This window comes from Rutidosis leptorrhynchoides, chromosome 10 (assembly GCF_046630445.1).
Source record: "Rutidosis leptorrhynchoides isolate AG116_Rl617_1_P2 chromosome 10, CSIRO_AGI_Rlap_v1, whole genome shotgun sequence".
NCBI lineage: Eukaryota > Viridiplantae > Streptophyta > Magnoliopsida > Asterales > Asteraceae > Rutidosis > Rutidosis leptorrhynchoides.
This window is the reverse complement of record NC_092342.1, coordinates 337,546,604-337,618,692: the sequence shown is the minus strand read 5'-3', so window position 1 is coordinate 337,618,692 and position 72,089 is coordinate 337,546,604. Positions and strand designations below refer to the sequence as shown.

The 72,089-nt window shown below is 34.3% G+C and overlaps 2 protein-coding genes across 2 annotated transcripts; both read left to right on the top strand.

The window, feature by feature from the left end:
- Positions 1-24,731: 24,731 nt before the first annotated feature.
- On the top strand, positions 24,732-39,608 carry LOC139871393 (uncharacterized). Its single transcript, XM_071859108.1, has 5 exons — positions 24,732-24,909; positions 36,962-37,043; positions 37,221-38,005; positions 38,191-38,291; positions 38,373-39,608. Exons 1-5 carry the CDS (start codon positions 24,732-24,734, stop codon positions 39,606-39,608), a joined length of 2,382 nt encoding a protein of 793 aa, XP_071715209.1.
- A 14,379-nt stretch (positions 39,609-53,987) lies between these two features.
- On the top strand, positions 53,988-56,658 carry LOC139871392 (probable serine/threonine-protein kinase PBL23). The gene is made up of 2 exons (XM_071859106.1): positions 53,988-54,386; positions 56,476-56,658. Exons 1-2 carry the CDS (start codon positions 53,988-53,990, stop codon positions 56,656-56,658), a joined length of 582 nt encoding a protein of 193 aa, XP_071715207.1.
- The last annotated feature ends 15,431 nt before the right edge of the window (positions 56,659-72,089 follow it).

Sequence of the window (72,089 nt, the reverse complement as noted above, 5' to 3'; positions counted from 1 at the left end):
CATTCTAATACAAGGTAATAATCATATTCAAACTTTGGTTCAATTTCTATAACTATAACAATCTTATTTCAAGTGATGATCTTACTTGAACTTGTTTTCGTGTCATGATTCTGCTTCAAGAACTTCGAGCCATCCAAGGATCCGTTGAAGCTAGATCCATTTTTCTCTTTTCCAGTAGGTTTATCCAAGGAACTTAAGGTAGTAATGATGTTCATAACATCATTCGATTCATACATATAAAGCTATCTTATTCGAAGGTTTAAACTTGTAATCACTAGAACATAGTTTAGTTAATTCTAAACTTGTTCGCAAACAAAAGTTAATCCTTCTAACTTGACTTTTAAAATCAACTAAACACATGTTCTATATCTATATGATATGCTAACTTAATGATTTAAAACCTAGAAACACGAAAAACACCGTAAAACCGGATTTACGCCGTCGTAGTAACACCGCGGGCTGTTTTGGGTTAGTTAATTAAAAACTATGATAAACTTTGATTTAAAAGTTGTTATTATGAGAAAATGATTTTTATTATGAACATGAAACTATATCCAAAAATTATGGTTAAACTCAAAGTGGAAGTATGTTTTCTAAAATGGTCATCTAGACGTCGTTCTTTCGACTGAAATGACTACCTTTACAAAAACGACTTGTAACTTATTTTTCCGACTATAAACCTATACTTTTTCTGTTTAGATTCATAAAATAGAGTTCAATATGAAACCATAGCAATTTGATTCACTCAAAACGGATTTAAAATGAAGAAGTTATGGGTAAAACAAGATTGGATAATTTTTCTCATTTTAGCTACGTGAAAATTGGTAACAAATCTATTCCAACCATAACTTAATCAACTTGTATTGTATATTATGTAATCTTGAGATACCATAGACACGTATACAATGTTTTGACCTATCATGTCGACACATCTATATATATTTCGGAACAACCATAGACACTCTATATGTGAATGTTGGAGTTAGCTATACAGGGTTGAGGTTGATTCCAAAATATATATAGTTTGAGTTGTGATCAATACTGAGATACGTATACACTGGGTCGTGGATTGATTCAAGATAATATTTATCGATTTATTTCTGTACATCTAACTGTGGACAACTAGTTGTAGGTTACTAACGAGGACAGCTGACTTAATAAACTTAAAACATCAAAATATATTAAAAGTGTTGTAAATATATTTTGAACATACTTTGATATATATGTATATATTGTTATAGGTTCGTGAATCAACAGTGGCCAAGTCTTACTTCCCGGCGAAGTAAAAATCTGTGAAAGTGAGTTATAGTCCACTTTTAAAATCTAATATTTTTGGGATGAGAATACATGCAGGTTTTATAAATGATTTATAAAATAGACACAAGTACGTGAAACTACATTCTATGGTTGAATTATCGAAATCGAATATGCCCCTTTTTATTAAGTCTGGTAATCTAAGAATTAGGGAACAGACACCCTAATTGACGCGAATCCTAAAGATAGATCTATTGGGCCTAACAAACCCCATTCAAAGTACCGGATGCTTTAGTACTTCGAAATTTATATCATATCCGAAGGGTGTCCCGGAATGATGGGGATATTCTTATATATGCATCTTGTTAATGTCGGTTACCAGGTGTTCACCATATGAATGATTTTTATCTCTATGTATGGGATGTGTATTGAAATATGAAATCTTGTGGTCTATTATTATGGTTTCATATATATAGGTTAAACCTATAACTCACCAACATTTTTGTTGACGTTTTAAGCATGTTTATTCTCAGGTGATTATTAAGAGCTTCCGCTGTCGCATACTTAAATAAGGACGAGATTTGGAGTCCATGCTTGTATGATATTGTGTAAAAACTGCATTCAAGAAACTTATTTTGTTGTAACATATTTGTATTGTAAACCATTATGTAATGGTCGTGTGTAAACAGGATATTTTAGATTATTATTATTTGATAATCTACGTAAAGCTTTTTAAACCTTTATTGATGAAATAAAGGTTATGGTTTGTTTTAAAATGAATGCAGTCTTTGAAAAATGTCTCATATAGAGGTCAAAACCTCGCAACGAAATCAATTAATATGGAACGTTTTTAATCAATAAGAACGGGACATTTCAGTTGGTATCAGAGCGTTAGTCTTAGAGAACCAGAAAATTTGCATTAGTGTATCTTATTGAGTTTGTTAGGATGCATTAGTGAGTCTGGACTTCGACCGTGTTTTCTTTAAAAATGATTGCTTAACATTTTTGTTGGAAACTATATATTATTAACATGTATATATTATGTGATATATTAATCTCTTAACATGTTTGATATTGTGTGATAGATGTCTACCTCTAGCACAAATCCCATTGACTCACCTAATAATAATGAAGAGTCGAATATATATTGGATTGATTCACAAGTTCCCGAAGAAGAACAGGAAGAAGAATCAGAACCGGAAGAAGAATCAGAACCGAAAGAGGAGGAACCGGAGGAGGAAATAGAACCGGTGGGGGAAATAATAAAACGGTTAAGTAAAAGAAAATCCTCAACCAACCGACCAAGGTTAATTATGGTCAATGGTGTTTCCGCCAAGGAAGCAAAATATTGGGAGGATTACCAATTCTCCGATGAATCGGATTCCGACGAGAATTCCGATGATGTTATAGAAATTACCCCAACTGAATTTAAAAAGGCAAAAGAAAATAATAAGGAAAAGGGCATAAAAATAGAGAAATCTAATTCCAACCCCGATGAACTTTATATGTATCGTCAACCCCCGAAGCCCTTAAGTTGTAACAATGACCCGGGAACCTCTAAACCACCAGGTTTTTCTAAACCAATGTGGAAAACGATGGCTGGTATTAGGGGAACATCATATATCCCTAGAAACTTAGCAAAACGAACCAAAACCGAAGAAGAAGAAACGAGCGAGTCGGAATAAGATAGTTGTATTCGTGTGGTGTAATATATGTAATATAGTGTGCTTATGCTTTATGATATATGTAAAAATTGCTTGTATTAATAAGTAATTTTTTTATGAATCTAACTCTTGTCTATTTTACAGTTTAAAAACACAAAATGGATAGACAACCCAATATTTTAAGAGACCTACCCGGAGACATGATTGATGAAATCTTGTCTAGAGTCGGTCAGAATTTTTCGGCACAACTATTTAAGGCGAGATCAGTTTGTAAGACATTCGAAGAACGTTCCAAGAATGCCTTGGTTTATAAAAGGCTTTCATTCGAAAGATGGGGGATATCACATTGGGAAATCCATAAGTTACGATGTGTTTACTTTGACGCATATATTGCGGGGAACCCAAATGCTATTTTACGCAATGGGTTAAGAAATTATTTTGACTCAATATATCCGAATATTGGACTTCGTGATTTAGAAAAAGCGGCTAACATGCAACATAAAGAAGCATGTTATGCTTACGGATTAGTAATGTTCGCTTCTCACCAAAGTGAGAACAAGAACATCGGGCTACAACTATTAAACAAAACGTTCCCACAAGTGACGGAGTCAGTAATTGGGGTAAGAAATGAGGTTTTTAGATTGTTACAGGACTGTTGGACATTACGTAACCCTCGTCCCTTTGACGACATTACAACACGCTGTCTTATCAACGGCCATAACGGTTATGTTCCACAAGACCAAGGATGGGAAGTAATCCTAGTAAAACCAGAATGCATGACTTGTTTCTGGACGTATGAATTACGTGTCTTTATTGCCTTTGCTGAACGACTTGTGTACTAGCTAGAATTATCTTCACAACCATCTTGTATCAAATTTATTGTGTGCTATATTTCATGCTATATGTAAAATAAGCGGTATTGTAAGTTTGTAAAATATTGTGTAAAAGTTTGAACGCGAAATATTATTATAATCAGTTTTTCATATAGAATTGTAGCAGTTGAATTGTATATTAGCTACTAAGTATGAACTTAACGGGTAGGTACTACCCGAATTTAAACTTATAAAACGCTAATATGAAGAAAAAGCTTTTATAAATGAGTTCATATTATGCTACGAAATACTATTAACTACTCTTAATATTCTGTATGATTAACTTGTTCCATTTGACTATTTTGAAGGAAATGGCACCGACTACTCGACACACCGTGAATATGAATGAAGAGGAATTCCGTATTTTTCTAGCTTCAAACATAGCCGCAGTACAGGCTGCGCTACATACCAACAATAACCTTGGATCTAGCAGTACAGGAAATCGTGTAGGATGCACCTACAAAGAATTCACTGCCTGCAAACCTTTGGAATTTGATGGAACCGAAGGACCGATCGGATTGAAACGGTGGACCGAGAAGGTCGAATCGGTGTTTGCCATAAGTAAGTGTACTGAAGAGGACAAAGTAAAGTACGCTACGCATACCTTCACAGGTTCTGCGTTAACATGGTGGAATACCTATCTAGAGCAAGTGGGACAAGACGATGCGTACGCACTACCGTGGTCAGCATTCAAGCACTTGATGAACGAGAAGTACCGTCCCAGAACCGAGGTCAATAAGCTCAAGACAGAACTTAGAGGGTTACGAACCCAAGGATTTGATATTACCACGTACGAAAGACGATTCACAGAATTGTGCCTATTGTGTCCGGGAGCATTCGAAGATGAGGAAGAGAAGATCGACGCATTTGTGAAAGGATTACCGGAAAGAATCCAAGAAGATATAAGTTCACACGAGTCCGCCTCCATACAACAGGCATGTAGAATGGGTCACAAACTAGTGAACCAGATTGAAGAAAGAATTAAAGAACAGACTGCTGAAGAGGCCAATGTGAAGCAAGTCAAAAGAAAGTGGGAGGAAAACGGTGATAAGAATCACCAATACAACAACAACAGCAATTACAACAATAATCGCAACAATTATCCCAACAATCGCAACATCAATCGCAACTACAACAAACGGCCCAACAACAACAACAACAACAACAACAACAACAGCAACTACAACAATCATCCCAACAACAATAATAACCGCAACAACAACAACAACAATCAGAAGCAGCTATGCCAAAGGTGTGAAAAGTATCACTCGGGGTTCTGCACCAAATTTTGCAACAAGTGTAAAAGAAATGGTCATAGCGCGGCGAAGTGTTAGGTCTACAGACCAGGGGTTAATAGAACGAAAGGAACAAATGGTGTCGGAACGAGTAATGGCGGAGCAAGTAGTGTCGGAGCAAGTTATGCCAATGTAGTTTGTTATAAATGTGGAAAACCGGGCCACATTATTAGAAATTGCCCGAACCAGGAGAACACTTATGGACAAGGCTGCGGAAGAGTTTTCAATATTAATGCGGCAGAGGCACAGGAAGACCCGGAGCTTGTTACGGGTACGTTTCTTATTGACAATAAATCTTCTTACGTTTTATTTGATTCGGGTGCGGATAGAAGCTATATGAGTAGAGATTTTTGTGCTAAATTAAGTTGTCCATTGACGCCTTTGGATAGTAAATTTTTACTCGAATTAGCAAATGGTAAATTAATTTCAGCAGATAATATATGTCGGAATCGAGAAATTAAACTGGTTAGCGAAACATTTAAGATTGATTTGATACCAGTAGAGTTAGGGAGTTTTGATGTGATAATCGGTATGGACTGGTTGAAAGAAGTGAAAGCAGTGATCGTTTGTTACAAAAATGCAATTCGCATTATACGAGAAAAAGGAAAACCCTTAATGGTGTACGGAGAAAAGGGCAACACGAAGCTACATCTTATTAGTAATTTGAAGGCACAAAAACTAATAAGAAAAGGTTGCTATGCTGTTCTAGCACACGTCAAGAAAGTACAAACTGAAGAAAAGAGCATCAATGATGTTCCCATTGCAAAAGAATTTCCCGATGTATTTCCGAAAGAATTACCGGGATTACCCCCACATCGATCCGTTGAATTTCAAATAGATCTTGTACCAGGAGCTGCACCAATAGCTCGTGCTCCTTACAGACTCGCACCCAGCAAGATGAAAGAACTGCAAAGCCAATTACAAGAACTTTTAGAGCGTGGTTTCATTCGACCAAGCACATCACCGTGGGGAGCTCCTGTTTTGTTTGTCAAGAAAAAAGATGGTACATTCAGGTTATGTATCGACTACCGAGAGTTGAACAAACTTACCATCAAGAACCGCTACCCACTACCGAGAATCGACGACTTATTTGATCAACTACAAGGCTCGTCTGTTTATTCAAAGATTGACTTACGTTCCGGGTATCATCAAATGCGGGTGAAAGGAGATGATATTCCAAAGACTGCTTTCAGAACACGTTACGGTCATTACGAGTTTATGGTCATGCCGTTTGGTTTAACTAATGCACCAGCTGTGTTCATGGACCTTATGAACCGAGTGTGTGGACCATACCTTGACAAGTTTGTCATTGTTTTCATTGATGACATACTTATTTACTCAAAGAATGACCAAGAACACGGTGAACATTTGAGAAAGGTGTTAGAAGTATTGAGAAAGGAAGAATTGTACGCTAAGTTTTCAAAGTGTGCATTTTGGTTGGAAGAAGTTCAATTCCTCGGTCACATAGTGAACAAAGAAGGTATTAAGGTGGATCCGACAAAGATAGAAACTGTTGAAAAGTGGGAAACCCCGAAAACTCCGAAACACATACGCCAGTTTTTAGGACTTGCTGGTTACTACAGAAGGTTCATCCAAGACTTTTCCAGAATAGCAAAACCCTTGACTGCATTAACGCATAAAGGGAAGAAATTTGAATGGAATAATGAACAAGAGAAAGCATTTCAGTTATTGAAGAAAAAGCTAACTACGGCACCTATATTGTCATTGCCTGAAGGGAATGATGATTTTGTGATTTATTGTAACGCATCAAAGCAAGGTCTCGGTTGTGTATTAATGCAACGAACGAAGGTGATTGCTTATGCGTCTAGACAATTGAAGATTCACGAACAAAATTATACGACGCATGATTTGGAATTAGGCGCGGTTGTTTTTTGCATTAAAGACTTGGAGGCACTACTTATATGGGGTCAAAAGTATTATATATACCGACCACAAAAGTCTTCAACACATATTTAATCAGAAACAACTGAATATGAGGCAGCGTAGGTGGATTGAATTATTGAATGACTACGACTTTGAGATTCGTTACCACCTGGGGAAGGCAAATGTGGTAGCCGATGCCTTGAGCAGGAAGGACAGAGAACCCATTCGAGTAAAATCTATGAATATAATGATTCATAATAACCTTACTACTCAAATAAAGGAGGCGCAACAAGGAGTTTTAAAAGAGGGAAATTTAAAGGATGAAATACTCAAAGGATCGGAGAAGCATCTTAATATTCGGGAAGACGGAACCTGGTATAGGGCTGAAAGGATTTGGGTACCAAAATTTGGAGATATGAGAGAAATGGTACTTAGAGAAGCTCATAAAACCAGATACTCAATACATCCTGGAACGGGAAAGATGTACAAGGATCTCAAGAAACATTTTTGGTGGCAGGGTATGAAAGCCGATGTTGCTAAATACGTAGGAGAATGTTTGACGTATTCTAAGGTCAAAGCTGAGCATCAGAAACCATCAGGTCTACTTCAACAACCAGAAATCCTGGAATGGAAATGGGAAAACATTACCATGGATTTCATCACTAAATTGCCAAGGACTGCAAGTGGTTTTGATACTATTTGGGTAATAGTTGATCGTCTCACCAAATCAGCACACTTCCTGCCAATAAGAGAAGATGACAAGATGGAGAAGTTAGCACGACTGTATTTGAAGGAAGTCGTCTCCAGACATGGAATACCAATCTCTATTATCTCTGATAGGGATGGCAGATTTATTTCAAGATTCTGGCAAACATTACAGCAAGCATTAGGAACTCGTCTAGACATGAGTACTGCCTATCATCCACAAACTGATGGGCAGAGCGAAAGGACGATACAAACGCTTGAAGACATGCTACGAGCATGTGTTATGATTTCGAAAACAGTTGGGATCGACATCTACCGTTAGCAGAATTTTCCTACAACAACAGCTACCATTCAAGCATTGAGATGGCGCCGTTCGAAGCACTTTATGGTAGAAAGTGCAGGTCTCCGATTTGTTGGAGTGAAGTGGGGGATAGACAGATTACGGGTCCGGAGATTATACAAGAAACTACCGAGAAGATCATCCAAATTCAACAACGGTTGAAAACCGCCCAAAGTCGACAAAAGAGCTACGCTGACATTAAAAGAAAAGATATAGAATTTGAAATTGGAGAGATGGTCATGCTTAAAGTTGCACCTTGGAAAGGCGTTGTTCGATTTGGTAAACGAGGGAAATTAAATCCAAGGTATATTGGACCATTCAAGATTATTGATCGTGTCGGACCAGCAGCTTACCGACTTGAGTTACCTCAACAACGCGCGGCTGTACATAACACTTTCCACGCCTCGAATTTGAAGAAATGTTTTGCTAAAGAAGATCTCACTATTCCGTTAGATGAAATCCAAATCAACGAAAAACTTCAATTCATCGAAGAACCCGTCGAAATAATGGATCGTGAGGTTAAAAGACTTAAGCAAAACAAGATACCAATTGTTAAGGTTCGATGGAATGCTCTTAGAGGACCCGAGTTCACCTGGGAGTGTGAAGATCAGATGAAGAAGAAATACCCGCATCTATTTCCAGAAGATTCGTCAACACCTTCAACAGCTTAAAATTTCGGGACGAAATTTATTTAACGGGTAGGTACTGTAGTGACCCGAACTTTTCCATGTTTATATATATTAATTGAGATTGATATTTACATGATTAAATGTTTCCAACATGTTAAGCAATCAAACTTGTTAAGACTTGATTAATTGAAATATGTTTCATATAGACAATTGACCACCCAAGTTGACCGGTGATTCACGAACGTTAAAACTTGTAAAAACTATATGATGACATATATATGGATATATATATAGTTAACATGATACTATGATAAGTAAACATATCATTAAGTATATTAACAATGAACTACATATGTAAAAACAAGACTACTAACTTAATGATTTTTAAACGAGACATATATGTAACGATTATCGTTGTAAAGACATTTAATGGATATATATCATATTAAGAGATATTCATACATGATAATATCATGATAATATAATAATTTAAAATCTCATTTGATATTATAAACATTGGGTTAACAACATTTAACAAGATCGTTAACCTAAAGGTTTCAAAACAACACTTACATGTAACGACTAACGATGACTTAACGACTCAGTTAAAATGTATATACATGTAGTGTTTTAATATGTATTTATACACTTTTGAAAGACTTCAATACACTTATCAAAATACTTCTACTTAACAAAAATGCTTACAATTACATCCTCGTTCAGTTTCATCAACAATTCTACTCGTATGCACCCGTATTCGTACTCGTACAATACACAGCTTTTAGATGTATGTACTATTGGTATATACACTCCAATGATCAGCTCTTAGCAGCCCATGTGAGTCACCTAACACATGTGGGAACCATCATTTGGCAACTAGCATGAAATATCTCATAAAATTACAAAAATATGAGTAATCATTCATGACTTATTTACATGAAAACAAAATTACATATCCTTTATATCTAATCCATACACCAACGACCAAAAACACCTAAAAACACTTTAATTCTTCAATTTTATTCATCTAATTGATCTCTCTCAAGTTCTATCTTCAAGTTCTAAGTGTTCTTCATATATTCTACAAGTTCTAGTTACATAAAATCAAGAATACTTTCAAGTTTGCTAGCTCACTTCCAATCTTGTAAGGTGATCATCCAACCTCAAGAAATCTTTATTTCTTACAGTAGGTTATCATTCTAATATAAGGTAATAATCATATTCAAACTTTGATTCAATTTCTATAACTATAACAATCTTATTTCAAGTGATGATCTTACTTGAACTTGTTTTCGTGTCATGATTCTGCTTCAAGAACTTCGAGCCATCCAAGGATCCGTTGAAGCTAGATCCATTTTTATCTTTTCCAGTAGGTTTATCCAAGGAACTTAAGGTAGTAATGATGTTCATAACATCATTCGATTCATACATATAAAGCTATCTTATTCGAAGGTTTAAACTTGTAATCACTAGAACATAGTTTAGTTAATTCTAAACTTGTTCGCAAACAAAAGTTAATCCTTCTAACTTGACTTTTAAGATCAACTAAACACATGTTCTATATCTATATGATATGCTAACTTAATGATTTAAAACCTGGAAACACGAAAAACACCGTAAAACCGGATTTACGCCGTCGTAGTAACACCGCGGGCTGTTTTGGGTTAGTTAATTAAAAACTATTATAAACTTTGATTTAAAAGTTGTTATTCTGAGAAAATGATTTTTATTATGAACATGAAACTATATCCAAAAATTATGGTTAAACTCAAAGTGGAAGTATGTTTTCTAAAATGGTCATCTAGACGTCGTTCTTTCGACTGAAATGACTACCTTTATAAAAATGACTTGTAACTTATTTTTCCGACTATAAACCTATACTTTTTCTGTTTAGATTCATAAAATATAGTTCAATATAAAACCATAGCAATTTGATTCACTCAAAACGGATTTAAAATGAAGAAGTTATGGGTAAAACAAGATTGGATAATTTTTCTCATTTTAGCTACGTGAAAATTGATAACAAATCTATTCCAACCATAACTTAATCAACTTGTATTGTATATTATGTAATCTTGAGATACCATAGACACGTATACAATGTTTCGACCTATCATGTCGACACATCTATATATATTTCGGAACAACCATAGATACTCTATATGTGAATGTTGGAGTTAGCTATACAGGGTTGAGGTTGATTCCAAAATATATATAGTTTGAGTTGTGATCAATACTGAGATACGTATACACTGGGTCGTGGATTGATTCAAGATAATATTTATCGATTTATTTCTGTACATCTAACTGTGGACAACTAGTTGTAGGTTACTAACGAGGACAGCTGACTTAATAAACTTAAAACATCAAAATATATTAAAAGTGTTGTAAATATATTTTGAACATACTTTGATATATATGTATATATTGTTATAGGTTCGTGAATCAACCAGTGGCCAAGTCTTACTTCCCGACGAAGTAAAAATCTGTGAAAGTGAGTTATAGTTCCACTTTTAAAATCTAATATTTTTGGGATGAGAATACATGCAGGTTTTATAAATGATTTACAAAATAGACACAAGTACGTGAAACTACATTCTATGGTTGAATTATCGAAATCGAATATGCCCCTTTTTATTAAGTTTGGTAATCTAAGAATTAGGGAACAGACACCCTAATTGACGCGAATCCTAAAGATAGATCTATTGGGCCTAACAAACCCCATCCAAAGTATCGGATGCTTTAGTACTTCGAAATTATATCATATCCGAAGGGTGTCCCGGAATGATGGGGATATTCTTATATATGCATCTTGTTAATGTCGGTTACCAGGTGTTCACCATATGAATGGTTTTTATCTCTATGTATGGGATGTGTATTGAAATATGAAATCTTGTGGTCTATTATTATGATTTGATATATATATATAGGTTAAACCTATAACTCACCAACATTTTTGTTGACGTTTTAAGCATGTTTATTCTCAGGTGATTATTAAGAGCTTCCGCTGTCGCATACTTAAATAAGGACGAGATTTGGAATCCATGCTTGTATGATATTGTGTAAAAGCTGCATTCAAGAAACTTATTTTTTTGTAACATATTTGTATTGTAAACCATTATATAATGGTCGTGTGTAAACAGGATATTTTAGATTATTATTATTTGATAATCTACGTAAAGCTTTTTAAACCTTTATTGATGAAATAAAGGTTATGGTTTGTTTTAAAATGAATGCAGTCTTTGAAAAACGTCTCATATAGAGGTCAAAACCTTGCAACGAAATCAATTAATATGGAACGTTTTTAATCAATAAGAACGGGACATTTCACCAATGGCTCATCAACCCATCGTTTTACACATCCTTGAACATTCAAAGAATGGGTATCGGCTAATTCGGCCTCAAAGCCCGCATAGACGCACGAAGACATGTCTTAGATCCCCATTATTCACTTGGTTAAATGTGTAGTAGTAGTCAACTTTGTCATCGCAAGTGCGGTACTGTCTGTCTACTCCTACCCAGCTTGATCTCGTTCAAGTGCCGCGGTGTTTAATGTCTCTACGTTCATGTTTTTTCGTGTGTTCCTGTTTTTTATCGTACTTTTTACATAATACATTGCATCTCCATATTGTATAGATCATAGGGCTTTGTAATTATCCATTATATCAATGAAAGTTTTACTTGCTTTTCAAAAAAAAATAAAAAATAATAAGGCAATACATTCACATTTTGATGTAATATACAATTTGCTGTTAACAAATAATGGTACACTAAAGTAAAACGTGACAAGCGTATTCTTAGGAAGAACATTATGCATAGATGAATCACAACTTCTTAATGTAATCTGTAACGACCCGCCAAAATCGCTATTGACGCAGTATGTTATTCACCGGTTTCATTGCGAGGTATTGACCTCTATATGATACGTTTTGTAAACATTGCATTTTTTTGAAAAGGCACACCATAAATGAATATCTAAATCCAAGGTTTTCGACATCTGATGATTTCTACATATAGACAACCACCGTAAATAATAGTTTACAATAATACGTCTGTTGACAATGCAGTCAAAATAAGATACATAGTGATGATTTTGTGAATACAAAGTTTTCTCTAATAAAGCATGTATGACTCCACGCACATAGCTTGTATAACGTATAAGCAAACGGTGGAAGACTTCTAGGGACCTGAGAATAAACATGCTAATAGTGTCAACACAAAGGTTGGTGAGTTCTAAGTTTTAATATTGCGCATAATCTGTATATAAAGGTGGACCACAAGATTTCAGTTGTTTCATCCAAAATGTTTATCAGAATATTCTACGAAATTGAGCACCCTGGTAACTAAACTTAACATATATATAATAAGTACCCCTGTTTTAACATACATGCAACCAACATGTACAATACACGCAAACCAACGTGTACTAAACTCAAATAGCATACGTCCGCTTTATAGTTCAGGCTAGGGTCTCTATACCTAGAACGGACGGGGATGTCAAGCCCTATGGATCCATATACAACTATTCGCGCCCACCAGTTCTTATAACCGGCAGTTACTAGTTACCAAAGCTAAGGGATTTTCAGTTCAAACTCAGAGTAGAATTTAGTATGTACTTGTGTCCATTGCATTTAAAATAAAGTGCATGTATTCTCAACCCAAAAATATAGATTGCAAAAGCAATTAAAAAGGGATCTATAGACTCACCGTTCAATATTGAGATTCAATATTATAGGTAAATTGTGTAGACGTAATGATAGTAGACGATTGTATGGTTGGCCTTGGATTCACGAACAAAATTCCCGAACAATACTCAATATTTTCTTAGTTATAATCGGTTTGAAACCCGTAATTAAAAATGCCCGTTTAATAACCTTATTACCACATCTTGTTACTAATTTGAGATTGTCTTCAAAGAAAAGAAAAAAATCCTAATGAGATATATCGTAGTAAGCGTAAATCTAAGATCTAGTAGATTAAAATTGAAAATTGAAAAACAAGATAATAATGAAACTAAAAGTGGAATGCTTATGTGTATGAAGCTGAAAGAAATGGGAAAAAATAGTATTGCGATTATGTGTATGCTTCTCTTGAACTACACAATGGAATTATATATATATATATATATATATATATATATATATATATATATATATATATATATATATATATATATATATGTATGTATATATATATATATATATGTATGTATATATATATATATATGTATATATATATATATATATATATATATATATATATATATATATATATGTATATATATATATATATATTTGTGACAAACCGTTAATTTCTGACCAAATTTAAACTTTATCTTTATATTATTCCGACACGATAAGCAAAGTTTGCTAAGTTAAATCTCAAGAATTTTAAACTGTGTTCATACATTCATTTAACCTCGACCAAATTCCAAAGATTCACGAACCATTATATAAATGGATATGATTATATATATGTATATATATTATTACTTGAGAATATTAACAAAGTATTAAACATATAATACTTTGCATGAACGCATTTGTTTCAATATGTTTATCGATGGAATTAGAAGATAATATCAAATGATTGATTTATCAGATACATTGTATGATTACGAGTCTCTATTGGGAGGTCCACTTTGATTTAGAAAACTTTTCCTTTTTAACGGTATTCGGAATAATTAGTAAAGTGATTTACAAGTAAGAACAAAAATGTCAATTAACGGGAACTAGACAAGGGTTAGTGGAGATTCCCATTTGATTTTCAATTTATGCTTTACAATAATTGCCTCGTGACTTTTGATAAGATAAACTATTTAACTTTTATATTAATTAATGTGAAAGTAAAATTGTGGAATATAGATAGCTTAGAAAATGAATATCGACAAGTTAAGTAAATTGACGTTTTACATTAAAATGATTTTATACGATTATCTAACCTTCGAACTTTATCTTACGCTTCACCAGCAAACGGTAATTTAAAAACCTGAAAACTTGTTATGAGTTATATACGATCTTACTTTTCTAAAACATTTTATGATATAATGATTTCCATTATCTTAACCTCTTAACAAAATGATTCCTAATTATATTTATCTTTAAAAAACAGATTATCATATTTAGTTAATTTAGTTTCAAACGTACAGAAACATTTTCAGTTTAAAAAGAACCTTATTACTAAAACGTTTTATGAGATAATTTGTTTATGAAATTTGAAGAACTTAATTAGAGTTTTGTATTATAAATTACAAATATATATATATATATATATATATATATATATATATATATATATATATATATATATATATATATATATATGTTTTCAAAAACGTAAGCGGGATATGACATAATATTTTCTATTATTTAAACGATTAGGAATGAATTTTGAAATATAATTATTTTTGAAAAACTAAAATATTATATTATTAAATAAATATTTGAAATATATATAATAGGTATAAAATTATATTTTTAAATAAAGATATATATATATATATATATATATATATATATATATATATATATATATATATATATATATATATATACATTTTACAAAGTGATTAAAGATAATATTAATAAGATACATGTCGTTTTGATTTAAATTAATATTTTCATATTTATATAAACAACGAGAAGTTGAATTAATGAAGCAAGTGACCAAAACACTCGAACGTTAAGGTGACATCTCGAGTGATATAGTTTATTGACAATTTAAGTCTATATTTTGACAAGGGTACGAGTCACAAAACGTAGAATGCAAAACATTAGAACGTACGTAGTAACGTTCGCGAAACCGGAACCGGGATATTAGTCGAGTGACAAGATACAAGTCATCGGGACTAAAGTTACAAGTCAACTATGCTCATGAATATAATATTATATATATATAATTATATAGATTATATATATATATATATATATATATATATATATATATATATATATATATATATATATATATATATATATAATATTAATTAAAAATGTGTCGGCAGCCCAATTATTTGCGAATGTGAGCTGTATGCAGGGCTCATGCGATCGCATGAGTACACCCTCACATCCTCATGCGATCGCATGAGGGGTAGGTGAGGATCAGATTGCATAAAAGCTCGATTTCTGGTTCCAGTTTTAACTATCTATCTCTTGATCTCTTTACACACACATATATATTATTATTATTATTATTTATTATTATTATTATTATTATTATTATTATTATTATTATTATTATTATTATTATTATTATTATTGTTGTTGTTAAGAAGATTATTATTATTATTATTATTATTATTATTATTAATCTTAATATTATTATTAGTAGTATTAGTGTTAGTATTAATATTATTATTTATACATAAAATACTACGACGAGGTTCTGCCCGCATGTTTTCAAAATGAGTTTTTGAGAGAGATAGAGCTAAGGAAATTATGAGTTATAGCTATGGAGGTTATGGGTATTGTTCGGGGGTATGCTCGTGAGGTCAAACTAGTGTTTATCATTTTCCGTTGTGTCTACGTACTTTCCTGCAATATTGAATCTCAATATTGATACGTGAGCACTCATATCTTATCTTTTATATATTAATAGTGTATCCCTGACTAGTGCTCGAGTATATATGTTTATGCATGCTTGTATGTTTAATTTTGTCATTAGATAGTTTATGATATATTATGAATTTAATACATATGCGACTGAGACAGGGTATATGATATGCATGTCGTTGGAAAGCTGGCGAAAAATTAATAACTTTTCATTTAGAAAGCGTATGGTTTCGATGAACGGATTAAAAGATATAGTCAACTGAATTATCGTTAATCTTAGTATTATTAATAAAAATGATTATTATTATTACCATCGTCGTTATTATCGTCGTTATTATTATTATCTGATTATTATTATTATTATTATCGTTATCAATATAAATATTATCATTAAAATTATTATTATTATTATTAATACTATAGTTATTATCACTAAGATTATTATTATTATTATTGTTATTATTATTATTATTATTATTATTATTATTATTATTATTATTATTATTATTATTATTATTATGACACCGCTAATTTTTTATTTTTATTTTTTATATATACGTGGAGGAAGCATTTATTTATTATTTACAAAATAAACATTAACTATTGCTAAGACAACCAGTGTCACATGTCATTACAAAATACATGTTTATAAGCAGAAGACGTATTTACAATACATTTCCAAAATATCACTGTTTTAAACAAAGCAGGACAACATCAGAGTTGACTCCTGTCAAACATAACATCACCATGCCCGTCTTCTCCTCAAAATACGATATCTACAAAAGCTAATAACCTGCAGGGGAGGAGATGGAGGGGAATTAGCACAAAGCTAAGTGAGTACGATTAACTACAGGCCATAGCATACATAACTGTTATACTAATCATGTCACATAGTCTAACACACAAACATCACCCAAGTGCCGTCTACAGAGACTCTGGCGACTCGACCAAACCATTAACCACCAGCTAATCGGATTGGGGCTTACCATAAGTTCCTCCACCACCGTATGTATATACATATTCCACACGCGACGGATGCGTCATTCACATATATATACACCACGGTTGTCTAGGCTACCACAGAGGAACCCAATCCGCAGGTTGATCTCTCCTACCGAGGCTACCACACAATAGGGATGCACTGGGCTCCAGCAGACAAGCATCAACTAACATGCAGTCATCACAAAGTACTAACTAACCACAATAATAAGTATATCTAACAAGCATGGCAATCATAATATAACATGCTTCTATATACTATATTCTCTAGTTAGTCCCACTCACCAATTACTAGCAGAAGAGAAGGTATTCAGCTATCTAATCACTGAACCTTCTCTTTCTCCTTTTCTCCTGAGAAAAACATATACACAAGTTAGTTTCTGTCCATTAACCCAAAATAACACAATACAAAAATTTTTTGTATAAAAAGCGTCCGCTAATTTTTTTTGCTTAACTCTTATGCACTTTCAAAATTTACATCCTGACCATCAAAATACAAACGGGCAGCATAACGGCTAGAAATCAACACTTGATAAAATATTTCACTGCCAAAGACACTCGGTCGACTGTCAGAGACAGTCGGCCGACTGTCTACACTCACTCGGCCGAGTGTCTAGTCACTCGGTCGATGGTCTCTCACAAACACACTCGGCCGTGGGTCTTACGCACTCGGTCGATGGTCTAGTCGGTCGGTCAAGTGTCTCGAGACACTCGGCCGACTGTGTTCATCTGCAGAAGCTGAAGACAAAGTGACGGGTTTCACCCAAATTCATCCAATTCTTGCTCTAAAGCTCGATTATGACCTAAAAACTGACCAAATCAAAGACACTAAACATGTAGAAACATAAACCCACAAGATTTGGACTCAAACAACATCAAATCTAACCACTTTGACCCAAAATACACACTTTATAAAAACTAACACAAAAACTCCATTTTCTTGATGATTAAAGCATGAAAAGCTATGAATCTTACCTTGTTAGAATCAGTAAATCACAAGGAACACAAAGATGTAAATGATTCGAGCTCTAAAACAAGGATTAGAAATTAGGGTTTGATAGGTGGAGAAGATGAAGAACGGGTGTGGTTTGGGAAGAGTCTATAAAATGCAAGAAAATGGACAGCACTAGCAATCTAAAGTGGGTTAAAATCCCACACTGTGCAACACACGGGTATTTATCAGTTATCTGATATCTTTCGTACATCATTTGGCAACTCAAATGAAGTCCAAAATAAATAAACAAACCTGTTCTGTGACCCTTGTCACAAACTGGTCCTAACCACATTATTATTTATTAGTAAATATTAAATAAAAATAAAAGCATATAATAACATAATACTAACTTAAGGGCACTTTAGTAATCTTACATCTAGGCCCGATTGAGGATGTTACAATTATTATTATTATATTATCATTATAATAATTATTAGTATTATCATTAGTATTATTATAATAATTATTATTATTATCATTATCATTATCATTAAAACTAATATTAGTATCATCTAATTATTATGATTACTATTATTATCATTATTATGAATGTGATATATAACAAAAAAAAGATTAAAAGCTATTAAACAAATCGATTAGGAAATAATGAGTATAAATATCATGATGAAATTAAAATATTGTAAGATATTGATTTAGATAAAATTATCGTTTTCATTACTTTTTTATCATTATTATTATTATTATTATTATTAAAAGTATCATTAATAATAAAACTATCATTTTTATTAAAATTATCATTTTTTATAGAAATATCATTGTTATTATAAAATATCATTATTATTATCATTTTAATATTATTATTATTAAAAATTATCATTATGAATTGAATTATTATTTTTATACAAAATATTATTATTACAATTAATATTAAAAAGTGTCGTTATTATTATCATGATTAGAATTATCATTTTATCATAATTAATATCATTACTAAATATAAATTTTGTTATTATTGCTGGCAGAATAATAATAATAATAATTATTATTACAAAATAATACAACTTTTACTTATTATTGTTATCACTATTTTTTTATCAAATAAATATGTGATACAAAGATATTTTTACCACACGTAATATAATTATATTAATAATACATACCACTATATTTTATGATATTAAGTGAACTTTATAAATTCTATTACTTAAGATATATAAAAGTATATTTTTTATCATATATAAATATTAATATAAATTTTTATTTATTAAATGACTTGTATTATTTACTTTAATAAAAACTAATAAATATATATTTACATATATAAAACGACTATATTTATGTTATATATAAACATGTATAAATTTTGGGAGTCATTTTGGGTCTAGTTGACTTTTGTTGACTTTTGCATGATAATCTCGAGCATTAGGATTGTGATACACTATGACCTGACCTAGCTTATTAGACATTTATTTGACCTGCATATACTAATATAGGTTCGTGAATCCGAGGCCAACCCTGCACTTGTTCAGTACTGTCATTTGTATAATTGCTACGAAATACAGTATTGTGAGTTTCATTTGCTCACTTTTTAAATGCTTTTGCAATATATATTTTTGGGACTGAGAATACATGCGCTACTTTTATAAATGTTTAACAAAATAGACACAAGTACTTGAACTACATTCTATGATGGATTATTATACCGCGTATCCCTTTTTGTTTAGCTTGGTAACCTAAGAATTAGTGAACCAGTCCACTAATTGACGCGAATCCTAAAGATAGATCTATGGGCCTTGACAAGCCACAGTCAGAGAATTTGAACTGCTTTAGTACTTCGAGGTTTATATGTTTGGGGATATGCTAGATGCATTTTTGTTAATGTCGGTTACCAGGTGATCATCATATGAATGGATTTTTACAGCAGTGAGCAGACCTGCACTTTATTATGAAAATGAAATCTTGTGGTCTATTAAAATTATGGAAATTATTGATTATGATAAACTAATGAACTCAACAACCCTTTTGGTTGACACTTGTAAGCATGTTTATTCTTAGGTATTAAAGAAATCTTCCGCTGTGTATTTTGCTCATTTTAAAGATATTACTTGGAGTCATTAATGGCATATTTCAAAAGATGTTGCATTCAAGTCATTGAGTTCAATAAGGATTATTATTAAATAAATGACAGATTAAGTCATTTATAGTTTGGATATTATGAAATGGTATGCATGCCTGTCAACTTACGATGAAATGAATGTTTATCTTTTCAAAACGAATGTAATGTTTGTAAAAATGTATTATATAGAGGTCAAATATCTCGCAATGTAATCATATGTTATTGTATTCGTCCTTATGAATTAGGACGGGTCGTCTCAATATATATATATATATATATATATATATATATATATATATATATATATATATATATATATCATCTATCACTCTCGGTACTCTATTTAAATAAAATATCTAAAGTAAATTTTTTTGCAAAGTCAATGACAAAGAAAAAAATTATATAAGCCGCCAATCACTGTTCTTGTTTGTAAGTTGATGTAACTTTCGATGTCTTATTCCTTGACCAAATAGCCTTTTTATATTGATACATACATAACAAACATATTCTTTTAATTATAGAATGGATATGCACAATAACCAAATTATAGAAACTATCTTCTACAGTTAAAGATATATGTATATACGAGTGATTAGACATGTGACTAACAGCTAGGATATATCACAAACATATATTGATTAATATATTGTCTAATATTGTTCCTCTCGTGAGTTAGCCTCTAATAACCCGTGACAAATTGTTTAAAATTTAACCCGTGTTTTCACGAACTGGTATTTTATACTCCGTACCAATAATTAATGGTAAAGAGTCATATAAAAATTTTATATTTTAAGATAAGGCTAAAATATTTATCTTTTTCATGACAGCTGAAGAGCAAATTTACATTACATATGCGCCTCATAAACAAAAGATGTGCCTCATGTAGTTTTGTAAATAAAACAAGTACGTCTAATTTCCATACATGTGCCTCACATATTTCCAAATTCAATATTTTCACTTTTAACTCAAATCATTAATATCTAAACTAATTTTTAACGGTTAAACTAATTTTCTTGGTAAACATAAAAAAAATACTTTTAAAGTTTAACTGTCATGACCTATGAGAAACGAGTCGTAAAAGTGTACCCATATCTAAAATACTTTATACATTTGTTTAGAGAAAACTGACCACGTTTAAACTAACTGTTAAATTACTCCACTACTCTACTAGTTTATCCCATTACTAACTATTTCCATTATTTCAAATAAATGCTATACAACCCCACGTGAAAATTCTAGCTTTGTTTGTCATTAATGATTGATACCAGCACTAATTTAATATCTAATATTTAATTAATTAATAACAATAATAATATCTTTGTATTATGCACTCTCATAAAATGATTTACGTGTATTATGGATTTTGAAGCATGACATAACATAGAACTTACCTTATTATATCTAACTAATCAATCAATAAAAAAGATGGTTTTAATTTACGAAACCGCCATAATCTTAGTCTTAATTACATTAATCTTAACTACATTGTATAATGCATTTGGTTCAAAATCTTAATCCCTTGGATCAAAAGTCGTAAGGCATCCTTCAAAACTTACATGGAGTATTTAGTCACATCTTATTAATAATTTTATTATTAGTATGTTTAATTATTAGTAGCACTAGTAGCAGTTTAATTATTAAACTTGCTTATCGTGTTGGAAACATTCAATACAGAGAATTGACTTAAAAATAAGTCAAAATTTTCCGGGTCATCACATAATCCTTATCACATAGTTAGGGGAAAAGTATAGTCTTTGATACAACTTTTAAGTGTATGTTTTTTTTTTATCAAACACCTACAGTGCATCTTTTCTACACAGAAGGAATAAACTCCAATTTCCCTATATCTTCAGTACTCTTATTGTAATTTCGGTGCAAAATGACTTTTTGTTAAAAGTCAGTTAAAAATCATTAAACATTCACATTAGTGATTAGACCAATATTTGTGCAGATCTACAAACATTTAGTGATAAAACCAACATAAACACGTTCAAAATCAATATTCGTTTGTATTAAACCCTGATTCACACAAGCATATAACTATAAGTAATGATCAAACCAATAACTTTGAATCGTCATTGCCATTTTGCTGGCATTTCATCAAACAGCTACAGTACATGACTTTTAAACCGAACGAATTCAATCCATTTTCCTAGATAAACCTCACATGATGATACGCATGTTCTTTAAATCTTTACAAGTCAAGAAAAGTGAATCTTGGGGTCGTGATTATGAGTCAATGATCGGTTTCTCTCTGCTTCGGCGACTGAAGATAATTCTTCTTCTTTGTGATTTGCTCTTTTTCTCCATCTTCACCCTTTTTCGTTTCTCTACTTTTCATTTTGAGAAACTTAACGAAAACATCCTTCTACTATTGCGTTTTATCCATTTTTAATCTACCCAAGAAATAAACTACACAACCAGTCTTTAAATTGATTTTTTTTTTTTCAATTACATCCTTTCCTTAACAAATGGTAACTTTCCCGTTAAATTATATGCATGTGATTTTCACAATCAAATTCTTTCTTCTCCTAAAAAAACCAAATTTGAATCCACATCACAGTCGTAGTCGTTATAGCTGGCGGCCTGACGTGGACAGTGGCGATTCTAGGATCAGAACTTAATGGAGTCTCAGAATTTTTTTCAGTACTAATTATATTTCAATGCTATTTTAGTGGTTATTTACATTAAAAAATTACAAATTCGAAAGTTATATGTGGTCTGAGTAGCTAAATTTAGTGGAGTCCTATACAATTTAAAGGTAAAACTAAAATTTTGAAAAATATATGGGGTCCTGTAATTAAATTTAGTGGTGTCCTATAAAATTTAAAAGAGTAATTTCTACGTAAAAATTTTAAACTAGTGGTGTCTCGTGATCCCATGGGTTTCAAGGTAGATCGCCACTGGACGTCGATGCAAATTTATGTTTTGGGACGAGTGATGAGAATTTGTTTGTGAGACATTGGGTTTGGCAATACTAATATCCTCAATATACCAAAAATGGCTGTCATCCCACCAGTAGTAGGAGATGTAAGGATTGGTACATAGAATAACTTTTTATTTGATTTATAATCATATAAAACAGAAGAGATTTTAGCCATTTGCATCAAGCTCAAACTTCCTTCTTGCTAGCGTGCGTGCTCCTCCGGAAGCACACACTATAATAAGAGGTAGAAAATTTTTAGTAGCGTATTCAATCAAACGGGTAATTTTCTCAGCAAATACGAATCCCATACTACCCACCATAAACTGAAAATCCATAACCCCGATTGCTATGGGAAGTCGGGAATAAAGTTTAATTGCCCTATGCCTACTTGAATAGTCTCGGTCCCTATGCCTATTTGAACAGTCTCGGTTAATCATGTCTATCTTTGATAAGAATTTATACTATTTTCATAAGGCTCTTCTTCGGAATGAAGTTCAATGGGATCCATAGAAAATATCAACATCCATAAACTCCTAAATACCCGAATTGATCAAAAGTTCGATTCTATCAGAACTACTCATTTTCAAATGATATCCACATTGTTCAAAAAGATTCATTTTTTGATTCAAAAAAATTCCTATAATTTAATCCATAACAATTTTCGCATTGAACCCAAAAATGCCTGTATTTTTTAGTTACATCCAGATCGGTAAATCTTTGTCGTATAGTTTGATCACTCCTTTCGGCATCCCCGTTTTTCTTACTATTTCCACTTTCGACACAAATGGAATTAAAACTATAATTATTACTAGAATTGTCACTACCGCTTACAATGTAACTATCAAGATAGATTTGAGATTGAAGATAATTGTCAATGCAACTATTAATAAGGTTACTCCAAGTATACTGAGTATCATCCATGTAATGATCGTGGTGAGGATTCTTACGTCAAATTTTGAAGTTATGTAATGGTTCGAGTGACAAAATTTTTTAGAAATACTTAGATGGTATGCTAAGATGTGATTGAAAGTAAAATAAATAAATTGATAATATATGTTTATTAATGTCACACTTAATCATATTTATATAAATTTATGTAATGTATAATCATAGTTATATCATCTATCTATATAATTGAATCAAACCAATCAAATATCAATATTTATATAAAATCAATTCAAATTTTTGTATAATCATATCAAATATAAATATTCAAAATTAAAATTTATTTATGTATATAAAATCTCAAATCAAATCAGATGAAATCAAATATTTATATAGAAATGTTAATTTTTTTTTATTATTTTTTTATTTAATTTTTTTTTACGAGGAACCCCTACTATAGAAATGGTTTCATAGTTTAGTTGTTACAATACATGCCAGTTGTAGGCTTGTAGCTAATATTTTCAAATGATATAAAATAACTTTAGAAAGTCAAAGAGGTGGAGGTGGTTATTACTTATTACATGCATATATATTTCTGATCTAATTTCATTAAAGTTGTAACCCATTTGTTTTTACCCTCTATAATTTTTCAGAGCTATGGCATCCACATTTACGCACTTAGCTCACTTAAAAATTCCGCTTGAAGACGTACTAAAGGCCACCAACAATTTTGCTGATGATAACCTCATCGGGAAAGGAGGTTTTGGAAACGTGTATAAAGGGCGTCTCAACCACAACGGGAAGTCAATAAAAATCGCTCCTCGAAGACTAGATCGTACGCACGGTCAAGGTGTAACGACCCGTACTTTTGCGATCATTTTATACTTATAAGATTAATATTTACATAAATTAAACCTTGCCAACATGATAAGCAATCCAAATTGTCAAGACTTATATTTCCGAAAAGAGTTTTACACAACGTTTGACCGTCTAGTTTGACCGATGATATCACGAACTATACAATATATGATAATTATACGTTTGTGTATGTATATGTATATATACATATTTAACATGATTAATAAATGTTTTAATATCTCATTTTGTATTAATAACAATAAGTTACAAGTATATTTTGAAACTACTAACTTAAGTTTTCAAAACGATAACAATACGTAACGTTATTTGACATATATACTTAAGACCTATAATGTTATACATATATTGTATAAGTAATGTATTTAATTACTTTTAAAGAACTTAAATACATAAAACCATATAAGTGTATTCACAAAAGATAGCTATATTTGAATCCTCATTTCATTTTTACAAAATTTCTATACGTATACCTAGAGTATTTGTACTCGTATCATACCTAGCTCCTATACGTATTTACTAATAGTAAATACACATCAAAATCACCACCTAACCAGCCATTATTCATGCCCTTAGAGCTAGGTAATTACTTTTGGATGATTACTTGACTAATTAACAAGATTACAAACTAAAATTTGTCCATGTATGCCATGAAACACGTTTTTTTATGGTGTATATATGTATCATCATTTTAGTTCATTTTTACTTCCATTCTCTAGCTAAAAACACACACACATTCAAGAGTCTTAAACTCCATAAACATTCAGCAACTTACCTTGAAGATCTAGCTTCAAAAACCATACTAAAAACCATAAGAAAACCATACAACAACACTTCAAGAAAACCTCCCAAGAACACCAACTTACTTCCAATCTTTCATCCACTTCTATCACCCTTTTGATTCTAGCTTCTTACTCCTCTTTTACAGCAAACTTATCCAAGGAACTTGAGGTAGAATCTATGTTCATAACCTTATTCAATTCATATATATATAGCTATCTTATTTTGTGGTACAAAAGTTTAACAACAAGAACATAGTTTGAATGTTTTTCAAACTTGTTTGCAAACTAAATAGATCCTTCTAACTTAACCTTTAAAATACTTCAAGACCTGTAATATAACTTATGTATATGCTAATTTAACAAGGTAAAACTTGGTTTTTCAAAGTATAAGTATTTTTAGAAAAATGGTCATTAAATGATTTTGTTGTAACAAAAATGTTTAACTTCATATGTTTCACTAATGTTTCACTTATGCCGTATGATTTTAAATACAAACCAAGGTATTTACAGTTCATAGTCTTAAAGAAGAACTCGATCCAAGAAGATGGCAATTTGAATCAACGAAAACGGATTTGTAACGAAGAAACTATGACCGAAACAAAATTGGTTATCCTAGATCATTTCAACTACGGGATCAATTGGAAAAAAAATGATATAAATCACATATTTCTAAGATAACATGATATTTTATATATATGTACTTATAATTCAATTTTATATGGTTCAGGATCACCCGTAAACAATACGAGAAGATTAATCATAAGATCCCATGATTGTACGCAACACGTCATTTGACAACACCGGTACTTTATGTACGCAACACGTCATTTGACAACACCGGTACCATGGGTCAAGATTAATCTCGACCAATACATATATGATGGGGTTTTATTGATTTCGTTGGGGGTTTTATTTATTTCATTGCGGGTATATTAAACATCTAAAAATGAACCATTAAAATTGAATTACTAACATCGGACTGCTAACTACGGACTAAGGAATTATTCAAAGTATTAAAAGTATAACAAGTATATATTTATAACGTTTGTTTAAAAATGAAAACATATTGATATATTATATATGGATAGGTTCGTGATATCAACCGGGAGACCAAGTCAATTATCTATATCTTCAAAGACAACCGTGAGTATATAGTCCCACTTTTAAACTCTAAATATTTCGGGATGAGAATACATGTATTTTATGTTTTACGATATGGACACAAGTAACTGAAAAATATGTTCTACGTTGAGTTGTACCACTGGCATACTTCCCTGTAGCTTGGTAACTAATATTTACAGCGGTATTGTAAACGCGAATCCTGTTGATAGATCTATCGGGCCTGACAACCCCAACCGGACTGGACGACCAGTATTCAACGGTTGCACAGTACTTCGTTTTGTGACTACACTTGGTACGGTGTAGTAAGATTTCATATTAAAGGGAATATGCGACGTGAAAATGTTAAGTATGGTTACCGAGTGCTCAACCACTTAGAATACTTTTATTAAACTGTTTATATACGAAATCTTGTGGTCTATATATATATTGCTGCCGGCATTAAACCTATATCTCACCAACTTTATGTTGACCTTTTAAAACATGTCTATTCTCAGGTGATTTCTAAAGTTTCCGCTGCATCATGTTGGATCTAACCAGGATCTTGCGTACGCATGTTTGTGTCAAAAATAAAACTGCATATCCGAGATGTTGTATTGTAAAATATGCTAGAAACCGTGTTGTTGTCATCATTTGTAAAGTTTGTAAGTCGAAGATTATCGCTAAACGTTAATCTTCTTTTTATTGTCTTAAGCTTGTAACAAAAATAATGGTTATGGTTTGTAATGTATAATATATGCAGTTTTCTTTCAAAAATGTCTCATATAGAGGTCAATACCTCGCAATGAAATCATACGTTATCTAACGCGTTCTTATGGTTAAGGACGGGTTATGACATGTGGTATCAGAGCGTTGGTCTTAGCGAACCAGGTTTGCATTAGTGTGTCTAACCGAGAAGTCGTTAGGATACATTAGTAAAGTCTGGACTTTGACCGGGTCTGATTTAAAAAAAAAAAAAACCATTGCTTATCACTGTTGGTTAAAATTTATATGTAAATATTATGTAGTACTAATGGGTTAGTTGTTGTGTGATAGATGTCGGGCTCGAAACTTATTATCACATTCAGCGACTCCGAACCAGAATCTTCAGATTGTGTTTCAGTCATTAACATATCCGATGACGAAAGTGGTATTTTTGGGGAAGACTCACAATTTCCGGATGAACCAACTATAGAAATATCGGAAAGTGAACCCGAGGAGGAAAGTGAACCCGAAGAGGAAAGTGAACCCGAAGAAGAAAGTGAACCCGAGGAAGAAATACTAGAAATTACGAAAGAAAAATTCGATCAAGGAAAGAAACGAAAAGCGAATGAATTAGAAAATTCAAATCCCGAACTTAGTGAGAATGACGTAGCACCAATTCCACTCAACACTACCACCCCTATTCCCGCTATTCCTATTAGTGCTATCCCCGCATCTAGTTCTTCGGCTCCTCAGCCAAAACGTAGGCAGACAGCTAGGATAAGCGTTAGGCCATTCATTGGAACTAAACGCCCTAGAAAATAGACCGAACGATGCACTGCCGTATTAAGCCATGGAATCATATAATGTTTTGTATAATATTATTAGTGTGGTTTGCTTAAAGTTTGATGTAAGATAAGCATATGTAAAATAGCGAAGTATGAAATGCAATAATTTTCCATGGTTAAGTATTATTTAGATTGTAGTAATTGATTCTGTACTAAGCTATTAAGTATGAACATTAACGGGTAGGTACTACCCAAGATATAATTATAAAACGCTAATAAGAAGAAAAGGCTTTTATAATAATACCTGGTTCATATTATTAACAAGCTATAAATGTACTATAAATACACACTACATCTATAATATTCCATGTGAATAATTATTTTCTTTCATTAGGAAATGGCGCGATTGAATCGAATGACGGAACAAGAACTCGAGGAACTCATCAACCAGCGAGTGAACGATAGAATGCTATGGGTCGAAGCTGCAAGAGCTGCTGCAGTTAACCCAAATCCTCGTGTAGGATGCTCCTACAAGACGTTTCAAGCTTGCAAGCCATCATCATTCAGTGGAACGGAAGGACCGATCGGTTTAACCCGATGGATAGAAAAGATGGAGACGGTGTTCAAAATCAGTGGTTGTGATGAAAAAGACATGACCAAGTTTGCATCGTGCACTTTACAAGATAGTGCACTCACATGGTGGAAGAATTATGTGAAGGCGGTAGGAGGAGATGTAGCTTATGATACTCCATGGGAAGAATTCAAAGCAATGATAATCACCGAGTATTGTCCAAGGAATGAGGTTATTAAGTTAGAAGATGAGTTACGAAGTTTGAAGGTGGTTGGTACTGAAATCACCAACTACAATCAGCGATTCATGGAATTGGTTTTACTATGTCCTGAATTGGTTCCAACCGAAGCACGGAAGATTGAAATGTACAAAGGTGGTTTGCCCAAAAAGGTCAAGGCAAACGTTACGGCATCGAAACCTAAAACAATTCATGAAGCTATAACCATGGCGAACGAGCTAATGGATCAGGTCATTTTGGACAAGAAAGCATTCAATACTGAGGTGAAGGTATTGGGGAACAAGAAAAAGTGGAATGGAGGTTATGATCGAGGTAACCAACAACAACCTTATAAGAAACAAGAAACCACGAAAGGTGCGGGTAGTGGTTCAGGCTTTGGTTACAAAGGACAAAGTCCTTTATGCAACCGTTGTCACAAACATCATTTTGGTTACTGTAGTGTGTTGTGCACTAAATGCAATAGACAGGGACATCTTGCTGAAGATTGTAAGGCTCTCGTTACAAATGGTAACAAGACTCCTGCCACCAACGCAAATAGAACTGCTTTGGCTAACATTACTTGTTTTGGGTGTGGAAAACAAGGTCACTATAAGAGTCAGTGCCCGAATCCAGAAAAGAATGGCGGACCTGCACGTGGAAGAGCGTTTGTTATTAATGCTAGAGAGGCACGAGAAGACCCGGAGCTTGTTACGGGTACGTTTACCATTAATAACTTATCAGCATCTATTTTATTTGATACTGGCGCCGATAGAAGTTACGTGTGTATAAATTTTTATACTAAATTGAATTGTTCATCATTACCTCTAGATGCTAAGTACTTGATTGAGTTAGCTAATGGTAAACTAATTAAAGCCGATAAAATTTGTCGTGATTGTGAAATAAATCTAGCCGGAGAAACGTTTAAAATCGACTTAATACCCGTGGAATTAGGAGGTTTTGATGTAATAGTCGGCATGGACTGGATGTCCAAAATAGGAGCGGAAGTTGTTTGTGCCAAGAAGGCAATTCGTATTCCTGGTAAGGATAAGATACCGGTGATGATTTATGGAGAGAAGGGTAATTCAAAGCTAAAACTCATTAGCTGTTTGAAAGCCAAAAAGTGTTTAGAAAAGGGATGTTACGCTATTTTAGCACATGTTAATAAAGTCGAAAAGAAAGAAAAGTATATCAACGACGTGCCTGTGGCAAGAGATTTTCCTGAAGTTTTTCCGGAAGAATTGCCGGGATTACCTCCATTTAGATCTGTAGAATTTCAAATAGATTTAGTACCAGGAGCTGCACCAGTGGCTCGTGCGCCATATAGACTTGCACCGTCCGAATTAAAAGAACTTCAAAGTCAGTTAAAAGAATTACTAGACCGTGGATTCATACGACCAAGTACTTCACCGTGGGGAGCTCCGATTCTATTTGTTAAAAAGAAAGATGGATCTTTTAGGATGTGCATAGATTATCGTGAATTAAATAAGTTAACTATCAAAAATCGGTATCCACTACCGAGAATTGACGACTTATTTGATCAACTCCAGGGATCATGTGTTTATTCGAAAATCGACCTAAGATCGGGCTATCATCAACTACGTGTCAAAGAAGAGGACATTCCGAAAACTGCTTTTCGAACACGTTATGGTCATTACGAATTTTTGGTCATGCCGTTTGGGTTGACAAATGCGCCAGCTGTATTCATGGACCTCATGAATCGAGTTTGTAGTCCGTATTTGGATAAGTTTGTTATCGTTTTCATTGATGATATTCTTATCTATTCCAAAAGTGAGCAAGAGCATGAAGAGCATTTAAGGTTGATACTGGAGTTGTTGAGAAAAGAACAACTTTATGCTAAATTTTCTAAGTGTGCTTTCTGGTTGAAAGAAGTGCAATTTCTTGGTCACGTTGTTAATAGCAAAGGAATTCAGGTTGATCCAGCAAAAACTGAAGCTATTGAAAAATGGGAGACTCCTAAGACACCAACACAGATACGCCAATTTTTGGGTTTAGCTGGTTATTATAGAAGGTTTATTCAAGATTTTTCCCGAATAGCTAAGCCGTTGACAGCGTTAACGCAAAAAGGGAAGAAATACGAATGGACCTCGGAGCAGGAGAATGCATTTCAATTACTGAAGAAGAAGTTAACTACGGCGCCTATTTTATCGTTACCTGAAGGGAACGATGATTTTGAAATATATTGTGACGCTTCGCGACAAGGTTTTGGTTGTGTTCTTATGCAACGGAAGAAATTTATTGCATTTGCATCCCGACAATTGAAGATTCACGAGCGAAATTATACGACGCATGATCTAGAATTGGGAGCAGTCGTGTTTGCATTGAAGATGTGGAGACACTACTTGTATGGGGTTAAATTCACTGTGTTTACTGATCATAAAAGCCTTCAACATATTTTCGATCAAAAACAATTGAACATGAGGCAACGTAGGTGGGCCGAGTTAATAAACGACTATGATTGTGAAATTCGTTATCATCCTGGGAAGGCGAATGTGGTGGCTGATGCTTTAAGCAGAAAAGAACGAGAACCAATTCGAGTTCGAGCAATGAACATAAAAATTCGCATGAATCTCAACTCACAAATCAAAGAAGTTCAACGAGAAGCACTTACTAAAGAAAATATAGGAAATGAAATAATGAAGAAGTATGAGAAGCAACTCGTTATGCGGGAAGATGGAATTCGATATTTTGCAAATCGTATTTGGGTACCGAAGTTGGGTGGATTAAGGAAGTTGATATTGAACGAGGCACATAAGACAAGATATTCGATACATCCTGTAGTTGGAAAGATGTACCAAGATCTTAAGACGCATTATTGGTGGCCTAATTTGAAGACAGACGTTGCAACATATGTTGGGGAATGTTTAACTTGTTCCAAAGTCAAAGCAGAACACCAAAAGCCGTCAGGGTTACTTCAACAACCAGAAATTCCAGAATGGAAATGGGATGGTATCACCATGGATTTCATCACGAAGTTACCAAAGACTGCCTGGGGATACGACACCATTTGGGTAATTGTTGATCGTCTTACCAAATCTGCACATTTCTTGCCTATAAAGGAAACAGATAGAATGGAGAAATTATTACGATTATATATAAAGGAAATAGTTTCAAGGCATGGAATACCTATTTCCATTATATCCGATCGTGATAGTAGATTTACTTCAAAATTTTGGCAATCACTACAGGAGGCACTAGGAACTCGGGTGGATATGAGTACCGCATATCATCCACAAACCGATGGACAGAGTGAGAGAACGATTCAGACTCTCGAAGACATGCTCAGGGCATGTGTGATCGATTTTGGAAACGGATGGGATAAATATCTACCGTTAGCAGAATTCTCGTATAATAATAGTTATCATGCGAGCATTGGAGCTGCGCCATTCGAAGCATTGTACGGAAGGAAGTGTAGATCTCCTATCTGTTGGAATGAAGTAGGAGATCGACAATTAACTGGTCCCGAGATCATACACGAAACGACCGAGAAGATAGTGCAAATCAAGGAGAGATTGAAAACAGCCCGTAGTCGCCAAAAGAGCTACGCCGATGTTCGAAGGAAACCATTAGAGTTTCAGGTCGGGGACATGGTTATGCTAAAGGTGTCACCTTGGAAAGGTGTGATACGTTTCGGCAAAAGGGGTAAATTGAACCCAAGATATGTAGGTCCGTTCAAGATTATCAAACGCATTGGACCGGTAGCTTATCGACTCGAGTTACCGCAACAACTCGCCGGAATACATAATACCTTTCATGTCTCGAACCTTAAGAAGTGTCTTGCAAAGGAAGACCTCACCATTCCTCTTGAAGAAATCCATGTCGACGAGAAACTACAATTCGTCGAAGAACCAATCGAAATCATGGACCGTGAAGTTAAACAGCTCAAACAGAGCAATATACCGATTGTTAAGGTTCGTTGGAATGCTAGAAGAGGTCCCGAGTTTACTTGGGAACGAGAGGATCAGATGAAACGAAAGTATCCGCACTTGTTTCTCGATGACGCAAAATAGGTACAATTTTAAAATTTCGGGACGAAATTTATTTAACGGGGAGGTAATGTAACGACCCGTACTTTTGCGATCATTTTATACTTATAAGATTAATATTTACATAAATTAAACCTTGCCAACATGATAAGCAATCCAAATTGTCAAGACTTATATTTCCGAAAAGAGTTTTACACAACGTTTGACCGTCTAGTTTGACCGATGATATCACGAACTATACAATATATGATAATTATACGTTTGTGTATGTATATGTATATATACATATTTAACATGATTAATAAATGTTTTAATATCTCATTTTGTATTAATAACAATAAGTTACAAGTATATTTTGAAACTACTAACTTAAGTTTTCAAAACGATAACAATACGTAACGTTATTTGACATATATACTTAAGACTTATAATGTTATACATATATTGTATAAGTAATGTATTTAATTACTTTTAAAGAACTTAAATACATAAAACCATATAAGTGTATTCACAAAAGATAGCTATATTTGAATCCTCATTTCATTTTTCACAAAATTTCTATACGTATACCTAGAGTATTTGTACTCGTATCATACCTAGCTCCTATACGTATTTACTAATAGTAAATACACATCAAAATCACCACCTAACCAGCCATTATTCATGCCCTTAGAGCTAGGTAATTACTTTTGGATGATTACTTGACTAATTAACAAGATTACAAACTAAAATTTGTCCATGTATGCCATGAAACACGTTTTTTATGGTGTATATATGTATCATCATTTTAGTTCATTTTTACTTCCATTCTCTAGCTAAAAACACACACACATTCAAGAGTCTTAAACTCCATAAACATTCAGCAACTTACCTTGAAGATCTAGCTTCAAAAACCATACTAAAACACCATAAGAAAACCATATAACAACACTTCAAGAAAACCTCCCAAGAACACCAACTTACTTCCAATCTTTCATCCACTTCTATCACCCTTTTGATTCTAGCTTCTTACTCCTCTTTTACAGCAAACTTATCCAAGGAACTTGAGGTAGAATCTATGTTCATAACCTTATTCAATTCATATATATATAGCTATCTTATTTTGTGGTACAAAAGTTTAACAACAAGAACATAGTTTGAATGTTTTTCAAACTTGTTTGCAAACTAAATAGATCCTTCTAACTTAACCTTTAAAATACTTCAAGACCTGTAATATAACTTATGTATATGCTAATTTAACAAGGTAAAACTTGGTTTTTCAAAGTATAAGTATTTTTAGAAAAATGGTCATTAAATGATTTTGTTGTAACAAAAATGTTTAACTTCATATGTTTCACTAATGTTTCACTTATGCCGTATGATTTTAAATACAAACCAAGGTATTTACAGTTCATAGTCTTAAAGAAGAACTCGATCCAAGAAGATGGCAATTTGAATCAACGAAAACGGATTTGTAACGAAGAAACTATGACCGAAACAAAATTGGTTATCCTAGATCATTTCAACTACGGGATCAATTGGAAAAAAATGATATAAATCACATATTTCTAAGATAACATGATATTTTATATATATGTACTTATAATTCAATTTTATATGGTTCAGGATCACCCGTAAACAATACGAGAAGATTAATCATAAGATCCCATGATTGTACGCAACACGTCATTTGACAACACCGGTACTTTATGTACGCAACACGTCATTTGACAACACCGGTACCATGGGTCAAGATTAATCTCGACCAATACATATATGATGGGGTTTTATTGATTTCGTTGGGGGTTTTATTTATTTCATTGCGGGTATATTAAACATCTAAAAATGAACCATTAAAATTGAATTACTAACATCGGACTGCTAACTACGGACTAAGGAATTATTCAAAGTATTAAAAGTATAACAAGTATATATTTATAACGTTTGTTTAAAAATGAAAACATATTGATATATTATATATGGATAGGTTCGTGATATCAACCGGGAGACCAAGTCAATTATCTATATCTTCAAAGACAACCGTGAGTATATAGTCCCACTTTTAAACTCTAAATATTTCGGGATGAGAATACATGTATTTTATGTTTTACGATATGGACACAAGTAACTGAAAAATATGTTCTACGTTGAGTTGTACCACTGGCATACTTCCCTGTAGCTTGGTAACTAATATTTACAGCGGTATTGTAAACGCGAATCCTGTTGATAGATCTATCGGGCCTGACAACCCCAACCGGACTGGACGACCAGTATTCAACGGTTGCACAGTACTTCGTTTTGTGACTACACTTGGTACGGTGTAGTAAGATTTCATATTAAAGGGAATATGCGACGTGAAAATGTTAAGTATGGTTACCGAGTGCTCAACCACTTAGAATACTTTTATTAAACTGTTTATATACGAAATCTTGTGGTCTATATATATATTGCTGCCGGCATTAAACCTATATCTCACCAACTTTATGTTGACCTTTTAAAACATGTCTATTCTCAGGTGATTTCTAAAGTTTCCGCTGCATCATGTTGGATCTAACCAGGATCTTGCGTACGCATGTTTGTGTCAAAAATAAAACTGCATATCCGAGATGTTGTATTGTAAAATATGCTAGAAACCGTGTTGTTGTCATCATTTGTAAAGTTTGTAAGTCGAAGATTATCGCTAAACGTTAATCTTCTTTTTATTGTCTTAAGCTTGTAACAAAAATAATGGTTATGGTTTGTAATGTATAATATATGCAGTTTTCTTTCAAAAATGTCTCATATAGAGGTCAATACCTCGCAATGAAATCATACGTTATCTAACGCGTTCTTATGGTTAAGGACGGGTTATGACACAAGGCGACGTTGAGTTCTGGACAGAGATCTCTGTGCTTTCTGGTCTTGTTAAATTTATACATATATATTCAATCTTATTCTAAAATGTTTTGTAATTCTATATTTGTATTTTATTCTTATATTTGTTTTATTTTGTAGGTTTTTCATTTTTTTAATGATTTAAAGAGTTATGTTGCTGAATGGTGATATTGAAGACTTGAGGGATCATTTTGTGAAGTCTATATGCTGCAAGGACCAAAGTGCAATATGTGGATATATATATATTTACATCTTTTCTGGATTCTTTTCATTCATTCACACACAGCTCTTTTGTTCATCATCTATTTTCTCTCGTTTAATCTCCAAACCCTAGTTCATAAAATCGGCTGATTTGAGAAGTATCATCTTGATACTTAGTGTTCTTTTGAGAGATTGTTTTAGTCCGCTAGATCTTAAAGCTGTTCTTTTCTGTATTTTGTTATTGATTCGTCTTCTGTAATTTTGGTTTTAATCATATGATTTTCAAGGTTTGGTGTGATTTCTTTGTGTGTTCATAGTTTCGTACATGGTATCAGAGCATCTACGTTCAAATCTGAGACGTTGTGGGTTGAAGATTTAGATTTGGGTTGAAGATCTGATTCTAGGGTTTCGTTATTTGGGGTTCTGTTGGTTAAATTGATGTTCTATTGCTGCTGTTATGATTATTCTTTATATCCGGTGTATCTTCTCAACTATTGTTGATTTTTTCGGTGATTTTTCTTCAAACCCTAATTTGTCAAATTAGGGTTTTCTTCTTTTTGGGCGATCTAAGTTGATTCTTGTCTTCCGCTGCTGTTATTCTTCTTCTTTTCAGGATTTATTCTTGATAGGGGAGTTTTCTTGTTCTTATCTTCTAGTTTTTTTTAACACTATTTTGACTGAATCCCAGTGCCCAACTCTTGATCTACGTTCTTGAAACGTATGAATACCTGATCAAGCACTAGGTTGATTCTGACCTGTTTATATTATATATTTTGTGTGTTCTTATCCTTACAGGGTGCTTGGTTAGTAATAAATTGCTACTGGAGATTTGTAAGTTGTTTTCTTCCTTACAGGTGTCTGGCCAGCAATTGTTGCTGTGGTTTTGATTTTTTGCTTATTATTTGTTGTGTGTTTATTTGCTCTATGCTTTCTGTGTTTCTTGATTATTTGTTAATATGATTCTAGCCCTACATACCAAAAATAAGTTTGGTTTTGTTGATGGTTCTTGTAAGAAAAGTAAAACAGATAATGTGCTTATGTTATAATGGGATAGATGCAATTCTTTGGTTCTTTCATGGATTTTAAATTCTATATCTGATGAATTGTATTGTGGTCAAGTTTTTGCTCAATCTGCTCAAACTGTATGGGAAGAACTTAAAGAAACTTATGATAAGATAGATGGTTCTGTTACTTTTAATCTGCATCAAAAACTTAATTCATTAACACAGGGTAACTCTACTGTATCTGATTATTATCATAAGTTAAATGCTTTATGGAAAAAGTTTGATGCTTTTGTTAAACTACCTACATGTGTTTGTGAAGCTAATAGAGAATTTAAGACTCATAATGATTTAATTAAGCTAATGCAGTTCTTAATGGGTTTAGATGAGTCTTATTCTTCTGTGAGAAGTAATATTTTATTAATTGATCCTCTTCCTAGTGTTAAAACTGCTTTTGCTATTGTTTCAAGAGAAGAGTCTCATAGAACCTCTTCTCAAACTAGTAGTTATGGTTCTGTTAAAAATCAAAATTCTGCTTTCTTAGTATCCAAGACTTTTGATAACAAAAGGAGAATTAGTAATGGACCTAATCCTAATCTTAAGTGTACTAAATGTAAAAGATTAGGTCATACTATTGAAAGATGTTATGAAATTGTTGGTTATCCTCCTGGTTGGGTTAAAAGGAATGATACTAAGTCTGTTGTTAGTAATAATTCTGTACCTGCTGTGAATACTAGTGATAACAGTTCTCATCCTTTCTCTTCTGAGCAAATTTCACAGCTTATGAGTTTATTGCATGATCAATCTACACAAGGAAATGTACATGCCAATATGGCAGGTACTTTTTTAAATTTTAATATTGTGTTTAACTCAAAGTTTGATACATTTTTTAAACAAAATGGTTCTAGTAACAATGAATTTAATAACAAATGGATTATTGATTCTGGAGCAACTAGACATATGACAGGTTCAAGTGAAGGTTTAGTCAATGTTTTTGATGGTCAAAATTAAATATGACTGTAGGTCATCCAAATGGTACTCTTGCTAAAATTAAAAAAATTGGTAACCTTCACTTAACTAATAATTGTGTGCTAAAAGATGTTCTTGCGATTCCTGGATACTGTGTTAACTTGCTGTCTGTTAATAAGCTTTCAAAAGATTATCCTATGTTCATTAGTTTCACTAGTAATAACTGTTTTATTTAGGATTTGGATCTAAGGAAGGTTGTAGGGATTGGTAATGAAGTAGGGGGCTTGTATATTTTTGATTGTGATAAAGGTATTGATTCTAATAAAAAGGATATGTGTTATGCTTCTACTTCTCTGTGGCACTGCAGATTAGGACATCCTGCTACTCAAGATCTTAAACTCCTTAAGAATAGCATTGGGATTAACCCTAATTCTGACAATGATGTTTGTGATGTTTGTCATAAGACTAAACAATCAAGGGATCCATTTCCCTTGAGTGATCATACATCTTCAAAAATTGGTGAATTAGTTCACCTAGATGTATGGGGGCCTTACAGGGTAAATAGTTATTCTGGATTTAAGTTTTTATTGACTATTGTTGATGATTTTTCCAGAGCTGTTTGGGTTTATTTGTTAAAAACTAAAAGTGATATTTTTGATAATCTTCTGAGTTTTGTTAAACTAATAAAAAATCAATTCAATGTAAATGTGAAAATGTGTAGAAGTGATAATGGAACTAAATTTGTTAACAAAAAAATGGAAGATTTCTATGTTGAAAATGGTACTGTTCATCAGACTAGTTGTGCTTACACTCCTCAACAAAATGGTATTGTTGATAGAAAGCATAGACATTTACTAAATGTGGCTAGATCTTTGTTATTTCAAAGTAATTTACCTTTGTGCTATTGGTCTGATTGTGTGCTAACTGCAACTTATATTATCAACAGGCTGCCCTCATCTGTGTTACATGGAAGATCTCCTTTTGAAATGATTTATGGGTTTAAACCCAGTCTCTCCCATATGAGAGTGTTTGGATGTCTGTGTTTTGCTAGTATACTTAATAATAATGATAAGTTTAGTAGTAAGTCTGAAAAGTGTGTTTTATTAGGTTATTCAAATGTCAAAAAAGGTTATAAATTACTAAGTCTTGAGTCAAATTCTATCATATTTTCTAGAGATGTCAAATTTTATGAAACAGTTTTTCCTTTTAAACTTAAATCAAAAGCTATTGATATTTCTAATGATAATGATCATATAAACTTTTTTGAGTCTGAGTCATCAAAACCAAACACTTCTCAAAGTCCCAATGATGAAGAGGGAGTTATTACTGAAGAAGACAGTGGCAGTGATCAAAATCTCATTGATACTCCAGAGGAGGAGACTGAGATTATTGATACCACCGATTCAAGTGAATCTGATACTAACCCTGAGGGCACTAATACTTCTTCTGACTCTGAAAATAACAATGATTAAAGTAACACAGATGGTGACAACCAGATGAACTTAAGAAGGTCAAGTAGGGTTAGAAATATTCCTACTAAATTAAATGATTATGATCTTAATTTTAAAGTTAGATATCCAATGAGTAATTACTGTAATTACTCAAACATGATTGATAGTGTTAAATGTTTCAGTTCATCTCTTGATAAGTCTGTTGAACCTCAATCTTATGAGGAAGCCTGTAAAGATCCAAAGTGGATTGAGGTTATGAATAATGAAATTGAAGCTTTACATAGAAACAATACTTGGGTTGTTTCTGATCTTCCAGTAGGAAGAAAAGCTATTGGCAGCAAATAGATTTATAGGATTAAATATAAATCTAGTGGTGAAATTAAAAGGTACAAGGCTAGACTTGTTGCTAAAGGTTTTAGTCAAAGAGAAGGTCTTGATTATGATGAGACCTTCTCTCATGTGGTTAAAATGGTTACTATTAGATGTTTGTTAAATCTTGCTATTCAATATGATTGGGATTTGTTTCAACTTGATATTAATAATGCTTTCTTATGTGGTGATCTGTGTGAGGATGTTTATATGGAATTTCCAAAAGGTTTTGGTGATAATAATAAGTCTAAAGTATGTAAACTAACTAAATCTTCATATGGGCTTAAACAAGCACCAAGAATGTGGAATGCTAAACTTACCTCTGCTTTACTTGAGTATGGTTTTCTTCAAAGTGGTAATGATTATTCTTTGTATATTCTGTCTAAAGATGATATATTTGTTGCTTTACTTGTCTATGTGGATGATATTATTATTACTGGTAATAATAATTCTGAAGTTGATAATGTTAAAAAGTTTTTGAATTCTAAGTTCATGATTAAAGATTTGGGATTACTTAAATATTTCTTGGGTATTGAAATTATAAAAGGTGATGAAGGTTTGTGCATGTCACAAAGAAAATATTGTTTGGATTTGTTGGATGAGTTTGGTATGTCTGCTTGCAAACCTATTGATACACCTTTGGAAGTTAATTCAGTTTTAGCTTCTGAAGCATCAAAAGGTGATGATTTTTTGGAAAACATTACTGAATTTCAAAAATTAATTGGAAAACTTATTTATCTTACACATACCAGACCTGACATATCTTATTCTGTTCAAACCTTAAGTCAACATATGCATGCTCCTTTACAATCACATGTTAAGGCTGCCTTAAGGGTTTTAAGGTATCTTAAGGGATCTCCTGGAAAAGGAGTATGTATAAAAAAAAGCTGATGATATGTTTAATCTTGTTGCATATTCATATGCAGATTGGGGAAAATGTTTAAGTACTAGAAGGTCTGTTTCAGGTTTCTGTTTGTTTTTGTGTGGTTCTCTTGTGTCTTGGAAAAGTAAAAAACAGCCTACTGTTTCTAGATCTTCAACTGAATCTGAATATAGATCATTAGCTGCTACTACTTGTGAAATTATATTTGTTCTTAAACTTCTTGATGATTTTGGCATTCAAAACCCGTTACCTGTTCATCTATATTGTGATAATAAATCTGCTATTCTTCTTGCTGCTAATCCTGTATTTCATGAAAGATCAAAACATTTTGAAACCGATGTTCATATTGTTAGAGAAAAAAAATCTTTCTGGACTTTTAAGGTTGGAATATGTTGATTCAAAAGATCAAATTGCAGATGTTTTCACTAAAGGATTATGCAAGGCTCAACATCATTTTCTTTCTCAAAAATTGGGATTATTGGATTATTTCCAGAATAAGATTGAGGGGGGATGTTAAATTTATACATATATATATATATATATATATATATATTCAATCTTATTCTGAAATGTTTTATTTTTCTATATTTGTATTTTATTCTTATATTTGTTTTATTTTGTAGGTTTTATATTTTTTAATGATTTAAAGCGTTATATTGCTAAATGGTGATATTGGAGACTTGAGGGATCATTTTGTGAAGTCTATATGCTGCAAGGACCAAAGTGCAATATGTGGATATATATATATATATATATATATATATATATACATCTTTTCTGGATTCTTTTCATTCATTCACACATAGCTCTTTTGTTCATCATCTGTTTTCTCTCGTTTAATCTCCAAACCCTAGTTCCTAAAATTGGCTGATTTGAGAAGTATCATCTTGATACTTAGTGTTCTTTTGAGAGATTGTTTTAGTCTGCTAGATCTTAGAGCTGTTCTTTTCTGTATTTTGTTATTGATTCTTCTTCTGTAATTTTGGTTTTAATCATATGATTTTCAAGGTTTGGTGTGATTTCTTTGTGTGTTCATAGTTTCGTACAGATCTCAATCATAAAAATGTCGTCTCTCTGATCGGGGTTTGTGATGAAAAAGGAGAGAAGATCATCGTAAACCATCACTATGCTAGTGGAAGTCTTCAAATGCATCTAAGCAAAACTTCCTTCGCAGGTCTTCAAAGGTTGAATGTATGTATTGGTGTTGCGGATTCCATTAATTACATCCATGATGTACAAGGACTAGGTTATTTTGTTATACACCGTAACATTAACAGCTCCACTATTTTACTAGATAAAAACTAGGAGCCTAAGTTATCTGGTTTTGAATTTTCAATCAAACAACCGGTGGATAAACGAAATCGTGTTTTCCTTTCTAAACTAATTGGTACAAAAGGGTATATAGATCCGAAAATTGCGAATAATGGAGGAGTGACCCTCAAGTCAGATGTCTACTCCTTAGGTGTTCTTTTATTTGAAATTATATGTGGCAGGAGAGCAAACAAAAATTGCAGGTTGCTGGCTCCATTTGTAACAACCCAACCCATAATCCATACGATAATTTTTTTTTTATACAACAAATTACACGCCAAATAATTTGCGTAACCCATTTCACGAGTTCCATTTAAAACGCACAACAATTAGTTGTTTACAAAAGGCACGAGGGCCACGAATAAAGTTTAGTACAAGTTTGACCTATTACTATTGATAGTTTACAATCCAAACGACACTTCGAGCATGGTTTGGGACTAAACTACCCAAAACGTTAGGTCAACATCAAAACTCTGACAAAGCATCATCACGGGACGCCTAATGTCCGATAACCCCCTTGTCCTTAACTGCGCATGCATCTAAAAAGATAAACAACGAGAGGGTAAGATAACGCTTAGTGAATGCAATAATTATACACATACATATATAATCTACTTACATGCAATCACATACACAATTACCTCATACACGCTAGCTATTTAAAAGGCATACCAACGCAAGGCATAACGCTAAATCTCCAAGACCACAAGCTAGCACAACGAAAGCATATATAACTCGAACAATATAATATGCTACACTAAAACACATAACCATGGTTAACCAATCGTACAAGGGAATGGTACTTCGAATTTCCCATCAGTGTTCCCAACAACCGTCAGTGTACAACGAATTATATCACTAACCCCTGAGTGGTATCGAACGCCCGAACTTTAAACCCACCCGTCACGTGTAATGTGGTATCGAACGCCCGAACTTTAAACCCACACTTCACGCCCACACACATATATGACATGGTATCGAAAGCCCGAACTTTAAACCCATATCATATAATGACTCGATGTGGTATCGAACGTCCGAACTTAAACCCACATCGAACCTCGTACAAGTAAATACATTATATACACACATGTATAATCATTCCACTCACCTCAAGTCTCTTGTGAAAGCTAACCGAGCTTGCAACCCTTCAATGTAACGTACCTATTACATTATGCATTTATTAACATACAATCTAGTTAAATTAAATGCCAACCACTAACCCTTGAGCATTTAATGACCCGATTGCATTAAATGACTCAACTACCCCAAAACCACCCATTAATGGCCACGCCTCGTCATAGATCATTTAAGGCTAGTGATTAGGGTCTATTTACATCAACTAACATAAACTTGGTGTATTTCATAACCATTTCGCCCGATTAGGTCAACTAGTGCTCTTTTGACTCTTTGACTCACAAATCAAGTCAAACTTACACAATAACAACTCTTTCATCATTTTAAAAGTGCAATAATGACTAACAACATCATTTAGCACTTACAACCTCAAATCACAAGACCAAACCATAGATAATAGCTATTTAGGGTTTCCTTTCAACAATCCAACCCAAAACCCACCCATTTAACCCTCAAATGGGTCACACTAGTTCTTATGAACCAAACCCTAGTTTAAACTAGTTAAAACTAGTTAAAACTCGAGACTTAGAGTTAGAACTTACCAAGACTATGAACGTGTAGCTAGAGATACGATGAACAACTTTAATTCTCGCTTCTAGGATTGATTCACAAAACTTCACCTCCAAATCTTAAATTTAAACTAAGTGGGTTTTAGGATTTGAGAGAAAATTAAGAAAGAAAAAGGAAAAGAAATGAGAAAAGAAGAATAAGTGGTTGATATTAAAGGCTCCATCCAGATCTACACGCGAAAAGACCAATTTGCCCCTAAACCCTATATAAATTAAGCAGAATTCGGAGTCAGAATTGCAGATGTGTCGCGGCGCGGCTCCTTTGTCGCGGCGCGACATAAAGAAGGAAAAACCACCCTTCTTAACTCAAGTTCTGATCTGGTTTCGCTTTGTTTGTCGCGGCGCGGACCCGTTTTCGCGGCGCGACGTTAGCCTAGGTCTGGTCACTTCGACAATTAAACATAAATCAAGGGTTCAAACACAAACACAACAACTTTCACCCTTCCTATGCACGTCTATACCTCAACCTTAAGTCTCACACGACTAGACGCCAAACACGACACATTCATATACGCGTACACGCACGCATTTGAATACACCTATATATATATATATACACATATACATATATGCACTTACACCTAACCAACACTTTAGTTCAGCTAATCACATAACGAGTAGGTTATAAGCGTACTATTGATAAAGTACGTACCTTTAGACACGCACGGGAAAACGGGGTGTTACAACTCTCCCCCACTTAAATCGGAGCGCGTCCTCGCGATCCAAGCCGCATGACACGAGGGAAGATAAACCAACACAAATTCTTCGGACTCCCAAGTAAACTCGAAACCTTTACTACGACGCCATTGGACCTTAAAGGTCCTCACCTCTTTGTTACGCAACATTTTAATCTTCTCATCGAGTATAGCAATCGGCTCTTCAACGTATTCTAACTTGTTGTTTAGCTCAATTTCGTCTAAAGGCATCCATGAAGAATCATCCGCAAGACACTTACGGAGGTGGGAAACATGAAATGTGTTATGGATCCCCGCAAGTTCTTCGGGTAATTCCAAACGATACGCGACTTCACCAACACGAGCTAAAACCTTAAACGGCCCAATAAACCGAGGAGCTAACTTTCCCCATTTTCGAAACCGAATAATACCCTTCCATGGCGAAACCTTAAGCATCACCATATCGCCTTCTTCAATTTCGATCAAACGTCTACGCTTATCGGCATAAGACTTTTGCCTATCTTGCGCCTTTTTCAAATGTTCCCGAATCATAACGATTTTATCATTTGTCTCCAATACCAAGTCGGAGCTCCCGACTTCCCTTTGACCCACATCACCCCAACAAATCGGGGTTCGACACCTTCTACCATACAACATCTCATACGCTGGCATTCTAATACTAGAGTGAAAACTATTATTGTACGAGAATTCCACCAAAGGTAAATGTTCATCCCAACTACCACCGAATTCAATGATACACACACGTAACATATCCTCCAATGTTTGATTCGTACGTTCGGTTTGACCGTCCGTTTGAGGATGGTACTCCGTACTCATATTTACCCTCGTACCCATGTCTTCATGAAACTTCTTCCAAAATCGAGAAGTAAAATGCGTGTCCCGATCCGAAACAATAGACGCGGGAATGCCATGTCTCGATATCACTTCTTTAATGAACATCTTCGTGAGTGCGTCCGACGATATTGCTTCTTTAATAGGACGAAACAACGCACTCTTCGTCAATCTATCGACAATCACCCAAATAGTGTCAAATTGGGTTCTCGCTGTTTTCGGCAACTTGGTAATAAAATCCATGGTAATATGCTCCCACTTCCACATCGGAATTTCTAGCGGTTGCAACTTACCATACGGCTTTTGGTGTTAGGCTTTAACTTGCAAACACGTGACGCATTGCTCAACATACTTAACAACGTCGCGTTTCATGCCCGGCCACCAATAATCTTTCTTCAAATCATGGTACATCTTTGTCGCCCCCGGATGTATGGAATACTTAGACTTGTGCGCCTCATCAAGAAGCACCTTTCGGAAATCACCCATCTTAGGCACCCACACTCTTTCTTGAAAAGACAATAAACCACGCGAACCCATCGTAATGAATTCCGATTGCCCCACAATTCGTTCCGCATCCTTGTTGTGAACGTAAGCCACTATTTGAATCACACCAAGTTTCTCAAGAAAATCATTAGTAATAGTCATATGTAACAATCCCAATCGTAACACCGGGTGGTGACTCTTTCGGCTTAACGCATCCGCGACTACATTCGCTTTGCCCGGATGATAAAGTATCTCACAATCATAGTCTTTCACCACATCCATCCATCCATCCATCCATCTACATTGACGAAAATTCAAATCCCGTTGATCAAAAAGATGTTTCAAACTCTTGTGATCCGAATAAATCGTACACTTGACACCATACAAGTAATGGCGCCAAATTTTCAAAGCATGGACCACCGTCGCTAATTCAAGATCATGAGTCGGGTATCTCTTTTCATGTTCCTTTAATTGGCGAGTGGCGTAAGCGATGACTTTACCTCGTTGCATTAGAACACACCCGAGCCCATTCAAAGAAGCATCACAATAGACCGTCATATCATCTACACCTTCTGGCAATACTAAGACCGGAGCTTTACACAATTTCTCTTTCAATAATTGAAAAACGATTTCTTGCTCGTTTTCCCAATTAAAACTCACGTTCTTCCTCGTCAATTTCGTCAATGGAGAAGCAATTTTAGAAAAGTCTTGGATAATCCGACGATAGTAACCGGCCAATCCGAGAAAACTTCGGATTTCTGTAGGCGTAGTCGGTCGTCCCCAATCCTTCACCGTCTCTATCTTCCCCGGATCTACTTGAATACCAACCTTGTTCACAATATGGCCAAGGAATTGGACCTCCCTTAGCCAAAATTCACATTTTGAGAATTTAGCATACAACTTATCTTTTCTCAACGTCTTCAATACTTCGCGCAAGTGGTGTTCATGTTCCGTCATGCTCTTAGAATAGACAAGAATATCGTCAATGAACACAATTACCGACTTGTCCAACATTGGTTGGCACACTCGGTTCATAAGATCCATGAATGCCGCCGGTGCATTCGTAAGACCAAAAGGCATAACCACAAATTCAAAATGCCCGTAACGCGTTCGAAAGGCTGTTTTCTCGATATCTTCCTCATGGACCCGCATTTGATGATAGCCAGACCGTAGGTCAATTTTAGAGAAGTACGTAGCGCCTTGAAGTTGGTCTAATAAATCGTCTATCCTAGGCAATGGATAACGATTCTTGATCGTCACCTTGTTCAACTCCCGATAGTCGATACACATCCGCATACTTCCATCCTTCTTTTTCACGAATAAAACCGGAGCACCCCATATCGAAGCACTCGGTCGAATAAAACCCTTCTCAAGTAACTCTTGAATTTGATTCAACAATTCTTGCATTTCAAATGGTACGGAGTTTTAGCAATGGGAGTAGCTCCCGGGACCAACTCAATGCGAAATTCGACTTGTCTTTCCGCCGGAACACCCGGTAAGTCATCCGGAAAAACATCTTCAAACTCACTTACCACCGGAATTTCATGAATGGGTGGTGGCTCATCACGAGTATCAACAACATGAGCAAGGAAAACCATTCCACCGGTAACAACGAGTCGACGTGCCCGTGCAAAAGTGCATATCGGCACCGGTCTCCTTCGTTTATCACCATGAATAATTAACTCTCCCCCACTTGGGGTCTTCACACGAATAGATTTTTCATGGCATGCAATATCGGCTCTATTATGATCGAGCGAATCCATACCAACCACGATATCAAAATCACCTAACGTCATCGGAATGAGATCAATATTAAAGTTCTCGGAACCAAACACAACATTACAATTCTTACACACATCGACCACTAGCACCATCTTGCCATCTGCTATTTCGACTTCTACCGGACGACTTAACTTAGCTAACGGTTTATTAAGTTTAGGCACAAATTTTGGAGACACAAACGATAAATTTGCACCGCTATCAAATAGAATCCTTGCCGAATTAGAGTTAACCATGAAAGTATCTGAAACGACTTCATTGGATTGCTTGGCTTCGTCATTAGTCATCAAATAATTACATCCCCTAGCTGACCCCGCCGCCTTCTCCATTCTTTTAACATGATCATTTCGGAGTTCGGGGCACTCCGACTTTCGGTGCCCTTCTTTTTGACAATTAAAACACGTGATTGTATTAGTAGACAGTTTTGGGCAATCACGGGAGTAGTGACCCTTTTGCCCACAATTGAAACATGTGACCGCTAGAAACACCCCTCTTCACGCTACCGACACTTTCGGATGCTCCCCTACTCTTCTTGTTCGAAAAATTAGAAGCTTCAAACTTTCGTTTACTCGGCGCATAACTAACCGGACTCGGAGCTTGCTCTTCAAACCCCTTCGCCACCGCCAAAAGCTTAGCAAAGGTCTCAACATGACCAATACTAATTTTACCCTCCAAATCATCTCTAAGGGTCGCATGAAAGTCTTCCATTAACAATTGATCATTCCCCACATACTCGGGGCAAAAACGCGCCTTAGTGAGAAAGTTGGTTTTAAGAGTGTTTAGGTCCAAAGACCCTTGATGCATGTTCCTTAACTCGTTGCACAATTTGAAAAGATCCGCTTGCGTACGATATTCAAGGAAAAACTCCTTCTTGAACTCCGCCCAAGACAAACCCACAAAGGCCGCATCACCCACCATATCAATTTTACCATCGAGCCAATCTTTAGCATGGCCCCTCAACAAACTAGTAGCAAGTCTAGTCTTCTTCTCGGGTGGGCACTTGGTCGCGCGAAAACAACCTTCAACATTGGAAATCCAAGCCGCACTCTTCATGGGGTCGGGATCCCCGTGAAAGTGAGGAGGCTTAGTTGCCAAGAAGTTCTTATAGCTAAACTCCAACTCGCCCACATTTTGAGGTCTAGGAAACCTCCTTTCAACTTCTTCTTTAACGGCATTAGTCATCCGTTCTTGAATCATATCGACGATTTGTTTCGAAACTGACTCTTCGAATATTTGTTTAACCCTTCATGAGAAAACCGATACATAGTTTTCTAAAGCGGTCTCAATCTTGGTAGTCATCTCATCTTCCCCCACATGAGAGGGACCACCATTGTCATTCGTATTCGTTCCGTTTCTCGTCTTCATTCTAAAGATTAAAAATGGATTAGACATCGCCATTAATTTAATACACATATATACCTATGCATATGACCGCACACATATCACATCTAGCTCGATACTTGTCGCACATCCTTGCTTGACTTGACTTGCAACCGTAATAGTGGTCGCGACTCACTATTACGCTCACATGCCGTGCCATGCTCAAACGTATCACAACCATCTCGCTCGATGTTCAAAACAATAACACATGATTAGTAATATCATATCATAGCATAGTTAGTCCACCTATGCATTAAAGAACTAATCAAAGCCCGCACTGACCCGTAGTCCTACAAGTCCCGCATATAATTCCGCAACACAAAAGTCTAAGTCTAGGCGCCTATCTCAAGTCACCTAAATCCCTCAGACCATGCTCTGATACCACTTGTAACAACCCAACCCATAATCCATACGATAAATTTTTTTTTATACAACACAATTACACGCCAAATAATTTGTGTAACCCATTTCACGAGTTCCATTTAAAACGCACAACAATTAGTTGTTTACAAAAGGCACGAGGGCCACGAATAAAGTTTAGTACAAGTTTGACCCATTACTATTGATAGTTTACAATCCAAACGACACTTCGAGCATGGTTAGGGACTAAACTACCCAAAACGTTAGGCCAACATCAAAACTCCGACAAAGCATCATCACGGGACGCCTAATGTCCGATAACCCCCTTGCCCTTAACTGCGCCTGCATCTAAAAAGATAAACAACGAGAGGGTAAGCTAACGCTTAGTGAATGCAATAATTATACACATATATATATATAATCTACTTACATACAATCACATACACAATTACCTCATACACGCTAGCTATTTAAAAGGCATACCAACGCAAGGCATAACGCTAAATCTCCAAGACCACAAGCTAGCACAACGAAAGCATATATAACTCGAACAATATAATATGCTACACTAAAACACATAACCATGGTTAACCAATCGTACAAGGGAATGGTACTTCGAATTTCCCATCGGTGTTCCCAACAACCGTCAGTGTACAACGAATTATATCACTAACCCCTGAGTGGTATCGAACGCCCGAACTTTAAACCCACCCGTCACGTGTAATGTGGTATCGAACGCCCGAACTTTAAACCCACACTTCACGCCCACACACATATATGACATGGTATCGAACGCCCGAACTTTAAACCCATATCATATAATGACTCGATGTGGTATCTAACGCCCGAACTTAAACCCACATCGAACCTCGTACAAGTAAATACATTATATACACACATGTATAATCATTCCCCTCACCTCAAGTCTCTTGTGAAAGCTAACCGAGCTTGCAACCCTTGAATGTAACGTACCTATTACAACTCAAGTCAAACTTACACAAATCAAGTTTTGACTCTTTGATTCACAAATCAAGTCAAACTTACACAATAACAACTCTTTCATCATTTTAAAAGTGCATTAATGACTAACACCATCATTTAGCACTTACAACCTCAAATCACAAGACCAAACCCTAGATAATAGCTATTTAGGGTTTCCTTTCAACAATCCAACCCAAAACCCACCCATTTAACCCTCAAATGGGTCACACTAGTTCTTATGAACCAAACCCTAGTTTAAACTAGTTAAAACTCGAGACTTAGAGTTAGAACTTACCAAGACTATGAATGTGTAGCTAGAGATACGATGAACAACTTTAATTCTCGCTTTTAGGATTGATTCACAAAACTTCACCTCCAAATCTTAAATTTAAACTAAGTGGGTTTTAGGATTTGAGAGAAAATTAAGAAAGAAAAAGGAAAAGAAATGAGAAAAGAAGAATAAGTGGTTCATATTAAAGGCTCCATCCAGATCTACACGCGAAAAGACCAATTTACCCCTAAACCCTATATAAATTAAGCAGAATTCAGAGTCAGAATTGCAGATGTGTCGCGGCGCGGCTCCTTTGTCGCGGCGCGACATAAAGAAGGAAAAACCACCCTTCTTAACTCAAGTTCTGATCTGGTTTCGCTTTGTTTGTCGCGGTGCGAACCCGTTTGTCACGGCGCGGTGTTAGCCTAGGTCTGGTCACTTTGACGATTAAATATAAATCAAGGGTTCAAACACAAACACAACAACTTTCACCCTTCCTATGCACGTCTATACCTCAACCTTAAGTCTCACACGACTCGACGCCAAACACGACACATTCATATACGCGTACACGCACGCATTTGAATACACCATATATATATATATATATATATATATATATATATATATATATATATATATATATATATATATATATATATACACACACATATACATATATGCACTTACACCTAACCAACACTTTAGTTCAGCTAATCACATAACGAGTAGGTTATTAGCGTACTATTGATAAAGTACGTACCTTTAGACATGCACGGGAAAACGGGGTGTTACACCATTGGTCAAATTCCATTTGGGAAGAAGTGGAAGAGTCGGCGATTTAATGGATCCCGATCTGTTGAATCAGTTGGACCAAAAATCACGCGTGTACATCCCACGGATAGCAATCGGAGCATATACGTGCTTAGAGAAGGAAGGTCTATGCCCAAGTGTGTCAGGTGTTTTTCAGTTGCTTAAGAGTTTACAAACTGAAATGGATACAGATGATAAGAAAGGCCAGGTACGGACAGAACTAGAAGTTCAAATTAAGGTGTCAAAATATCTTTATTTTGTATCGTTACAGATACGGGTGTAAATGAGCTGAGCTACTCGAGCTTTACTCGTTAAAAACTCGATTCGAGCCGAGTTTAAACGAACTCGAGCTTATTTTAATGATCGATTGCTAAACGAGCTCGAGCTTCTTATATCGAGCTCGAACAAACTCGCGAACGTAAATGAGCTTTTCATTTATATATAGTAATTAATATTATTGTCTAATAATATTATATACGGAATAATTGCATAATACTAATTATCTTTTATCTTTTATAAAGTATAAAATATAATGCTTAAATCATATCATATTATATATTTATATATATGATTAAAAAGTAAGTAATAAAAAAGTAAGTAATAAATAAAATAAATATCAAAATTAAACAAAATAATAATAAAATAATTATATTATTAATAAAGGAGTCAAGCTCGGGCTTTTTTAAATTCAACCAAGCTGAGCTCGAGCTTTATTTGCTATGTTTGAACCAAGCCGAGCTCGAGCTCAACAAATTCTAAATGAGTAGAGCTCGAGCTCAGTCAACTTGAGCTCGAGCCCAGTCGAACTCAAGCTCGAGGTCAGTCGAACTCGAGCTCGACTCGGCTCGTTTACACCCCTAGTTACAGACTGAAACGTCATTCTGTAAATTTACAGACTCAAAGACATGATGATCGGGAGAAAGAAGATAAAACATTTGATTTAGGAGTCGATAAGGCATCATGTGGTCCCTCAATGGTAATGCACTTATATATATCGAGTCTGCAATGATTATTTAGTAACAAGAATCATCAAATAAGTATATCATGTAATACTTATTCCCTTTTTATCAAAATCTTGCAGCTCAACACCTTGGAGCACTTGAAAATTGAAGTACGAGATATAAAATTAGCCACCAATAATTTCTCCAAGGAATCTACAATTGAGCAGGGAGAGCATTATAGTTTCTACAAAGCAGAACTTGTATGCTTTGATAGAGATTATCGTTCCTTCGTAAATGGAATGAATAAAGATGAACTACCCAAGAGACGATACAATGTAACCATAAAATGTATCCACACTCCGTATCATGATTACAATAAAGAAATACTAAGTCTTAGCCATTGTAATCATCAGATCATACACTCTTCTTGGATTTTGTGAACAAGGTTCTGAAGTGATACTTGTCTACGAGTCCGTTGCTAGTAATTACCTTCATGAAAGTTTGTACACTCCTATTCTTACATGGGAAAAACGTTTGAAAATCTGCACTGATGTTGCACAAGGCTTGAGTTATCTTCACAATGAGATTGAGGACCACATAATGGTAATACACGGTAGTATAAGATGTAACAATATTTTGTTGGACGACAATGATAGGGCAAAAATTGGAGGATTTGAATGCTCTAAATTGCTGCATCCTAATAAAGATTTAGATGATCTTCATCTCGGTAAGGCAAAAACTGTATTCGAAGATGCACACGTGGATCCGGAATATGTTATGACGGGTAATTTGAAAAGAGAGTCGGATGTATTTAGTTTCGGAGTAATTATACTTGAAGTCCTATGTGGTTTTTGTGCCCAACATTTGGTGAAGTTCTATGAAGCCAAAGGTCCGGCAGAGTTGGCACGTCGATGGACCAAAGGGGGAACAATAAAAAGTAAGATACTTCATTCAATTATGGAAGAAAAAAATGAAAAACATCATTTTCTACATAAAGGACCCAACGAAGATTCGCTGGACACATTCATAAAAATTGTGTGTTGGTGTGTAGAAGAAAAATAGAGCCAGCATCCAACAATGAAAGTTGTCGTCAAGAAACTTGAAAAAGCATTAGTCTTGCAAGTAAGTATAATTAACTTAAAGAGCAAATAAATCTTCTACTCTTTGTTAATTATGATTTCATTAATTAAAGTGATTGTTGGTTAGGGATTTTTGAATGGTAAGTCCAATTCGAGTTACATATGTTGAGCTTTTAATGTCAAGAACTAAAAAAGGTGATTCAAACCATGATATTAACAGTTTGGTTCCAAATGAGAATTCAATCATAATGTAAAACTTTAATGTAACATTAGTAACTCATTATAAATTTAGCATAACATATACTTCTACCTGTAAGATGGAGCTACCCAAATAACATTTTCTAATCTGTTAAAGAACACTGTGTAATTTGTAACTTGTTAATGATTATAGTTTTAGCCCATAGATTGGTTAGACATGAAGGTTGCAATGTAATGAGTTCGATGAAATAATCGACTACTGAAATACAAATATTTATCTAGTGTTTCATGATTTACAAGAAAATAGTAAGCACGAGCTCATAATGTCACTTGAAGATATTAAAATGGCAACACAAGACTTCAAAAGTGTCATTGGAGGAGGAGGAGGCTTCAGCAGGGTATACAAAGGAGAAGTTTTACGTGGACAGGATAATATACATTATACCATTGTTGCAAAGAAGTTGGACACAAGTGGTGGTCAAGGAGATAAACAATTTTACAATGAGCTAGAAATTCTTTGTTCGTATAACCATCAGAATATTATCAGTCTTGTAGGATGCGAAGAAACAGATGAAAAAGTTATTGTTTATGAATATGCATCATGGGGAAGTCTAGATCAACATTTGAAATCTGCCAGACTTACGTGGAGAAACCGGGTTAAGATATGCATTGATGTATCAACCGGACTTGAGTACCTTCATAGAGGTGTAGGAGGACGCATAGTGATACTTAAGATTAATTTTTGTTAGTAACTCGTATATAATTTTAACATGTACATTTAAAAGAGTTTCTCACCTTTTATATTTTCAGTCATGAAACATTTTCATATAATTGAATAAATTATGTAACTAGTTCAAATTCAAGGATGGAATAACATTTCATATCTATATATGTATACATATACCGTTTAAACAAATTCTATTTATCAAACATACGTATAAACTTTTGAGATGCACTCGCAAATGGCTGGAAAATGATTAATGTATTAACCATGCTACTTCACCATGCTACTTACTTGCACATACTTACACAAATCCGCATACAAGCTAGCATCACAAATGCATATAACCACAATATAATATGCTACACTACAAACACACAAACACAAATATGGTTAACCATACACAATAATGTTATTCATCAAATGATATAACACTATTCAATGCAAGTATGTGGCCAACAAATAGTGAATCCTTACGGAAGACACTCACCACATACATCCCACAAATGTGGCTGGCAAAGAGTGAAACCTTTCGGATGACACTCTCCACATTACCACCAGTGGTCGACAAAGGGTGAATTCTTACGAATAGCACCCACCACAAGTCACAATTGCAAACATGGCCAACAAAAAGTGAATCCTTACAAATAACACTTACCACTTTGCACCAAGTGGCCAACAAAGAATGAATCCTCACGCCCGGATGTCACTCACCACATCATCTGCAAGAAACCAACTTATATACATACACATATAAATACTCCACTCACCTTGGAATGCAAGCACAAGCCATGTATGCTATACCACCGTCTCCACATCCAAGCAAGTAATCACATATATAAATATAGGCACACAAATACATAAACATCCATTCTCTATAAGAGAATCTGACACCAACACCCCTAGCCTAGGGCTTCCATCTTGCTCACCAAAACCCGCCCATTTAGTCACCTAAATGGACATAACTAAATCACCACTACGGGTGGTAATTCTAACACACACAAGCAAGTACAGTTAACCAAATTGCACTTGACTCAAAAAGGACTCGACCCATCATCACTACATGTGGTAACTCAAGCCCAACAACACCCTAAAATTAATAACGCTTACACCATGCTCAAAGTCCCAAACAACAACACTTTATACCAAATTTACACATTTTAACATTTTGGACAGCCCCTTATTGACAGCAGATTTTGACCTAATTAATCACCAAATCAGTAGGTACAAACTTATTTATTGGAAAGTACACTCAAATACCTTTCCGAAAAGTGCTCACACGCCCCAAACGGAGTCACGGTTTACAAGATATGACCTTTACAAAGTCATGTTTCGTGTAGTTTTTATAATAATGGGTTTGACCATTTTTGACCAAAATCAAACTCTTAAACACACCCAAATCACCACCATACTACCCATTGATTAATCACACTATCAAGGGTTGATTTTAGTTAGTAATCCTAAGCATCAACATGATCTTCACCTCTTGGAGGCATTTCATCATACATCTTACATGCATGACTCAAAACATATTCTTACAAACATCTTAATTAACAATACACTTGTAATTTAGTGATTAACACCCAAAATCATGACTAATCACTTCCAAAGTCATCATCAAACCCTAAACCCACCACATTAGGGTTTACATATACCAATCCCACCCAAAAACCCCAAAATTTCATGAGAAATGAGGTTTATAACCCAATACTTGCACAAACCCCAATCAAACCCAAAATCAAAGCACAAAATTCTAGTTATGGTTTTACCTTACCACCAAAATGAAGTCTAGATGGATGGAACACTAAGCTTGCACTCTAAATCGAGTTGATCAATTCATCTTCTTCACACTTTGGGGCTTTCTCTCACTAAAAACCTCATTTTCTCACTCTAGAACCTTGAGAGTTCTCTAGTAGTGTTAGGAGTAAAAATGAAGGCTTCCAAATCTGCCATTTTGTCTTTAAAACTGAGCCATGCATAATTGCACCCAAAGTCACAACTTTAAACAATTTACGAAATAGTCCCTCCTGCCCGCACACTGTATGCCTTATTTTAGAATCAGGGTCTTACTTTATGGGAAGCAAAAGCAGGTGAATTTCGGGAAATCGGGGAATACGCCAAAGTTGGAGAAATTGGAGCTAGTTCATACGGACGTGTTTGGACCAATGAATGTAGAATCACACGGAGGTTCTCGCCATTATGTTACCTTCATTGACGACTCTACTCAAAAGTCAGATAATGGAGGAGAATATGGTAGTCTTGAGTTTAGATAACACTGTTCAAAGTTTGGTATTAAGATGTTAAAGATGGTACTAGAGACACCACAACATAATGGGGTCGCCGAACGTATGAATCTTACGTTGAATGAAATGGCTAAGAGTGACTACATGTCGGTTTGCCTAAGATGTTTTGGGTGGATGCGGTTAATACGGCCGGCTTATTTGATCTATAGGGGACCCTCAACACCATTGGGTTTCCAAATTCCCGAGAAAGAATGGCTAGGTAAAAAGGTGAGTTATGGTCATCTTAGAATCTTTGGGTGCAATGCATATGTGAAGACCAAGGATTCGGATAGAGACAAGCTTAAGGTTAAGTTAAATAGGTGTACCTTCATTGGTTACAGTTCGGATTAGATGTGTTATCATTGTTGGGATAATGAGGCTAGAAAAGTGATTCGTTCTCGTGATGTTACCTTTGATGAAGATTCGGTTTATGGCAAACCAGAAACGGGGAGTCCTAAACGGGATTGTGTTACTTTTGACGATGTTTCTATTGATGATCTTGCAGGTTCTAGTGGGAGTTCGGGTAACAATGAATTTCCGAATAATGGTGAGACGTCAGAAACTGCTAATGATGAAGATGGTTCGAAAAGCGGTGATATTTCTGAATATAGTGAGAGTTCCAGTGATGAAGAGGATGTTAATGAAACTGGTCAAACCATATCGGTTGCTCCCACAATAAGACGCTCTACTGGAGTGCCTATACCTAATCCTAGGTATTCTTAATCAACAAACTACTTGCTCTATAACGAGAATGGTGAACCCGAGAGTTACTTTGAGGCAAGACAATCAAAAGAATCCATATAATGGAAGCTTTCCATGAAAGAAGAGATTGGGTCACTTGAGAAGAATGAAACTTGGTCACTAGTGAATTACCTCATGATAAAACGGCATTGCAAAACAAATGGGTGTAATGAATCAAGAATGAGTTAGATGGCAAGAAAAGGTACAAGGCTTGGTTGGTGGTAAAAGGCTTTTAACAAAAGGAAGGAGTTGATTACAACGAGATATTTTCACCGATAGTTAAAATGACCACTAATCGGTTGGTACTTTCTATAGTTGCATCCGAAGACTTACATCTAGAATAATAAGATGTGAAGACCGCATTCTTACACAAAGATCTTAATGAAGAGATCTACATGGGCTTTGAGTTAAAGGGTAAAGAGAGTGGCTTTGTAAGCTAAAGGAAAGTTTGTATGGCTTGAAGCAAGAACCTCAGCAATGGTACTTGAAGTTTGATGAGTTTATGAAGAAGATTGATTTCTTAAGATGTGAAGCGGATCATTATTGCTACTTGAAGAAATTCAAGTCTACTTATATCATCTTATTGTAGTTGTTAATGATATGTTACTTGCGGGTTCTAACATGTCCGAAATCAACAAGTTGAAGAAATTACTTTCCCTTGAGTTCGAGATGAAAGATCTTGGTGGTGTTAGGAAAATACTTTGCATGAGTATTGTGCGTGATCATGTGAAAGGTACTCTATACTGGTCTCAATCCATATACATTGAGAAATTAGTATAAAGGTTTAATATGGAGAAATCAAAGGCTTGTTCTATGCCTTTAGGTAACGCGATAAGGTTATCGAAACGTTAATCACCTAAAACGGAAGAAGATAAGGCAGAGAAGGAAAAGGTTCCGTATGCATCGGCCTTGGGTAGTGTAACAACCCTGCTTTTTCCGTCACTTCTGTTAACTATTCGTTAGTTGATTTAACGGTGATTATTTGACTTTTTATGTGTTTAAGTGTATTAAATGCATACGTGATCTTTGGAGGGTTATTTAAATTAATATGGGTCAATATTTATCGATAAATAAATTTTGAATAAAGAAATACGATAAAAACGTTATGGTTTGAATAGCGACAAAAACTGCTTTTCGAGCAACGAAACCTCCACCCCACCCCACCCCTTTTATTTTTATTTTTTGCATACTTGAGGGGCTTAGTTGCTAATTATTGGTTTTAGGGATTAATATAAGTACAAAGTGATAAACCTAAACTAGAAAACCCTCATACAAAATTGATCCAGTCGACTCCCTTTGTAGTGACCCAAAATTTTCCATGTTTATATATATTAAATGAAATTGTTATTTACATGATTAAGTGTTTCCAACATGTTAAGCAATCAAACTTGTTAAGACTTGATTAATTGAAATAGGTTTCATATAGACAATTGACCACCCAAGTTGACCCCAAAGCCATAATGCCTCAAAACGAGGAGGCCATAGAGAAAGTCTTTTTTATTCCTTTGTCTCGAACTTCGTGAAGAACTCCATTGCCCAATCAAACACCACAATCATGAAAAGCACCTGAACCGAGACCTAAAGCTGAACCGCTGAAGGAACCTCTTTCCGTTGTTAAAGCAAGTACGCTTTTCAAGCTTTTTCCTTACTCTTACTAAAGCAGGCACACGCAAAACTCTCTATTTGGCTTTTCACTGAAACCAATACGTCTAAACATAAGGTAGGTGCTTTCACGACTCACTAAACGGGGGATCAAAATCTTTGCGCAGTAGAGGAGTCAAAAGCGGAGGACGAAGCGAATGTATTCACGAACGTTAAAACTTGTAAAAACTATATGATGACATATATATGGTTATATATATATATATATATATATATATATAGTTAAAATGATATTATGATAAGTAATTATCTCATTAGGTATTTTAACAATGAGTTATATACATAAAAATGAGACTATTGAATTAAGAAACTCAAAAACGATATATATAACGATTATCGTTATAACACCGTCTTACTAAGTACATATGAATCATATTAAGATATTGATACACTTGGTTAATTATGTTAAATGATAAGTAAATATATCATTAAGTGTATTAACAATGAACTACATATGTAAAAATAAGACTACTAACTTAATGATTTCGAATCGAGACATATACGTAACGATTATCGTTGTAATGACATTTAACTGTATATATATCATACTATGGTATATTATATATCATAATATCATGATAATATAACAATTTAACATCTCTTTAAATATAATAAACAATGGGTTAACAACATTTAACAAGATCGTTAACCTAATGGTTTTAAAACAACATTTACATGTAACGACTAACGATGACTTAACGACTCAGTTAAAATGTATTTACATGTAGTGTTTTAATATGTATTCATACACTTTTGAAAGACTTCAAGACACTTATCAAAGTACTTCTACTTAACAAAAATGCTTACAATTACATCCTCGTTCAGTTTCATCAACAATTCTACTCGCATGCACCCGTATTCGTACTCGTACAATACACAACTTTTAGATGTATGTACTATTAGTATATACACTCCAATGATTAGCTCTTAGCAGCCCATGTGAGTTACCTAACACATGTGGGAACCATCATTTGGAAACTAGCATGAAATATCGCATAAAATTACAAAAATATTAGTAATCATTCATGACTTATTTACATGTAAACAAAATTACACATCCTTTATATCTAATCCATATACCAACGACCAAAAACACCTACAAACACTTTCATTCTTCAATTTTCTTCATCTAATTGATCTCTCTCAAGTTCTATCTTCAAGTTCTAAGTTTTCTTCATAAATTCTATAAGTTCTAGTTTCATAAAATCAAGAATACTTCCAAGTTTGCTAGCTTACTTCCAATCTTGTAAAGTGATCATCCAACCTCAAGAAATCTTTCTTATTTACAGTAAGATATCTTTATAATACAAGGTAATACTCATATTCAAATTTTGATTCAATTTCTATAACTATAACAATCTTATTTCGAGTGAAAATCTTACTTGAACTTGTTTTCGTGTCATGATTTTGCTTCAAGAACTTTCAAGCCATCCAAGGATCCTTTGAAGCTAGATCTATTTTTCTCATTTCCAGTAGGTTTATCCACAAAACCTGAGGTAGTAATGATGTTCATAACATCATTCGATTCATATATATAAAACTACCTTATTCGAAGGTTTAAACTTGTAATCACTAGAACATAGTTTAGTTAATTCTAAACTTGTTCGCAAACAAAAGTTAATCCTTCTAACTTGACTTTTAAAATCAACTAAACACATATTATATATCTATATTATATGCTAACTTAATGATTTAAAACCTGAAAACACCAAAAACACCGTAAAACCGGATATAATCCGTCGTAGTAACACCGCGGGCTGTTTTGGGTTTGATAATTAAAAACTGTGATAAACTTTGATTTAAAAGTTTTTCTTCTGGGAAAATGATTTTTCTTATGAACATGAAACTATATCCAAAAATCATGGTTAAACTCAAAGTGGAAGTATGTTTTTCAAAATGGTCATCAAGACGTCGTTCTTTTGACTGAAATGACTACCTCTTACAAAAACACTTGTAACTTATATTTCTGACTATAAATCTATACTTTTTCTATTTAGATTCATAAAATAGACTTCAATATGAAACCATAGAAATTTGATTCACTCAAAACGGATTTAAAACGAAGAAGTTATGGGTAAAACAAGATTGGATATTTTTTGATTGTTGTAGCTACGGGAAATATTGTAACAATTCTATACAAATCATATCCTAGCTAACTTATATTGTATTATACATGTATTCTAATATATTATGTAATCTTGGGATACCATAGACACGTATGCAAATGTTTTGACATATCATATCGACCCATCTATATATATTATTTGGAACAACCATAGACACTCTATATGCAGTAATGTTGGAGTTAGCTATACAGGGTTGAGGTTGATTCCAAAAATATATATACTTTGAGTTGTGATCTAGCCTGAGACGTGTATACATTGGGTCATGGATTTGGTCAAGATAATATATATCAATTTATTTATGTACATCTAACTATGGACAACTAGTTGTAGGTTACTAACGAGGACAGCTGACTTAATAAACTTAAAACATTAAAACGTATTAAAACTGTTATAAATATATTTTGAACATACTTTGATATATATGTACATATTTGTTATAGGTTCGTGAATCGACCAGTAGCCAAGTTTTACTTCCCGACGAAGTAAAAATCTGTGAAAGTGAGTTATAGTCCCACTTTTAAAATCTAATATTTTGGGATGAGAATACATGCAGTTTTATAAATGATTTACAAAATAGACACAAGTACATGAAACTACTTTCTATGGTTGAACGATCGAAGCCGAATATGCCCCTTTTACTTGGTAACCTAAGAATTAGTAAACCAGTCTACTAATTGACGCGAATCCTAAAGATAGATCTATTGGGCTCAACAAACCCCATCCATTGTAGCAGATGCTTTAGTACTTCGATGTTGTTTTATCATGCCCAATGGATGTCCCGGAATGATAGGGGATATTCTTATATGCATCTTGTTAATGTCGGTTATCAGGTGTTCACCATATGAATGATTTTTATCTCTATGTATGGGATGTGTATTGAAATATGAAATCTTGTGGTCTATTATTACGATTTGATAAATATATATGTTAAACCTATAACTCACCAACATTTTTGTTGACGTTTAAAGCATGTTTATTCTCAGGTGATTATTAAGAGCTTTCGTTGTTGCATGCTAATATATGGACAAGATTTGGAGTCAGCATGCTTGTATAATGTTGTTTAAAACTGCATTCGAAATTTACTTTGTTGTAACATATTAATATTGTAAACCAATATATATTGGTAGTGTGTAAGTGTGATATTTTTAGATTATCATTTCTGATAATCTAGGTGGTGTCCTTTAAACCTTGTCGATAAAATAAAGGTTATGGTTTGTTTTAAAAACGAATGCAGTCTTTGAAAAACGTCTCATATAGAGGTCAAAACCTCGTAACGAAATCAATTAATATGGAACGTTTATAATCAATATGAACGGGACATTTCAGTTGGTATCCGAGCGTTGGTCTTAGAGAACCAGAAATTTGCATTAGTGTGTCTTATCGAGTTTGTTAGGATACATTAGTGAGTCTGGACTTCGACCGTGTTTTCTTTAAAAAAGATTGCTTAACACTTTTGTTGGAAACTATATATTATTAACATGTAAATATTATGTGATATATTAACCTCTTAATGTGTTTGATTTTTTGTGATAGATGTCTACCACTAGTACAAATCCCATCGACTCACCTAATAATAATGAAGTGTCGAATATACTTCGGGAAGATTCACAAATTCCCGAAGAGGAACCGGAAGAGGAGGAACCGGAAGAGGAGGAACCGGAAGAAGAGGAACTGGAAAGAGGAGGAACCGGAAGAGGAGGAACCGGAAGAAGAAGAGGTTTCGGAGAAAAAAATATTGATACCTACTGTAAATCGATTAAATAAAAGAAAATCCTCAATCAACGGACCAAAGTCAATAATGGTCAATGGTGTTTCCGCCGAGGAAGCAAAATATTGGGAAGATTACCAATTTTCCGATGAATCGGATCCCGATGAGGATTCCGATGATGTTATAGAAATTACCTCGACCCAATTTAATAAAGCAAAAGAAAATAATAATGGAAAAGGTATAAAAATAGAGAAACCTGATTCCAACCCCGATGAACTTTATATGTATCGGCAACGTCCGTATTTCCTAAATTGTAACAATAACCCGGGAACCTCTAAACCACCAGGTTTTTCTAAACCATTGTGGAAAACGACGGCTCGTATTAGAGGAACACCATATATCCCTAGAAAATTAGGAAAACGAACCAAGTCCGAAGAAGAAATCAGTGATTCAGATTAGAGGGTTGTAATCATGTTGTGTATTATATGTATTGTAGTGTGCTTGTCCTTTTATGTTCTATGTAAAAATTGCTTGTATTGTTTGTTAATTGTCTTTTACGAATCTAATCCTTGTCTATTTTACAGTATAAAAACAAAATGGACGTTAAGGGTAGACAACCGAATAGTTTAGAAGACCTACCAGAGGATATGATTGAGGAAATCTTGTCTAGAGTCGGTCAGAATTCATCAGCACATTTAGTTATGACGAAATTAACTTGTCAAACATTTGAAAGACTTTCCAGAAATTCCTTAGTTTATAAAAGGCTTTCCTTTGATAGGTGGGGTATATCACATTGGGGAGACCGTAAGTTACGCTGTGTTTTCTTTAAAGCGCTAAATGCGGGGAACCCAAATGCAATTTTACGCTACGGGTTAAGAACCTATTTTGACTCAACATATCCCAACATAGGATTTCGTGAGTTAGAAAGATCTTCTAACATGCAACATAAAGAAGCATGTTATACTTACGGGTTAGTGATGTTCGCTTCTTACCTAAGTGAGAAAAACAACATCGGATTATAACTTTTAAATAAAACCTTCCCATAAGTGATGGATTCAGTAGTTGGCGTGAGAAACAAGGTTTTTAGATTATTACGGGGCTGTTGGACATTATGAAACCCTCGTCCTTTTGACGACATTACAACATGCTGCCTAGCCAATGGTCATAACGGTTACTTTCCACAAAATCAAGGATGGGAAGTCGTCTTAGTAAAACCAGAATGCATGACTTGTTTCTGGACTTATGAATTATGTGTCTTTATTTCCTTTGCTGAACAACTTGCGTATTAACTAGATTTATCTTCAAAACTGTCCTGTATCAAAGTGTACTATATTTCATGTTATATGTAATATAGCGATGTTGTAAGTTTGAAGAATATTTATATGTGATATATTATTATAATCAGTTTTTCATATGGAATTGTAGTAATTGAATTGTATATTAGCTACTAAGTATGAACTTAACGGGTAGGTAGTACCCAAATTTAAACTTATAAGATGCTAATATGAAGAAAAAGCTTTTATAAATGAGTTCATATTATGCTACGAAATACTATTGACTACTCTTAATATCCTGTATGATTAACTCAATTCTTTTGGCTATTTTTGAAGGAAATGGCACCGACGACTCGTTAGAACTTGAACATGAGTGAGGAAGACTTCTGTGTTTTCCTTGCAGCAAACATTGCCACAGTACAGGCTGCGATGCAAAATTACAATAACTCTGGATCTAGCAGTGGAACTAATTTCACAAGAAATCATGTAGGATGCTCCTACAAAGAATTCACTGCCTGCAAATCATTGGAATTTGATGGAACCGAAGGACCAATTGGATTGAAACGGTGGACCGAGAAGGTCGAATTGGTGTTTGCCATAAGTAAGTGTACTGAAGAGGACAAAGTTAAGTAGGCTACGCATACCTTCACAAGTACGGCGTTAACATGGTGGAATACCTATCTCGAGTAGGTAGGACAAGATGCTGCTTACGCACTACCATGGTCAGCATTCAAGCAATTGATGAATGAGCAGTATCGTCCCAGAAACGAGGTCAATAAGCTCAAGGTAGAGCTTAGAGGATTACGAATGCAAGGTTTTGATATCACCACGTACGAACGATGATTCACAGAATTGTGCCTATTGTGTCCCAGAACGTTCGAAGATGAAGAAGAGAAGATCGGCGCATTTGTAAAAGGGTTACCGGAAAGAATTCAAGAAGATGTGAGTTCACACGAGCCCGCCTCCATACAAAAGGCAAGTTGAATGGCTCACAAATTAGTGAACCAGATCGAAGGAAGGATTAAAGAGCAGGCGACTGAAGAGGCTAACATGAAACAAGTCAAGAGAAAGTGGGAAGAAACCAATGACAAGAGTCACCAATACAACAACAACAATCACAATCGCAATAACTATCCCAATAACCGCAACATCAATCGTAACAACAACTTCAACAAACATCCCAACAACAACTACAATAATCGTCCCAACAATAATAACAACAACAACAACAACAACAACAACAACAACAACAGCAACAATAACAATCCCAACAACAATCTCAATAACAACAATGGCAACAAAAACCAAAAACAACCATGCCAAAGATGTGAAGAGCATCACCTGGGATTCTACACGACATTTTTCAACAGGTGTAAATGAAATGGTCATAGCGCGAAGAAGTGCGAAATCTATGGACCAATGCATAACAGGACTAAAGGAACAAATAATGTCGGAACCAATAACACCGCCATAGTTTGTTTTGGATGTGGAAAACCGGGCCACTTTAGTAGAAATTGCCCAAATCAGGGGAATACTAATGGGCAGGGCCGCGGAAGAGTTTTCAATATTAATACGGCAGAAGCGCAAGAAAACCCGGAGCTTGTTACGGGTATGTTTCTCATTGACAATAAATCTGCTTATGTTTTATTTGATTCGGGTGCGGATAGAAGCTATATGAGTAGAGATTTTTGTGCTAAACTAAGTTGTTCACCGACGCCCTTGGATAATATATTTTTCCTCAAATTAGCAAACGGTAAATTAATTACACCAGATAATATATGTCGGAATCGAGAAATTAAACTGGTTAGCGAAACATTTAAGATTGACTTGATACCAGTAGAGTTAGGGAGTTTTGATGTGATAATCGGTATGGACTGATTGAAAGAAGTAAAAGCAGAGATCGTTTGTTACAAAAATGCAATTCGCATTATACGAGAAAAAGGAAAACCCTTAATGGTGTACGGAGAAAAGAGCAACGCGAAGTTAAATCTTATTAGTAACCTAAAGGCACAAAAACTAATAAGAAAAGGTTGCTATGCTGTACTAGCACACGTCGAGAAAGTCAATTCCGAAGAAAAGAACATCAATGATATTCCCGTCGCAAAAGAATTTCCCGATGTATTTTTGAAAGAATTACCGGGACTACCTCCACACCGATCTGTTGAATTTCAAATAAACCTTGTACCGGGAGCTGCACCAATAGCTTGTGCTCTATACAGACTCGCACCCAGCAAAATGAAGGAACTTTAGAGCCAATTACAAGAACTTTTAGAGCGTGATTTCATTCGACCAAGCACATCACCATGGGGAGCTCCTGTTTTGTTTGTCAAGAAGAAGGATGGTACATTTATGTTATGTATCGACTATCGAGAGTTGAACAAACTTACCATCAAGAACCGCTACCCACTACCTAGAATCAACGACTTATTTGATCAACTACAAGGCTCATCGGTTTATTCTAAGATTGATTTACGTTCAGGGTATCATCAAATGCGGGTGAAGGAGGATGATATTCCAAAGACTGCTTTTAGGACGCGTTACGGTCATTACGAGTTTATGGTTATGCCGTTTGGGTTGACTAACACACCAGCTGTGTTCATAGACCTCATGAACCGAGTGTGTGGACCATACCTTGACAAGTTTGTCCTTGTTTTCATCGATGACATACTTATTTACTCAAAGAATGACCAAGGGCATGAAGAACATTTGAGAAAAGTGCTAGAGTTGTTAAGGAAAGAAAAACTGTACGCTAAGTTTTCAAAGTGTGCATTTTGGTTGGAAGAAGTTCAATTCATCGGTCACATAGTGAACAAAGAATTTATTCAGGTGGATCCAGCAAAGATTGAAACCGTTGAAAAATGGGAAACCTCGAAAACTCCAAAGCATATACGCCAATTTTTAGGACTAGCTGGTTACTACAGAAGGTTCATCCAAGATTTTTCCAGAATAGCAAAACCCTTGACTGCATTAACGCATAAAGGGAGAAAATTTGAATGGAAGGATGAACAAGAGAAAGCGTTTCAATTGTTAAAGAAAAAGTTAACTACGGCACCTATATTATCATTACCTGAAGGGAATGATGATTTTGTGATATATTGTGACGCTTCAAAGCATGGTCTCGGTTGTGTATTAATACAACGAATGAAGGTAATTGCTTATGCGTCTAGACAATTGAAGATTCACGAGCAGAATTATACGATGCATGATTTGGAATTAGGCGCGGTTGTTTTTGTATTAAAGACTTGGAGGCACTACTTATATGGGGTCAAAAGTATTATATATACCGATCGCAAAAGTCTTCAACACATATTTAATCAGAAACAACTGAACATGAGACAACGCAGGTGGATTGAATTGTTGAATGATTACGACTTTGAGATTCGTTACCACCCGAGGAAGGCAAATGTGGTAGCCGACGCCTTGAGCAGAAAGGACAGAGAACCCATTCGAGTAAAAGCTACGAATATAATGATTCACAATAACCTTACTACTCAAATAAAGGAGGCGCAACAAGGAGTTTTAAAAGAGGAAAATTTAAAGGATGAAATACCCAAAGGATTGGAGAAGCATCTTAATATTCGGGAAGACAGAACCCGGTATAGGGCTGAAAGAATTTGGGCACCAAAATTTAGAGATATGAGAGAAATGGTACTTAGAGAAGCTCATAAAACCAGATACTCAATACACCCTGGAACGGGGAAGATGTACAAGGATCTCAAGAAACATTTTTGGTGGCCGGGTGTGAAAGCCGATGTTGCTAAAGACGTAGGAGAATGTTTGACGTGTTCTAAGGTCAAAGCTGAGTATCAGAAACCATCAGGTCTACTTCAACAACCCGAAATCCCGGAATGGAAATGGGAAAACATTACCATGGATTTCATCACTAAATTGCCAAGGACTGCAAGTGGTTTTGATACTATCTGGGTAATAGTTTGTCGTCTTACCAAATCAGCACACTTCCTGCCAATAAGATAAGATGACAAGATGGAGAAGTTAACACGATTGTATCTGAAGGAAGTCATCTCCAGACATGGAATACCAATCTCTATTATCTCTGATAGGGATGGCAGATTTATTTCAAGATTCTGGCAGACATTACAGCAAGCATTAGGAACTCGTCTAGACATGAGTACTGCTTATCATCCACAAACTGATGGGCAGAGTGAAAGGACGATACAAATGCTTGAAGACATGCTACGAGCATGTGTTATTGATTTCGAAAACAATTGGGATCGACACCTTCCGTTAGAAGAATTTTCCTACAACAATAGCTACCATTCAAGCATTGAGATGGCGCTGTTTGAAGCACTCTATGGCAGAAAGTGCAGGTCTCCGATTTGTTGGAGTGAAGTGGGGGATAGACAGATTATGGGTCCGGAGATAATACAAGAAACTACCGAGAAGATCATCCAAATTCAACAATGGTTGAAAACTGCCCAAAGTAGACAAAAGAGCTACGCTGACATTAAAAGAAAAGATATAGAATACGAAATTGGAGAGATGGACATGCTTAAGGTTGCACCTTGGAAAGGCGTTGTTCGATTTGGTAAACGAGGGAAATTAAATCCATGGTATATAGGACCATTCAAGATTATTGATCGTGTCAGACCAGTAGCTTACCGACTTGAATTACCACAACAACTCGCGGCTGTACATAACACTTTCCACGTCTCAAATTTGAAGAAATGTTTTGCTAAAGAAGATCTCACTATTCCGTTAGATGAAATCCAAATCTACGAAAAACTTCAATTCTTCGAAGAACCCGTCGAAATAATGGATCGTGAGGTTAAAAGACTTAAGAAAAACAAGTTACCAATTGTTAAGGTTCGATGGAATGCTCATAGAGGACCTAAGTTCACCTGGGAATGAGAAGATCAGATGAAGAAGAAATACCCGCACTTATTTCCAGAAGATACGTCAACACCTCCAACTGTTTAAAATTTCGGGACGAAATTTATTTAACGGGTAGGTACTGTAATGACCAGAACTTTTCCATGTTTATATATATTAAATGAAATTGTTATTTAAATGATTAAATGTTTTCAACATGTTAAGCAATCAAACTTGTTAAGACTTGATTAATTGAAATAGGTTTCATATAGATAATTGACCACCCAAGTTGACCGGTGATTCACGAACGTTAAAACTTGTAAAAACTATATGATGACATATATATGGTTATATATATAGTTAACATGATATTATGATAAGTAAGTATCTCATTAGATATTTTAACAATGAGTTATATACATAAAAATGAGACTATTGAATTAAGAAACTCGAAAACGATATATATAACGATTATCGTTATAACAACGTCTTACTAAGTACATATGAATCATATTAAGATATTGATACACTTGGTTAATTATGTTAAATGATAAGTAAATATATCATTAAGTGTAATAACAATGAACTACATATGTAAAAATAAGACTACTAACTTAATGATTTCGAATCGAGACATATACGTAACGATTATCGTTGTAACCACATTTAACTGTATATATATATCATAATAAGGTATATTATATATCATAATATCATGATAATGTAACAATTTAACATCTATTTAAATATAATAAACAATGGATTAACAACATTTAACAAGATCGTTAACCTAAAGGTTTTAAAACAACATTTACATGTAACGACTAACGATGACTTAACGACTCAGTTAAAATGTATTTACATGTAGTGTCTTAATATGTATTCATACACTTTTGAAAGACTTCATGACACTTATCAAAGTACTTCTACTTAACAAAAATGCTTACAATTACATCCTCGTTCAGTTTCATCAACAATTCTACTCGTATGCACCCGTATTCGTACTCGTACAATACACAGCTTTTAGATGTATGTACTATTAGTATATACACTCCAATGATAAGCTCTTAGCAGCCTATGTGAGTCATCTAACACATGTGGGAACCATCATTTGGCAACTAGCATGAAATATCTCATAAAATTACAAAAATATTAGTAATCATTCATGACTTATTTACATGTAAACAAAATTACACATCCTTTATATCTAATCCATATACCAACGACCAAAAACACCTACAAACACTTTAATTCTTCAAGTTTCTTCATCTAATTGATCTCTCTCAAGTTCTATCTTCAAATTCTAAGTTTTCTTCATAAATTCTATAAGTTCTAGTTTCATAAAATCAAGAATACTTCCAAGTTTGCTAGCTTACTTCCAATCTTGAAAAGTGATCATCCAACCTCAAGAAATCTTTCTTATTTACAGTAAGATATCTTTATAATACAAGGTAATACTCATATTCAAATTTTGATTCAATTTCTATAACTATAACAATCTTATTTCGAGTGAAAATCTTACTTGAACTTGTTTTCGTGTCATGATTTTGCTTCAAGAACTTTCAAGCCATCCAAGGATCCTTTGAAGCTAGATCTATTTTTCTCATTTCCAGTAGGTTTATCCACAAAACCTGAGGTAGTAATGATGTTCATAACATCATTCGATTCATATATATAAAACTACCTTATTCGAAGGTTTAAACTTGTAATCACTAGAACATAGTTTAGTTAATTCTAAACTTGTTCGCAAACAAAAGTTAATCCTTCTAACTTGACTTTTAAAATCAACTAAACACATATTATATATCTATATTATATGCTAACTTAATGATTTAAAACCTGAAAACACCAAAAACACCGTAAAACCGGATATAATCCGTCGTAGTAACACCGCGGGCTGTTTTGGGTTTGATAATTAAAAACTGTTATAAACTTTGATTTAAAAGTTGTTCTTCAAGGAAAATGATTTTTCTTATGAACATGAAACTATATCCAAAAATCATGGTTAAACTCAAAGTGGAAGTATGTTTTTCAAAATGGTCATCAAGACGTCGTTCTTTCGACTGAAATGACTACCTCTTACGAAAACAACTTGTAACTTATATTTCCGACTATAAACCTATACTTTTTCTGTTTAGATTCATAAAATAGACTTCAATATGAAATCATAGCAATTTTATTCACTCAAAACGGATTTAAAACGAAGAAGTTATGGGTAAAACAAGATTGGATATTTTTTGATTGTTGTAGCTACGGGAAATATTGTAATAATTCTATACAAATCATATCCTAGCTAACTTATATTGTATTATACATGTATTATAATATATTATGTAATATTGGGATACCATAGACACATATGCAAATGTTTTGACATATCATATCGACCCATCTATATATATTATTTGGAACAAACATAGACACTCTATACGCAGTAATGTTGGAGTTAGCTATACAGGATTGAGGTTGATTCCAAAATATATATACTTTGAGTTGTGATCTAGCCTGAGACGTGTATACACTGGGTTGTGGAATGGGTCAAGATAATATATATCAATTTATTTCTGTACATCTAACTATGGACAACTAGTTGTAGGTTACTAACGAGGACAGCTGACTTAATAAACTTAAAATATTAAAACGTATTAAAAATGTTGTAAATATATTTTGAACATACTTTGATATATATGTACATATTTGTTATAGGTTCATGAATCGACCAGTGGCCAAGTTGTACTTCCCGACGAAGTAAAAATCTGTGAAAGTGAGTTATAGTCCCACTTTTAAAATCTAATATTTTGGGATGATAATACATGCAGTTTTATAAATAATTTACAAAATAGACACAAGTACATGAAACTACTTTCTATGGTTGAACGATCGAAGCCGAATATGCCCCTTTTACTTGGTAACCTAAGAATTAGTAAACCAGTCTACTAATTGACGCGAATCCTAAAGATAGATCTATTGGGCTCAACAAACCCCATCCATTGTAGTGGATGCTTTAGTACTTCGATGTTGTTTTATCATGTCTGATGGATGTCCCGGAATGATAGGGGATATTCTTATATGCATCTTGTT

What these genes read in the sequence shown, in the direction of transcription:
- LOC139871393 (XM_071859108.1), top strand. Translation starts at nt 24,732, where the DNA reads ATGGCATCCACATTTACGCACTTAGCTCACTTAAAAATTCCGCTTGAA. An exon ending in CGCTCCTCGAAGACTAGATC is followed by an intron (nt 24,910 to 36,961) that starts GTACGCACGGTC and finishes TTATCCTTACAG; the next exon opens with GGTGCTTGGTTAGTAATAAA. An exon ending in TGTACATGCCAATATGGCAG is followed by an intron (nt 38,006 to 38,190) that starts GTACTTTTTTAA and finishes ATATGACTGTAG; the next exon opens with GTCATCCAAATGGTACTCTT.
- LOC139871392 (XM_071859106.1), top strand. Translation starts at nt 53,988, where the DNA reads ATGTCACTTGAAGATATTAAAATGGCAACACAAGACTTCAAAAGTGTC. An exon ending in GAGGTGTAGGAGGACGCATA is followed by an intron (nt 54,387 to 56,475) that starts GTGATACTTAAG and finishes AAGCAAAAGCAG; the next exon opens with GTGAATTTCGGGAAATCGGG.